Genomic DNA, 72,089 nt, shown 5'->3' with positions numbered 1-72,089 from the left:
TACATAAACCAAGATCTTCAACGATTTTGACTATACAGTCTTTCTTCTGTTTGATTTAGAAAACATCAGCCATGTTCGAAATTTCCGTAGGAGATAATTAAACATTTTAATGGCTTTGAGACGTCACTAGCTGTAGGTGAAGTATTACAAATTTAGAACAAAACATGACGCTCTGTGCTTTTAACACAATACTTCTTACGACACAGGACTCGCATTCAATTAATAACTGCAACGGTGTGTGCATATAAATTGAATAACACACATTAGTGCATTATGAAAATCTGTTTGCATACACCGAGATACTTTGAGACGTCAGTAGCTGTTGCTAAAGTACCACAGATTTAAAACAACGCATGGCACTCTGTGCTTTTTAACAGAAGATCTGTCGCGACACGGGTCCCTCATTCAAAAGATCGATAATTTTCACTTCTTTGGCCTACTTTTGACGCGGCCATAGCACAAGAGCAGAGCTTGATCTCCCAACCGCCCGGTCACGAACAGAACGCTACGACCACAGAGCCACATTGATCATGAAATTTTATCATGACACTGGTGAAATCCCCTAATAAATATTTTCAATCAACATATGTATTACTTCTCGTCTCTTGAATGAAGTAAAATCAAACATACAAGAATTGTTCTAAGCTACAAGAAAGCATGTTTTAAAGTTTTCAGTACACTGTGATTTGTAATTGATAAAATTATGTTCAAGTTTAACACCAGGCTGTAGGATAAAGGTTTGATTGATGTGTCGTTATTAATCTCTGTTGAATAAAAGGGCTGATTTCTGTGTTATTATTAATCTCTGTTGGATGAAAGGTTGATTTCTGTGTCATTATTAATTTCTGTTAGATAAAAGGGTTGATTTCTGTGTCGTTATTAATCTCTGTTAGATAAAAGTGCTGATTTCGGTGTCGTTATTAATTTCTGGATGGTGATGAGTGTACCTCCAACCAGGATCAAAGTGTAAACTGATTAAGGTAGCCCCATGCTCATGTGACGTATGAAAGGTGAAGATAACAAACAGTGGTCAATCTATGTGTACTATTATTTTTTTCTTCACTTAATGAAAATTGAAGATAACGAACAGTGATCAATCTCCTAATTCCTATAAGTAATACAAAATAAATAGTTAGGCAGACTCAGACCCCTGAACACACCAGGTGGGATCAGGTGCCTAGGAGGAGTAAGCATTCCCTGTCGACTGGTCACATCCTTATCCTAATTAGGTAAACGGAGTTATCCGTAGTCAAAATCAGTGTGACAAGAACGTCCTAACACACGTTAGACAGCCCCTAACCCAATGATAGGAACTTTAGTTTGATAAGTTAACTTACTACCCCCACAGTATCACTCCTTACTACACCCCACAGCACCACCACAGTGCCACTTCATACTACACCCCACAGCACCACTCCTTACTACACCCCACAGTAGCACTCCTTACTACACCCAAATAACACTCCTTACGACATCCCAAAGTGCCACTTCTTACTATATCCCAAAATGACACTCCTTACTACACCCCCTAGGCACATTCCATACTACACCCCACAGGGACACTCCGTTCTACATTCCACAGTGACACTCCATACTACACCCCACAGTGACACTCCATACTACACCCCATAGTGACACTCCATATTACACCCCACAGTGAACCTCCATACTACACCCCACAGCACCACTCCATATTACACCCCAGAGTGACACTCCATACTACACCCCACAATGACACTCCATACTACACCCCATAGTGCCAGTCCATACTGCACCCAACAGTGACACTCCATACTACACCCCACAGTGCCACTCCATACTACAGCCCATAGTGCCACTCCATACTACACCCCACAGTGACACTCCATATTACACCCCACAGTGACACTCCATACTACACCCCACAGTACCACTCCATACTACATCCCAGATTGACACTCCATACAACACCCCACAGTGACACTCCATACTACACCCCACAGTGACACTTCATACTACACCCCACAGTGACACTCCGAACTACAGCCCAGAGTGACACTCCATACTACACCCAACAGTACCACCCCATACTACACCCCACAGCGTCACTCCATACTACACCCCACAGTGACACTCCTTACTACACCCCACAGTGACACTCCATAGTACACACCATAGTGATACTCTATACTACACCCCACAGTGAACCTCCATACTACACCCCACAGCACCACTCCATATTACACCCCAGAGTGACACTCCATACTATACCCCACAGTGCCACTTCATACTACAGCCCATAGTGCCACTCCATACTACACCCCACAGTGACACTCCATATTACACCCCACAGTGACACTTCATACTACACCCCACAGTGACACTCCGAACTACAGCCCAGAGTGACACTCCATACTACACCCAACACTACCACCCCATACTACACCCCACAACGTCACTCCATACTACACCCCACAGTGACACTCCTTACTACACCCCACAGTGATACTCCTTACTACATCCAACAGCACCACTTCTTACCATCAACCCACAGCGCCATTCTCACCAACTACCAGCAGTGCCTTTCCCTTCTAATGACCATCAACGCCACTTTTTACCACCACCAACAGCGCCAATCCATATAAAATTCCGGCAGTGCCACCCTTACCAGCGGTCAGCAGCGTAACTCCTTAATTTCGGCTCAAAGTGCCACTCCTTATTTCCGGCACACAGCGATACTTTTTACTAACGGCCAGCAGTTTTACTCCTCACTTCTGTCCCCGGCATCATTCCTATACTATGACGTAGGTACCACATCACGTTTAACCTCTCCATGTTTACTTGTAGCCAATATTCTTAAGGACTCATTTTACATGATTATAAATGTTGTTGCAATATTCTTAACGACCCATTCTGCATGATTATAAATGGTGTGGCAATATTCTTAACGAACCATTGAACATGATCATAAATGATGGATGGAAACCTTCTCAATTACCAAGTCTACAAGACTATAAATGACGGGAACTAATGATCATTCTATATGATTATGAGTGGTGGCGAGAACACCCAAAACTGTTGCATATATAGTTTGTTAAACGGCAACACTTTGGGGATACCATATTGAACAATATATTGTTAGTATTTTGAAGTACTGCCCCGAAGGCAATAAACGTATTAAAATAATCAATGTACAAAATTCTAAAGTTATGAGAGGAAATTTGGTGAATGCTATTGCATTTGCCAGTAATTCTTAGCAAACAAGAACAAAACTGGAAGGTTAAGATTAAAATATAGTTTATCTTTCAAATTAAGACGAAAATTTCAAACAAACCACTGATAAATACGACTGTTTATTATTTCGGAATCAAAATGTCCCCTGTGATGAAAAACAATGTTACTTTGGTGAAACGGTGAAAAAAAAACCCGAACAGTGATTAATCTCATAACTATAAAAGTACAAAATTACGAGCAGGCAAACTCTGACCACTGGACATACCAGATATGAAATCAAAAGCCTAGAGGGAGAAAAGCATCCCCTGTAGACCAATCGCACCCGCCGTGAGTCCTATATCTCGATCGGGTAACGGAGTAATTCGTAGTCAAAATCAATATGTAAAGAACGGCCTCAATTGGGATAAAGCATGTCAGACAGCATTTGACCCAATTACATTGTTAAATTATATCGTTATAACGATCACAGAATTTGCGAATTGCTGATCTTGACACAAGAATAAGAACCAAGCCATCTTTCTTAAAAGAATATAGATTTATTTTTTGAGTTACTTGTACATTTATTTAGGAATATTCAATTATCACTCTCAACTGATTTGGTATACAACATCATGTTAATTTTTAAATCGAAGCTACTGAGAAATAAGAGGATATTAAAGGGGCTTCAATAATCTCTTTCAAAAGTCAGCACCTCCCAAATCCTATGGTCGTCATTTAATGAGTATACGTGAAATTACAACTTACCACTATGTTGAATACAAACTGGTTTGTTTCATGCAAAATGACAGGCTGTTCTTTACATACTGATTTTGACTAATGCTTAATCCATTTACATTCCTTTTATGGTTCTAGGAGTTCGAATTTTCAGAGGATTTTTGAGATTTGTTATCTTCATTCTTTCACAAATAATCTTCTGTATCTATTAATCGGTGGACAGGGAATGCTTACTCCCCTAGACACCTGATCCCACTGTTTGTTTTCTTCACCATTAGAATTGTGATATGAATTTTGTATTGAAGCTAGACAAGTATTATGAATGGTGAAGGTAACGAACAGTGATCAATCTCATAACTTCTGTAAGGAATACAAAATAAAGAGTTGGGCAAACACGGACCCCTGAAGATATCAGAGATTGGACCAGATGCCTAGGAGGAGTAAGCATCCCCTGTCGACCGGTCATACCCGTCGTGAGCCCTATATCTTGATCAGGTAAACGATTTATCCGTAGTCAAAATATTTTTATTTCAAAGTTAACATATCTTGATAGTTCCTGGTTGTTGCAAGTAAAAATGTAAAGTCAGGTCTTACGAATTACAGTACAGGAGAGAAACTTTGGAACAATCATGTATCGAACCTAGGACTTATGCATTGCTAGCAAGCTGATTTAACCATTGAGTTACCTGGGTCTGTGTGCAAAGTATTGTTAAATTACTACAATGTTAGAAATACAAGAATCGTCATGCCCAACTCTCTACACATTTTGTATTCCTTATAGGAGTTATGAGATTGATCACTGTTCGTTATCTTCACTTTTCATTATTCTAATGGTGCTAATGGTTAGGACGTTATCTTTGCAACGGCGAGATACCAGGTTCAGTTCTCCGTGTCAGACACAGTACATACGAGATGAAAAAAATATTTCAAAGAGAATGTCAGAAGTGTCGCATATGTCCTTAACTTGACTGTCCATTTCACCATGACAACCATAAATTTCATTCATTCTTTTAATCTACGTCATATATTCTATTTATCCAGACGTACTGTCCATTCCGACAATAACTTTACCCCTGATGAATTTTGCATTAGACAGCTTTTATTGTACTAACATTCGACCGAAAAAGGTGATTGTCAGTACACAGTTCGACCCAATAAAAACCCAAAAGTAAATGACATCCAAAGCAGAAGAAACATCTTTCCAAGTATACATCGGTTCAACGTTTTCAGCTGGATATGATGTGAGTGATGGGATAGGTTTCGTTTTATTGGTGACCATATCATCAGCCCTATGACTGCACACGTTCATTTCAGTTGGTCTTTTCAAAGCATGTTGATCAATGGTATCTGTAAAATATTCGAGATGCATGCTAGTCCGCTTTTCCCCACATGGATTCGGCTCCATTTTCAAATTATTGTCTCTGTTATCAGGATATGTCCTGGACCTTCTTTTACAATTCATTAAGTGACTTATTCTAATTATGATACCATGTAATCGTGAAAGTTTCTCCTCCTCACTAAGTGAATTCTTAACTGTAGTGACGTCACAATCAGAACAATGATGGTGTATCCGAGTTGTATTTCTAGGTACACTCCTAGAAGGGGGGATGCTTTCTGAATTGTTCGGAAGATCTGTTGATATTACATTCAGAAAAACAAAAAAATGAAAGAAACACTGTCATACTGAAGGTTATTTTCTCCCCGGAGTCAGCCGGAATGATGAATGTTGACAACAGCCAGAAAGAAAATAGGAATGATAACATTCATGACGATGTACAGCGGCTTCCTCTTCAGATGAAGCGTGAAGGTGATTTCAGACTCTTATCTTGGGATTATTTATAATTGTGAAGTTTGTGTTGACAATGGACCAGATGTTGTTCTTTTCATTCATTAGATCCAGAGATCACAACTTCCGACCTGGCGTATGACTAGATAACGAATGAAATGCAAAGGTGCTGGTGAACAGGACTTCCGGTACCCCCCTTCTTGTATTTTTAAATGTTCAATTCCTTGGGTATTTCGGACGTATTTTTGATATAATATGTAACTTCAGAGTTTATATATTTCAATGGAATACATAAATGTCATATCACTGATCATAACATATATTAAGATCGGTGATATGACATTTTTAAAAACGGTTTCTATGCGAGATTTGTGTATTCTATTGAAATATATAAACTCTGAAGTTACATATTTTATCAAAAATACTGTTGAATTATGACTGAAACTGTCATATTTGAGCAGATGAAAAACACACCACGTTTTTAATACGAATCGCTATCTTGCATATCACACAACAAAAATTTATGATTGGCTAATAATACTGGTCATGCTTATACACGAAATTACAGTCGTATGGTATTACTAATAACAGGAATATGTAACATCCTTCTTTTTCCATAAAAAAATAAAGTCATTCACTAAGCATAGTAGTTGCACATTTGTATATGAGAGTTTCAAAGAGTTATAATTGTTTAATGTTCATTTGAAAGTCCTTAAGATGAACCGGCAGGTGGATTGCCCTTCCGGACCGAGTTGTGACTTTAGTAGGAGTCTGAGCAGTCTTTGGAGACGGATTGGGTTTGCGCGTTTCCGGTGTATTTGGTTTTGGCGACACTGGTATAGATAATTGTGGTTGTGCACACGACTGTACTGTTGTAGAAGTGAGGTTTGTCTTGGTCAGTGATCCCGGAGCAGTAGATGAAACGGGTGTACCTGGAGATCGGTGTGTCAGGTTGTTCGTTAGTTACTTTAAGATGTGCCCTGTTTCGTTGGTATGTGTGGTCTCCAGAACGAACTTCATACGAACGGTCGTCTAAACGTCGGATGATTTTACCTTCGGCCCACGGAGCTTTGCGATTGACAAAAGGTTGAAGTCTTACACAGTCTCCTTCATCAAGAGGTTTCAAAGTTTTGACTCTTCTGTCAAAGTATTGTTTCTGCGTTGCTTGTCGTTGAAGAAGATTGCGCTGAACATCTTTGGTTATTATACCACTTGGTCTAAGGAGATTGGCTGTGATAGGTAGGAGTGTACGTGTACGACGTCCAAGAGAGCGCTGGACGGGACTAGTGTCGTGTCCTTGAGTCGGAGTATTTCTGAAGTCGAGGAGTGCCAAATGAATATCCTTTCCAGAGACAGCGGCTTTTTTAAGGAGAGTCTTTGCAGTTTTCACGGCTGCCTCGGCTTTTCCGTTAGCCTGGAGGTTTCTGGGGCTGCTGGGTTGATGTCTGAAGTCAAACTCTTCAGCAAATTTAAGGAACTCTAGGCACGAGAACTGAGGACTGTTGTCTGACACGACAATATCAAGGAGTCCATATCGAGTGAAATGATACTTCATTTTCCGTATGACGGTTATAGTCAATGTATCGCGCAGGTCGTCAACTTCAAAGTATCCAGAGAAATAGTCAACGATAATGAGGTAGTTGATGTTGTTCAGAGTAAATAAGTCTACACCAACCTTAGACCATGTTCGGTCTGGAATATCATGGGGAACAAGTGGCATTTTGGCATTTGCCACCTCCATGCTACGGCATGTCTTGCACTGTGAAATGAAATCTTTGATGTCATTGTTCATGTTTGGCCAGTACAGACATTCAGCCGCTCGCCGACGGGTTCCAGTGATACCAAGGTGAGAGCTATAGAGATTTTTAAGCATATTCTTGCGAAGAGCCTGAGGAATTACAATTCTGTCTCCACGAAGAATTACCCCGTCAGTAAAGGAGAGTTCATTTCTGTATGATATGTAGCGATCTACCACTGAGGGTATTTCTTTCACAGACTCGGGCCATCCTTCTACAATGGTTTTGCGGAAAACTTGTAAGGTCTCGTCCATTCCAGTGTAGTGCTGTATCTATTTGATGGGGTCTGGGGAAACGGAAATGTGCTGTACAACATTGACATCAATTATGTCATCCTGTTGGCTGTTTGCAGTGTCAGATAAATATGCACGGGAAAGCTTATCAGTAATGTGCATTTCCTTGCCCTTGTGATATTTCACAGTAATGTCATACTTCTGCAGACGAAGTTTCATTGCCTGAAGACGCTTTGGAGACTTCCAGAGTGGTCCTGGTATAATGGTTTCAAGTGGTATGTGGTCTGACTGTACAATTACATGACGGGCAAAAGTGTAGTGGTGGAATTTTGCCATGGCAAATACAATGGCCAGAACTTTTTCGATTTGAGCATAGTTCGCCTCAGTTTTTGTGAGAGCACGACTAGCATATGCAATTGGTTTTTCATCCTGGAGGAGTGCGGCTCCTAGGCCACGCTGGGAAGCGTCACACTTTACTGTGAGTGGCTTCTTCTCATCGCACTACTGAAGATGACGTTCCGAGGATAGTATGGTCTTAATTTTGTCGAAAGCCTTTTCCTGTGGTTCGCCCCATATGAATTCGACATGTTTGCGCTTAAGCATGTTTATTGGCTCCATGATGGATGCTAATGATGAAATGAAGTCGGAAAGAAAGTTCACTGTTCCATATAAGCGGTGCACGCCGTGAAGGTCTGTAGGTGCTGGCATGTTACGGATGGCAGCCACCTTGTCTGGGTCTGGTAATACTCCTTTATCCGTGACGAGATGTCCCATGAACCCGACTTGGGAGAGTTTCAATCTCATCTTCTTCGGGTTGAGTCTGATACCCACAGCTTGGCATCGTTTGCGAAATGCTGCTAACTTTTCGTCATGGTCCTTCACGGCTTCTTCCTTCGTCTCTCCAACGCCATAGAGTAGAACATCATCTGCGATGTTGAGAATGCCATCTAAATCACCAATGGCCTGATACAGACGACACTGAAACATCTCGGAGGAAACACTGGTACCAAAGGGGAGTCGGAGCCATCGGTACCTTCCAAATGGTGTGTCGAATGTAGTCATGTAACTACTTTCTTCATCTAGTTTCACATGCCAATAACCATGTCTAAGATCAAATGTTGAGAGCACTTTGGCATAAGCAATGTCCGGTAACATTTCACGTAATACTGGGAGATGATAATGTTCACGTTTGAGAGCTTTGTTGAGATGTTCAGGATCCAAACACAAGCGGAGTTCACCATTTTTCTTGGTGGTACATACAAGGTGACTTAGCCAGTCTGTTGGTCGATCAACAGGGCTTATGACTTCCTTTTTCGTTAGTGTGTCCAATGCTTCTTTCAGTTTAGGTTTCATGTATATGGCTATTTTCCGGACTGGAGAAATGACAGATGGGACTGAGGGGTCCACTTCAAAGTGTGCAACTCCTGGGAGTTGTCCAAGTTCATCCTCAAATACAGACTTATACACAACAGTGGGACAAATAGAGTTCACCGAGTTCATACGTTTGAATCTGTCCTGATTGATGGTTACAAGTCCCATCTGAGTACATGCATTGAGTCCAAGGAGGGGAGTTACGTCCTTGTCAACGACTATGAACTTGACTCTGTATTTGGTCTTGTTCTTGTGATTAACGAGTTTCAAAACACATTCGCCACAAGGGTCCATACGAGATCCGTTCCACATGACTAGAGTGCTACTTGTTGGAGTAATTGGAGTATTGCTAATCCATTTTTTTTTTTACCGATGAGGTTATTTGTTGCTCCTGTGTCTATCTGAAATGCTATTGGCTGTTCATTCACAAAAAGTTCTGCAAACAGACGTTCCATTCCAATCGAGTTAGTTGTACAGACATGCCTGATTAGGAACTCTGGTTCCTTGTACTCATCATCTACTCCACAGTATTTACACTTATTGATCTGTCTCTGAGTCTGTTCTTTGCGCATGTGTTGTGATGAGGTAGGTCCTCTCTGTGGTCGTTGAGAATGTTTAACATTACGAGAAGTATTTATGCTATGAATAGAGTCCTCCTTCATGTCCGCAGACTTGCTTATTTCGGATGCTTGTTGAGTTGCAGATTCATCTGCTTTGCATATGCTAATAGCTTTTGCTAAGTTAAGTTGAGTTTCTGAGAGGAGTTTACGCCGTGTGTTCCTTGTTAACACCACAAACTATTTTGTCACGGAGAAGAGAGTCTTCTAGCATTCCAAAATTACATGACTTGGACAGTACCCGTATTGCTCCTAAGAATGCATCAAAAGTCTCACCTTTTTTCTGTGAACGAGTGTTAAACTTATACCTTTCATAGGTTTCATTTGTGACACCTATAAAGTGTTTCTCGAGCACTTTGAGGATGCGGTCAGCATCTTTCCTGTGATCTGGGTCCTCGAACGGGAGAGTTTCTAAGAGTTCTAATACCTCAGCAGTGAGATATGATTGGAGTATAGAGGCTCGGATGGTCGCGTCCTGTTCCTTAACGCGGGCTCCGACCTCATAGACATTCCAGCCGCGCACAAAACGACGGAAATTGAGAGCAGTATCACCTTCTAACGAGAGTTTTCCAGGTCCTGGAACACTTTGATATATCATTGGAGGATCCCCATATCGAGCACTTCTTCGGCGCGTTCAAGAGTCAGAAAATATGTTCACGTCCGAGAATATCACAGATACCATGACTTTCAAATATATACATTTAAAGCACTTACTGTCTGAGAGTTATTTTGTCCTGTTTACCGCTGCCACCATGTTGAATTATGACTGAAACTGTCATATTTGAGCAGATGAAAAACACACCATGTGCTCCAGTCTAACGTTTTTAATACGAATCGCTATCTTGCATATCATACAACAAAAATCTCTGATTGGCTAATAATACTGGTCATGTTAATACTCGAAATTACAGTCGTATGGTATTACTAATAAAAGGAACATGTAACACACACAATGAAAAGTAATCGTTTTTTCAATTTGTTTGTACTTCAAACAAACAATCGAGATTATTTGAGTTTATATCAAATAGTCCGTATTAATTTTGATACACCCTGTAGGTCGGGTCTACGTGACTTTAGCGGCTAGATGGTACAAGTTAATTTGTATGCACTACGTCACACTCGGTACTCCCTGTGATCGAACCCATTCATTACACTTTTTCCAACCGAAGCAGCAACGTGGTTCTTGTATTAGAGGCGGAAACCAAGCACGTGGCCGAAGTTTTTCTCTCCCCTTTTTGGATTTATTCCCTACACATAGCTTTTTGACAATTTTTTCCTGCATTAGGAATGCCACCTATAAAACGAGCAGCGACCCAGAGATCCCCGGCCAGGGGGGTCGGGATGAAACGTAATCGTCGGACAACAGCTCAACTCCGGGAACGAAGTCCAAATCACACGGCCACACCTTGGACGGATCGACTAGCCCCTGCAGAGGGGCAGTCACAGCCCCCTGAGGAGGTCCCTCGATTCCCAATCGATAATACATGTACACCGGATAACCCGGGTGAGTCTTGCAATTTTTTGTTGAACTAAACGGCATATTTACCCTTGGCTTTACCTTGTCAAATTACATCTGCATGCGATGATATCGGCAGTCATGTCTCGCTTAAACTCAAGCAAAAAATATGGGAGGGGGGATTTATTGATCTGTCTGTCCTACTCAAATCTGCTACGGAATTGGAGCAGTTTGAGTCCCACGGGGATTTACAACTTGTCAATGGCAAGCTATGCGTAGTCAAGCGCCAACTTAACTCCTTTTTGAGCATAGAAAAGTGGACATCAGCCTTCATGATTTACATGAGCATTGTACTTCAACATAGTCAAACGACCCAAGAAATGCTTAAGTACATGTGAGATATAAGGCTTGCAGCTAATCGTTCACAAAATTGGCAAAAGTATGACGACCAATTCCGACTCCGTAAGGCCTCCAACCCTGCTATGTCTTGGGGCAAAATTCACAGCGAATTCTGGTTGATGTACATAAACAACCAATCAAATTTCTCTCATCCCTAGAAGGTGTCAAGCGGTTTATAGGTGTCTCAATATATCAAGACTTCCTATATCTTATTTTTTTCAGCAGCCTTTTCATTGGCATTTTTACGGTTTGCGCAGTCAGTAAGTTTTGTCATCGTCGATTCCACAAGTTTCTCAAAACCAGCTAGGTCAAGCGTTGGTATTTTCACATAGGTCCAAGACTAACCAAACCGACAAACCCCTAGTTTGTCAAATTATCTGCCCAGCACTACTAATTAAGGCATATTTATAGCCCCCTCCCATTACTTATATATTGCTCTTTTCATGCGGATGGCACTCCTACGACACGTTTTTCAGTACCTAGAAGATATTGGCATGATGCCCATAGTTGCATGATAAAAATTCATGGCTAACCAGGTTAGAGGTTTGTACATTGGACACAACCATGTCATCAAGGCTACTGAGATTGAGTTGTTTCGAACAGATGGCACTCGTCTGTATGTCGGTCCTGGGAAATCAATTATTTCTCAACAATATCAACCGGCCTTGGAATTTTTTTTTCTTTCTTTCTTTTTCTTCAAATGTCAAGGTTTTTCTTACCCGCCGCACAAGTAATTTATCATTTCGTGCTTGTTGCTGTTTGCCAATTGTGCGTTTATTGTAATTTTTGTGCAACTCCAGTTTCAAGTACTGTGGTTTGGTCAAATGACTTATTCTTATCCATGTAATTCTTTATTGTATTTTGAGTTTCACTCAGTTTCTAATCCTACAAGTTTTTTGTGGGGGACATTGTTCCAATGTCTGTGGCCGAACTGGGGAGTCGGTAATGGTATGTGATGACTGTTTCTGCTCCAAAACCTGGTTGTTTCCTCCACCTGCTTCTAAAGCAGGGGGCAATTTACAGTACTAAAAGTCGTACAAGTTAAAACAAGTAAACTAATAGTGGGGCCACCACCGGGGACGGTTGGGCCCACATCCACCTCACTTCAGTGGGGGGATGCTACAGTCTGATGCATGTTTGGGGCTTATGTCCAACATGATAATGTACATACCAGGTAGCACTGCAGGAGACAGGGTGAGAAAGGCGGGTCTCGCTTACCTCCTTAGAACGCTGGCGTCCGTTCAGGTCTGGGCACTGAATGTTTTACTCGGGCCCCCCAGTGTACCCCTTACAAGTTAAGTTAAACTGGCTCACTGGGCGACTCCCCAGTTACCCCACAAATTTTTCACATGCGGCCGATATTGTCCATTTCAGTATATCCCGGATGTGTCATTGCTGTTATATGAATAAATTGGTAAACGTTGCTTGTGTCTGTTATTCACTGCAATGAGTCATGGACTGTTATTACAGCCAGTTTTTTGGTTTTATCTATCAGGCACATTCTTTAATTAATTGACAACGACAGGTATATGCTATATGTATTTCAGAACGTACAAAGGATGAAGGAGGGGAAGGGGGCATGGATTTACTGTCGTTCCCTGTCCCCACATTTTGTTTTCGTTGAACGATCTTTTCATATAAAAAATGCATTTAGTTTTTCCGCGTGATGCCTCTTCATTATTTCTAACAGCGGTTTAAACATTACCGTTTTAAAATTTCTTTTGTAATTTTTAAGTGCCCAGCTTGGGATTCTCATTGAATTTACATGTACATCTATATGTTGTATATATTATATATTTATTGCGAGTCACTTCTGTTACGTTTTTCACATTAGAACTCCTACACAAGCTGCGAATCTTATGCTTTGTTGCTAACGTTATTTGCATTTTCATGTATTAAAGAACTGTTTTATAAAATTCAAACAATAGCAATGTGTATTATGTCTCATGCAGACAAACAGGTGAGTTTCCTTTGCAATATGAATATGGGCTTTTACACAGGGAGTGTAATACACACATGTTAATGAGTACAGTGTTTAATGTACCTATGTACAAACTCTTGGAGGTGTTTTTTTTTAAAATATACATATAACAAACAATCACTACAATGCTTAAATGTAAATCCATGCATATATGTTAGTCTAATTTACCATATTCGATTTAGTATATCCTCTTGCACTAACTTTCATGTTTAAAATGAGCTCTTTCCACTCTTGTTGATGAACATTTTTTTTAAATAACTTCCTAGATTTTGTTTTCAGTTATACATGTATTTATCTGACTTATTTGGATTCACATTCTCTCCAACCTGATTTTGAATTGAAATCAACTTCATTATTGATTACAAAAACTAATTCCACATTCATGGTTTGGTTGCTATACACAGATAATTATGCACTGGATTCTGTAGTACAAGTCATACAGATGCATGTTTATGTATGTATTTAAATGATTTCTGGTGAGGTGATGAAATGGATGTAAAGTGTTTTGACATGAATATTTGTGGCACTTGTTAGTTAGTGTATGTGGTTATGTGTATTTTTCTTTTTTGTCCAGTTGTTTGTTTGTTCCTTACTATTATTATTTGACACACATGTATGTATCAAACTATGGATTTGTTTCATTTTAGTTGTATTCTAAAAATATTTCATACACTATTAAACTGGAACACAACAGTAAGTTAGTTGCGTAATAATAATTGAACACTTTTGACCGAAAACTACCATTACAACTGTTTTCATATTTTCTTGACATTTTCAAAAATATTCTTCTCTACAACATCACATCTGTAAGAAAAAAAATGCATAGTCATGTAGAGTATTTCATGATCCCAGGTTGGGGACCGGAGGGGAGCAGATCAGAAACCCTTGACTTTGGAAGGGGGCTAAACTGGGTATAAAGTGTTTATGTGTAAAATATTTGAATAGCGTAGCCTTAAATTTTATTGATTGATTGTATCTTGTTTAACGTTCCTCTCGATAATTTTTTAATTCATATGGAGATGTAACCAAGACTGGTAAAGGGCTGCAAAATTTAGGTCTTTGTTCGACGTAACGGTCATTGAGCAGTGAGGGTTCTTTAGTGTGCCATACCTACTGTGACACGGGACATCCGTTTTTAAGGCCATCTCCGAGGACCCGTGACATTCACACCTGATGCCGAGCGTTTGGCGATGGAATTGTCACTACCTGTTTTAACGACCTAGGTCTGTCGCGGCCGGGATTCGAACCCCGACCGTCCGCATACAGGGCGAACAGTCTACCTCTAGACCACTGCGGCGGTGGTAATGCTATTGATACTAAATTCTGATTATAGATATTTAAAAAGAGCAGGTGTCCTTTACCAAAACTGTAAATTTCATGATCGAAGGAAGGGTTTTAGTTCCAGGTGGGACCAAAATTATTATAGTGACCATTGTTTTTAACAACACCATATAAAGTTTATATTGCAACATGTTGAAAAGTTTCAAGACATTGTTTCCCATCCTTACAGAAAATGTATTATTTAGTTGTGCGAAAAGAAAGAATAACGCATTGACTTTTTTTTAAACTGTGTTCTTGCTCATTAACATTACAGATATAATTCATGAAGTCAGCTTAACGTTTTTCAGGACTTTAATTTTTTTTAAATATATATTTTCAGATAATTCAAGTGACTATTCATCAGCAACAGCATGGACACCACGGGCGTTGATATAACATAATTATACACAACTACAGAAAAAATTCTGACATTCCTTGTTTTAATTGATAGCACAACAGTTCACTTCTGGTCGCCCACCATGATTTGGGCTGTTGTTTATTTTTTTCTATCCAGCTCGTTACAGTTCTACAACAATTCCTTATACAGTAAAACACGATTATAGCGATCACACTTATAACGAATTCACGCAAATCTATTGAATACAACGAAATTTGGTTATAACGAAGTTCTTGCTAGCTGCCCTGGAAGTTCGCTACAACCGTTGTTGTTACAATAGATCTTATCGCATGTTTAACCTAGTCTATACCGTACATATCCCATTTGCTCTCACCATCAATAAGAAACGGAGCATTACACCATCCGCACGTTAAATTAACCCAGTGTACCAACTCGGAGAATTCCGAAAGTTCCATTACTTTCTTTTCGAGGGCATACTCCACTTCATCGATTACTCTTTTAAGCTTTCCTTTATATATTTCCGTCCCTATGAACGCTACAGCTCGTGTTCGCAAACAAGAGATGTCTAAGGTTAGTGAATTCTTCTCTTTACACTTCAAAAGAGGAAAAGCTAGATTATAGGAGTGTGTGATGGCGTTTATGAGGTAGCGTGCGGCGCAGGCTGGAACGACTTGGAACATGCTACATTTTCTCTGTTGTTTGATGTACATTACAGTGGGGATGCTTAGATTTGATAAGTACCTGAGTGACTGGAGACGTAGTGTCAGGTACACAATGAAATAAACATCCGACAATAAAAGCGATAAGTTTTCATGATCTGTACCAGAAAGTTTGGTACACAGGATGGAGTAATTTAAATCGATTACGGAGAAAATCTCTCTCCTATCAGTGTGGCGAACAATGACTCCCAAGATGTCTCCTTTCATGATAGCGAGTTTCTGTCTTACGTCTAAAATCACCTGTACTTTTATGTGTTGAATCATGTTTCTCTGTGGAATGAAATAATTTGGTAAACATTCGTCTTCTAGGAAGGTCTCCAGTCTTTTAACAAGTTTGTGTATGCATTGGAATAAGTTGTCTGGCGTCCATGTTTTTAGTGGAAGGTTTTCTAAGACCCAAAAGAAAACGTTTTTCAACATGTACGATGTTAAACATGGTTTATGCTCGTCAAATAAGTTTAGTTTGCAGATAGCCTTGAAGAAAACATACGCCCTTATCTGTGTAGTGGTGAGGCTCAGGAGCAGGATTCTCTCAGTTATTGCAAAAGAGATTCGCCATTCTAAATGAGCTTCGAAACTGAAAGGATGCCCTACTGGTACGAATCCACAACCCCCTTTTGTTGCTTTCTGGATCAGTTCAGATGACGGCCATCCGGAAGCCCTCGGACGTGACAGGAACTCTGTGGCCACGGACGGCCATGAAGACATCGACATACACAAGACGTAATCCAGGATATGTATCCCGAGCTCGTCTTCTGATGCACCGGCGAGTGCTGGACCATTGCGCTTGTATCCCTGCATGACAACGTATAATCCTGCGTTATCTATGGCAGTTTCGAGTTTTTCTTTCAACACCATTGGCAAAAGGTATTCTTTGGAATCTCTTGTTCTTGTGCGATTTATCACGCGCATTTTGACGTAACCGGGAAATGTGTTCTCCAACTTTAAGAAAGATCCATGCCCATCATCCTGACTTTGATTTTCTGTAACAATGACCCCTGTGAATTCAAAGACTACGTCTATATCAGTTTTGTTAACATAAGTCCTGTCCTCCCTAATCAGCGGAAGTGGTCGTTCTAGATACAGTCCGTCATGGGAACTCCCCAACATAACGATGTCCGAAATCCACAATTTCTTGGCGATCTCCTGCTTTTTGTTGGAGCAGACGACGGTTTCGCGGTTGTATAGAACTTCTGCACGGGACGCTGTGGACAGTTCCTCCAAATGTTCACTAATCCAATCCTGCTGCCTCTTGTCAGCCGCTAGCATTCTGACGTCATAAAAAGCATCTTGGTCAAGTATAATGCAGCTTAGTAATTTGTTCTCCATTTATTTCATACACGGTAAAACCCAGGAATAAAATCTGTAAAAAAAAATTAAGAACAAATGAATATCCATGTTATCTGAGAGCAAAGCATTCTTAATTTTTTCTTTTTTTAAATCCCGTTTTAGACACCCTGGTACATTTATTCCTCTTTAAAGATATCTCATAAATTTTATAAGATATTTTATAAAAGTTATAAGATATCTTCTAAAGTTTATGAGATATCTCACATCCTTTATAAAATATCTTTTAAATGATATGAGATATCTTATATATTTTTTCTTTATAAGATATCTTCTAAAACATATAAGATATCATATGTTTTATAAGATATCTCATAAACTTAATGAGATATCTTATATATTTTAAAGGATTTGTTATAAATGAAGTTTATGAGATATCTTATAAAAGATTAGTATAATAGTGCAACGTTTTACACGCCATAGTCCACAGCATGCAACACACAATGAAAAATAGTCGTGTTTTCAATTTGTTTTAACTTCAAACATAAACAATTGACAATGACAGGTACATGTATATGCTATTTCCGAACGTACAAAGAATGGAGGAGTAGGGAGAGGGGCATGGTTTCTATCCCTCACTCTGTGTTCCCCGTCTCCACATTCTGTTCTGTGAATGATCTTTTCATTTAAGATATATATATATATAGTTTTTCGGCGAGATGCCTCTTAATTATTTCTAACAGGGGCAATATTAGTAATCAAGATTTTTATTAACATTCATGGAGGCCGATACCCTCTTCCTGTTTGGAATATGATAATACCAAATAAATATATAGTCCGTATATGAATTTGCAGCATTTAATATGTAGGTGATTTATTTATGTAAATTTCACTGGCTGACGCCCTAAGGTTTTTTCCTTTCAAAAACTAAACTTGTTACATATGTATATCGTCGGTAGTCACTGTTACTGAGTCCGGTAGTACCTACCCTACCTCAAACCCTCGGTTTTTCATGAATATTTATGAAATGACGCAATAATTGTTTGACTAATCACAGTCACAATACCAGACTTCCGATATTTTAATGGCTGCGCCCACAACTAAAACGTACAATATTTGTTTACAAGTACACTGTAATAACGGACCAAATAACAGGAAGACTACAGATTCCTGTTTACAGAAGCAAGTAAAGTTTATTAGTATTTATTAAATGAAATTCTCATTAACAGCAGTGGTTACGCTTGTAAATTCTGTGTTAATAAACTTATCATATTCTCAAACTTGATGAAAAAATTCGGGGTAAAATGGGTGTGTTGAAATCTGAAAGACTAGAGTTGATCGGACAATTATCTTAAGAGAACGGTGTGGTTACGCATATTATTACACTGGTGAATTAGAAAAAAAGAAGCGTCCGTTAATTGCAACAGAAAAATAGTGTCCAATTTGTTCTCAATCGGCAATCCTTGGATTTTTCCGCTATGAGCACGCAATGACCTCCGAATGATTTTCTTTCCACCAAGCGGGACCTTCGAGTGGTTAGAGCATCGCGCTCAAAATCACACGGCCTCTCACCACTGGTCGGCGCGGGTTCGAATCTCGCTCGCGCCGGTAAGTGAGAAAGTTTCCCAGTTTACTTTCAGAAGGTCGGTGGTCTCTTCCCAGGTACATTGTATCTGGGTTCTCTCTTCCACCTATAAAAAACTGGACGCCACCACATAGCTGAAAAATTGTTAAGTGTGGCGGAAAACATCAATCAATCTTTCCACCAAAAAAGAAATCATGGAAGCTTACCGATTGGTTGACTAATGAACATGAATATTCATGAAGTCAAGATTTTTTTTTAATCATACAGCCACGACATTTGAAGTAGTGTAAACGGAGACAATAGGCGTGGCTTGCGACGATGAACTTATTAATGACAATAGTTTATTCTTACAAACTGACAAAATGTACAGTGCAGATAAACATTACACTAACATAGTTAAATACAGACAGGCCAGTTAAGCATAGTTGCATCTAACAGAACCGTTTGAAAATTACTATTGTAACTAATAAGTGCCTAGCTTGGGATTTTCATTGAGCTTATACATTTACATGTTGTAAATATGTTCTGTTTATCGCGAGACACTTCTATTACGTTTTTTTTTCCATATTAGAACTACACAATCGGTGAATCTTCTGCTCTTTTTGCTAAAGTTATTTGCATTTTCATATAAAGAACTTTTAAAAAAAAAAAAATTCAAACTGCCATGTTTATTGATTCTCATTAAGCCAAACAGCTGAGTTTCCTTTGCAATATGAATTTGAGATTTTACACTTGGAGTGTAATACACACGTGTTGATGAGTGTCGTGTATAATGTACTTGTGTACAAATTAACTCTGGAGTTTTATTTATCTATTTATTTATTCATTTATTTTAGTTGGTTTTTTAGGTTTACGTATCAACAAATAAAATAAAAAACTCACCCGCTGTTTTATATAATTTTTCTTAGCACAAGTTGTTTTAAATAGGAGTTGATGATTGTATGTGTTTTAACACAAATCAAGATATTTCATTCAAGTGAGAATTAAATGGATTAGAAAATGTGTATAGTGAAAAAAATTAGAAAATTTGTGTAGTGAAATAAATCAATGCCTCAAATTGTCAAATACATGCAGTCTAATTCTAATTTTACATCAGTTTCTATTTGCACGCTGACTGCAATAGCATGAATCAAAGAATAGTTATAAATGATGGTGTAGAAAATATTCCGTGATTCAAAGATACCAGAAAATAATCAATGATGGAATAAAAATAGTCTGCATACGATAGTGGTGATGACGAAGAAGTGAAGATAATGAACAGTCGACTAATTTCTTAATTTCTATAAAAAATACAAAATTAAGAGAAGGGCAAACATGGACCCCTGGGTATACCAGAGGTGGGATCAGCTGGCTGTGAGGAGTAAGCATCCCTATTGAACGGTCACACCCGCCATGAGCCCTATATCTTAATCTGGTAGTCAAGACCGGTTTAACAATCGGTATAAAATACTCCAGACAGCATTCGACCCAGTGATAGCTTGTATTTACAAATTACATCATTATAACGACCCTAGAATTTGCAAAATGATGTCTTTAAACGAGAGTGTTGAAATCCCGTTTCCTAACATTACGTTAGTTGATGACTGTGTAGAGGACAGTACAGAGGGAATTCATACTGCCTCGCTAGTGAGCTAGATTTCCTAGTGATGTGCTAGAGGCTCTCTCTGTAAAAAATTGATCACGCGAGTTAAGCAACGTCGAGCGTGTTCAGCCCTTGGATGGGTGACCTCTACACGTTACAAATGTATGTAAATTAACGTAAGTAGCTTACTTCCCCGTACAGTGAAAACTACTTAATCTGACACCTGTGTATTCCGTGTTACTGAGCATTCTGATTCTTATTTTCATTCTCTCTTTCATATTTCCATTGTTTTACACTGTTTAATGTTAAACATGGCTCCCATTGCATGTCGGATTAGACAGGTTTCATTGTTAAAGGAGCATGTGTGGACTGAAACCCATGGTTTGCAACGATGCACCTAGACGAGATCAAAATCGTTATGTGTGCTCTCTCTCTCTCTCTCTCTCTCTCTCTCTCTCTCTCTCTCTCCTTTCTTTCTTTTCTTTCGTTTGTTGTGTATGTGTATGTGAATAAATCAGCACATGGAACTTCCAAACGAGTTGTAATTAGAAAATAAAATTCCTTTTCGGAAGACTCCGGACAAAGCTGTATCTGGATTTTCGGAAGACTCCGGACAAAGCCGTGTCTGGATTTTCAGTAGACTCCCGACAAAGCCGTGTCTGGATTTTCGGAAGACTCCGGACAAAACCGTGTCTGGATTTTCGGAAGACTCCGGACAAATCTGGACAAAGCTGTATCTGGATTTTCGGAAGACTTCGGACAAAGCCGTGTCTGGATTTTCGAAAGACTCCGGACAAAGCCGTGTCTGGATTTTTGGAAGACTCCGGACAAAGCCGTGTCTTGATTATCGGAAGACTCCAGACAAAACCGTGTCTGCATTTTCGGAAGACTCCGGACAATGCCGTGTCTGGATTATCGGAAGACTACGGAAAAAGCCGTATCTGGATTTTCGGAAGACTCCGGATAAATCCGTGTCTGGATTTTTGGAAGACTCCGGACGAAGCCGTGTCTGGATCACGAGTCACTGCGTGCGGTTCTACAAAACTGAGGGACAGATCAAGTTCTGTAAAGTTTAGAAAATGTATGTCGCTATTGAATCTCATTACTAAGAGAAAGGAGGGAGAGTCAGACAGACAGACAAACAGATGAGGGTTACTTGCAGCTCGTGTCTGGGACAATGAACCTAGCTATATCTAGTTTATCATCCTTACATTTTTTATCATTATTAATTTCTGAATGTATTTCCAAGAAACTTTATAGATTACCGAGTATATACAAAGACCCGATAGTAGAGACACAGTTTTTACCCATTTTCAATCTGAAATACGAAATTAAACTACAGAAAACAAAATCAACATTAATTCCTTTACATTAGAATGAGTCAAAACGCAATACATAAAATACAAACTTACTCTACATAGAAACAGACGGGTCTTCTCTAATGATGAATCTCGTCAGTTATATAAGCGCAAATAAAGCATTAAAAAAAAGATAATTTGGATGCAAAGAATCAAATATTCCAAACCAGTTTCAAGAAACACACGGAAATTGTAATATAGAATATTCTATTTAAATCAGGAAACAATTGAAATTCAATACTCACTTTTGAAAAATAGCATTGATGTACTTTGATTTTCGTAAGAGCACTTAGGAGTTTTCAAAAAATGAAAATTATAAATGTATGAAATATTCATATTTTATGTTTCACTATTGGATGTTTCAGTTTAGAATAACAACAGAAGTTAAAATAAACCATTTCATAATCAGTATGTGTGTCTCAAAAGATCTTAAAATACAACATGCATATAGAAGTAGTTAAGAGAAAATAAAAATACGGACGTCACCCAAGTCGATGCTAGATCTATACAGGGAACCAACGGCGTTATTAAAAGTGATTGGACGAAGCTTAAAACCTGAAACATTATTCATTCCAAAATTAGATAGCAGCATGTGTACGTGAAAATTCTATTAATTTTACACCAGACTTTATGATTAAAATACCGGATGTTCCGGGACCCAGGTCCCCATCAGGGCGAACTGCATGGGGAAGCGGAATAACCGAAATATACACATACAATAATATTTGCAGCTGTAGCATATTCAAACCAAAACAACTTTAGTTTTTATCAATTAATTAATACATGTATTAGATCATGAGGTGCTCCTATAATTTACACACTGCCAGGGGGAGGGGGGTACTTGTAAAAATAGTAAATTCGTAAATTTATTTGAAAATGAATAAAAATGAAACGTTTTGATAACAGTAATCAAGACTTACTAGTATATTTATATCTTTTAAAAATCTTTTATTCAGAACTTTTATGCATGTTATCGAGAAGGAATCATTCTACAGAAACAATATAAAATGATTCATGTGGCCACATCTCAGATTGCAAAATTCAAATTCGGTTTCATGAGACGCGGTATAATAGTGATCACTACTACAGAAAGTATGACAGACAGACGGACAAACAGATGGAAAGAAAGACAGACATCGCCTGTCTGGACAATACCGTGGAGAACCAGTTTGTGGGTCTCGAGTCCAATCTTTCCTCCACAATCTCTAGCTTGTTCACCCAATATCATATACTTTAGGTTTTCATTTCAATCTACGAGCATTCAATACTTTTTTTTTCAATTCATGGTGTTATACTTCCTCAATCGCAGGTGACCACCAGGTGTCGCGACATGAGTTTGACCACTACTATACCCACATTTCGTATTCTAACTTTCGAAAGATGTTCATTAAAATATACTGGATTATATTCTTAGAATTACTAATATCTAAATATACGGATTTTTGTATGCTGATCCTATGAGATCGAGGCCGAAATGATTGTCACATTTTTTTCAAATTTGCAAAATATTTGATTAATTAATCCAACAAGTGAATAATGACAGTTATGGAATTGAAAAAAATGGTAGAGATAATCTCTCTCTCTCTCTCTCTTAGTCTCCAATATAATATAGCATTTTCAAACTACCTTCGCTGAGAAAAATGTACACTTTTGACTAATGATTTTGACATATCATTGTAACAGAGTATACAACAGGTAATAATTGTGTTGCATCAACAGTGATCATAGTTTCGTTCGCTTCCAAATTCGGTGTAACATAAAACAAGAGGCCCACAGGCCTTATCGGTAACCTGAGTATTAGTAAAAAGTATCACTTGACTAGTGCCAAGTGCTATGAAATCCAGGCCTGGAGGTTATAAAACTTTTACCGTACTCATACTCAGCCTTGTTTGTTTTTAGTACAACCCTGGGCAAGCTTCGAAACATACTCGAAAACTCTTGACCATGTACTCCATTTGCGTGTGAGGATGATTTTATAAAAGTTTTATACCCTTCACTTTTGATTATGAGTACGATTTGGAGCACGGAGTTTTGGATTTAAGTATGAATACGTGCCCAAAGAAGTTTTATAACATCCAAGCCTGTTCTGCATATCTAAGCTAAATTCTAATACTTGGTAACAGTAATCTCTAGTTTAGAATTATCGTTGATAATTTTTGTTTCATTTGTACTTATTTGATAAACTATAAAGTATCTGTGCTGAAATCAATAGAAATAAAATAGCTCTAGATTACAATTCTGCACACATTTTTTTTATTTTGTCTTTTTTATTTTCAGATAATTCAACTCATTATTCATCAGCAACAACATGGACACCACGAGCGTTGGTGTGAAATAATTTTACACAAATACAGAGAAAATTCGGACAATCCTTGTTTCAATTGATAACGCAACAGCTCTGTTCTGGTTGTCCGCTATGATTTTGTTTGGATTTTTTTCCATCCAGCTCGCGACAGTCCTGCAGCATTTAGATTCCATGTACAGTAAAACACGACTATAGCGAACACACTTATAACGAATTCACCCAAATCTATTGGATATAACATAATTCAGTTATAACGAACTGTTTCTGATAGCCCTGGAGGTTCGCTATTTTCGTGTTTTACAGCAGATTTAATCGCTTGTTTGAGCTAGTCTATATCGTACACAATCCATTTGCTCTGACCATCAATAAGGGGCGGGGCACCACACCATCAGCATGTTAAATCGACCCAGTCCAACAACTCGGAAAATTCCTGAAGTTCCATTACTTCCTTGCGGAGGGCGAATTCCTGATTATCGATTACACTTTTAAGCTTTCCTTTGTAAATTTCCGTTCCTATGAACGCTACAGCTCTTCTTCGCAAACAAGTGATGTCTAAGGTTAGTGAATTCTTCTCTTTACACTTCAAAAGAGGAAAAGCTAAATTATAGGAGTGTGTGATGGCGTTTATGAGGTAGCGTGCGGCACAGGCTGGAACGACTTGGAACATGCTACATTTTCTCTGTTGTTTGATGTACATTACAGTGGGGATGCTTAGATTTGATAAGTACCTGAGTGACTGGAGACGTAGTGTCAGGTACACAATGAAATAAAAAATGAAATCCAACAATAAAAGCGATAAGTTTTCATGATCTGTACCAGAAAGTTTGGTACACAGGCTGGAGTAATTAAAATCGATTACGGAGAAAATCTCTTTCCTATCAGTGTGGCGAACAATGACTCCCAAGATGTCTCCTTTCATGATAGCGAGTTTCTGTCTTACGTCTAAAATCACCTGTACTTTTATGTGTTGAATCATGTTTCTCTGTGGAATGAAATAATTTGGTAAACACCCGTCTTCTACGAAGGCCTCCAGTTGTTTAACAAGTTCGTGTATGCATTGGAATAAGTTGTCTGGCGTCCATGTTTTTAGTGGAAGGTTTTCTAAGACCCAAAAGAAAACGTTTTTCAACATGTACGATGTTAAACAGGGTTCATCCTCGTCAAATAAGTTTAGTTTGCAGATAGCCTTGAAGAAAACATACGCCCTTATCTGTGTAGTGGTGAGGCTCAGGAGAAGGATTTTTCTCAGTTATTGCAAAAGAGATTCGCCATTCTAAGTGCGCTTCAGAACTGAAAGGATGCCCTACTGGTACGAATCCACAACCCCCTTTTGTTGCTTTCTGGATCAGTTCAGATGACGGCCATCCGGAAGCCCTCGGACGTGACAGGAACTCTGTGGCCACGGACGGCCATGAAGACATCGACATACACACTACGTAATCCAGGATATGTATCCCGAGCTCGTCTTCTGATGCACCGGCGAGTGCTGGACCATCGCGCTTGTTTCCCTGCATGAACATAAATAACTTCATACTATTTATCGCAGTTTCCAGTTTCTCTCTCAATGTCATTGGCAAAAGGTATTCTTTAGAATCTCCTTCTTCTGTGCGATTTACCACGCGCATTTTGACGTAACAGGGAAATGTGTTCTCCAACATAAAGAAAGACCTCTGTCCTTCTCCCTGGCTTTCTGTAACAATGACCCCTGTGAATTCAAAGACTACCTCAATCAGCGGAAGTGGTCGCTCTAGATACAGTCCGTCATGGGAACTCCCCAACATAACAATGTCCGAAATCCACAATTTCTTGGCGATCTCCTGCTTTTTGTTCTAGCAGACGACGGTTTCGCGGTTGTATAGAATTTCTGCACGGGACGCTGTGGACAGGTCCTCCAAATATTCACTAATCCAATTCCGCTGCCTCTTGTCAGCCGCTAGCATTCTGACGTCATAAAAAAGCATCTTGGTCAAGTATAATGCAGCTTAGTAATTTGTTCTCCATTTATTTCATACACAGTTAAACCCGGGAATAGAATCTACAACAAAATTAAGAACAAATGAATATATATGTTATCTGAGAACAAAGCATTACAAAACATTCTTTCTTTTTGAATCCCTTTTCACACATTCTAGAGCTACTAATAAATAGAAAATCCAAAACCATGTAGCACACCTACATTAGCATGATGCTCCCAAACATGTGCAAAAAAAAATTAAAAAAATTTGGCCTCTTAGAATGAAAAAGAATTAAGAGAGAGATGGACAGATAACAACAATATACAATGGGTATGGCGTCGCAACCCCTCTATGGCTGAATGATTTTAAGGTAATTTTTTTTTCCATTTTGGGGTTTATTAAATCCTATTTTAACCCCTCCCCCTTTGAAATTTTTCTACATCCGTCTCGAGTATTTTCAAAGCTGAATTGAATGAAAGATTGTTGAAGGAACATAAAATAGCAAACATACCCAAAAATTTATATAATTTTTCATAACTAAAGTTGTTTTAAATACGAAATGATGATTGTATGCGTTTTAACACAAAACAAGGTAACTCATTCATAGTGAGAATTAAATGCATTAGAAAATTTGTTTAGTGAAAAAATCAATGCCTCCAATTATCAAATACATGCAATGTTATTGCTATTTTACATCAGTTTCTATTTGCAGGCTGACTGCAATAGTATGAATCAAAGAATAGTTATGAATGATGGTTTAGACAATATTCTGTGATTCAAAGATACCAGAAAATGATAAATGATGGATTAAAAACAGTCAGCATTCGATAACAAACAAGTGGAGATAACGAACAGTAATTCTAAAAAATACAAAATGAAGAGAAAGTCAAACATGGACCCCTGGACATACCGAGGTGGGATCAGGTGGCTGGAAGGAGTAAGCATCCCCTATTGACCGGTCACATCCGCTGTGAGCCCTATATCTTGATCAGGTAAACGAAGTAATCCGTAGTCAAAATCGGTATGTAAAGAACGGCTTAACAATCTGTGAAACACTCCAGACAGTATTCAATCCAGTGATAGCTTGTATTTAGTTGATGACTGTGTAGAGGACAGTAGAGAGGGAAAGTACACTGCCTCGCAAGTGAGCTAGCTTTCCTTGTAATGTGCTGGAGGCTCTCTCTTAAAAAATGATCACGCAAGTTAAGCAACGGTGAGCGTGTTCAGTCCTTGGATGGGTGACCTCTACACGTTACAAATATATGTAAATCCACGTACAGTGAAAACTACTTAATCTGACACCTGCTTAATCCGTTTTGCTAAGCATTCTGATTCTTATTTTCAATCTCTTTTTCATATTTCTGTTGTTTTACACTGTTTATTCCGATAGAAAATGTCTCGCATTGCATGTCAGATTAGACAGGTTTCATTGTTAAGGGAGCGTGTGTGGACTGAAACCCATGGTTTGCGACTGATGCATCTAGACGAGACCATGACAGTTGTGTGTGTGTGTGGTTTTTTTCTCTCTCTCTCTAGTTTGGTGAGAGAGAGAGAGAGAGAGAGAGAGAGAGAGAGAGAGAGAGAGAGAGAGAATAAATCAACAAATCAAAGCTGTGTCTGGATCACTGCTCAAGTTCTCTAAAGTGTATGCCGCTATTGAATCTCATTACTTGTAGGCCTATATGAAAACGTTATAGAAGACTCAAAGAATGTAACAATTTATGATCACAGCTGAAATATGAATGTAAAAAAATATACACTTAATACAAAACGACGATACATACGTACAGTGCCACAGGAGCGACAAAGACGACGTATTCACGTTTGGTTGAGGGAGTTATCTTTCTTGGAAACACGAACCCTTAGAATAGCCATCAGAGTTGAAAGAATTTTGATACCAACACAGGGATGATTCACATATGCTTGTCACGGACGGTTCCTCACTTTGATACTGTTATATCCAAAGGACCTGTGACCATGCCCCACAGTGGGGCGGCTAAACCAGGACCTTCAAAATATTCAATAATCAAACTTTAAAATGTTCTCAATTTTAAACCGAATTCCAAGTATCCGGCGTGGCTAAGTTAAATATACCCGCACGGAATACCCAAGTCTTTCAATACCAAAGTGCTTAATCATCCCTCAGAATGCATTTAAACACACGCCATTGACTACCCGTATTGCTATATAAAGCTTGGCAGTGTACACAATATACAATTGTGTGCAGTATAAAGAGAGAGAGAAGGAAGAGAGAGAGATACAGACAGACAGACAGACAGACAGACAGACACAGAGAGGGGGTTACTTGCAGCTCGTGTCTAGTTATTACTAGTTTCCCATTCTTACATTTTTTTTTATTATTATTATCAATTTCGTATTTCCAAGATATATATAAATTACCCAGAAAATACAAAGACACGATAGTACAGTAATAGTTTCACTCAAAGACACGATAGTACAGTAATAGTTTCACTCAAAGACACGATAGTACAGTAATAGTTTCACTCAAAGACACGATAGTACAGTAATAGTTTCACTCATTGATGTTTTCAATCTGAAATACTCTTTCTAAAGTCCCTATAGGTACACGAAATATATTTTATAAAGCCATAAAATGTATTAAAAAATAAATTATAATGTACTTTTTTAGGATCCATTATATATATCAAACTATATATAAATGAAAAGCATATTCTTTTAACAATTTAAAATTCAATAACGTCATGATACATATCAAATACCAGGTTAAACGAAATCAACATCAAAATTCTATATATCAAACTACGGAAAATAAAACCAAGATGAGAATTTCATAAATAAAGCACGTTTAGTAGTTGCACTAGCTGTTAAGAAAATCTTTCAATATCAAAAGGAGTTTTCCTTTATATGGCGAAGTAAAACAGAATCATCTTCCTTTAATTATCATGAATTATTTAACGAAACATGTCAAAAACGCAATATATAATTTAATACAAAATCCAGAAAATTTACTCTACATAGCTAACACTTTAGTCAAGGATGAATACACAAACTACGAGATCATTACCACTTGAAAAATCGGGAGAGATCTACACTGATTAGAGTTCAAGAGGTCAAATTAGTTCTTATTCATGTTACAGAGAAACAGGCGGATGATCTAGTCAATGTTTTTTTATCTTTATCATGGATGCGCCGGAGTTGTGAACACCATGCGTATGAATGCGTATGAATATTGATAATTATAGTAAGATCTATTTTAACGGCTCAGAATTCCGACAAATATGGAAGACGAATGTAACTATAAAAAAAAAAATGCTTCACGCCGACGTACTTTTCAATGACGCGCATCATGAAGTATGCTGGCGTGAAGCGTCGCAATTCATGCCCTCGTGTATTTTCAAAAATGAAATGAAATCATTTGTTAGATATTATTTACCAAACTATATATAGACCGTGTAGGTTGTTTGAGTAATTGTGAACGTGTTCCCCCCCCCCTTTTTTTGGTTAGGTTTCTATTTCTATATCACTTTATAGGTGCTTTAATAGAGATATAAATACAATGAAATAGTATATGTTTATTTCTATTAACACATTGAATTAACACATGTCCTTTGCTTTTGCAAGCGTTAGAAGTACACTAATCCTGTCTTGTTATCGGGGGGGTGGGGGGGGGGTGGGGGGGGGGCTATGAAAATTATGATGTGTTATGAGGAACAGATATATTTATCTTTTATGGGGATAATCCCATTCTTTGACTAGTTTCTAATTAACCAAAAAGTGTTTTCTATCATTTCTTCATTTTCGTCACAAAATACACACGTTCTGTGTTCAGCGCATCTTACGTATTTAGCAATTTTTTATTTTGTGCGTTCATATATTATGATCGGTGATATGACATTTTTAAAAACGGTTTCTATGCGAGATTTGTGTATTCCATTGAAATATATAAACTCTGAAGTTACATATTTTATCAAAAATACGTCCGAAATACCCAAGGAATTGAACATTTAAAAATACAAGAAGGGGGGTACCGGAAGTCCTGTCCACCAGCACCTATGATGAAATGTGGCAGATCTGTTCATCAAATGGAAAGAAAGTGATGTCGATAAGGCATTGACTTTTGAAGACCTCGTACGGTAACCACGTGATCTGTCCGTTAAAATCAACACCCAGATACTAGAATGATCCTCCTAACTCCTCAAATCTGGAAAACCCGTTCTTCAGTACGATGTCGGGTGTCCATATCTCTTTCTGAAATATATCAACTACTGATTAATATGTCGCTGGAAAATAGTATATAATCAATTGATTGATTGTTTATTTGTTTTACATCCGGTCGAGAAATTTCACTCTGATTGAAACGTCACCAGGTGTAAGTAAAGTACAACAAATTTAAACCTATGCTTAGCGCTCAGGGCCGTAGTATTGAGGGTTCGTTAACGTGCCAACGCCTGCCGTGACACGAGACTTTCGTTTTAACGTCAAATTCGAAAGACCCGCGATTCTCATTTATAGATGCCGAGCGTTTGACGAAGGAGCAATCACTATCTATTTTAACGTCTTAGGTTTGAAGCGGTCATGGCACGACTTCCCGGTTACGAAGCAAACGCTCTACCACTGAGCTACCGTGACTAGAACTCAACCATAGCATTTATCAGAATGCTTGTTATGATAGAAAATGTATAATTCCAACCTCTCAGGTACATTGTTTCTCACATACCATTAACCATTAACTCATACAATCTCGGGCGACATCTTGCTTGTTTAGTGCAGGTTGTCAGGCTGTTCTTCACATACTGATTTTGACAACGGATTGCCTAATCAGAGTGGAGGGCTCATGGTGGGTGTAAACGATCATCAAGGGGTGATTACTTCTCCTGGGCACCTAATTACACCTCTGGTGTTTTCAAGAGTCGATGGTTGCCCTACTCTTAATTTCGTATCAACAAAAGGATTTTTCAGATTGATCCCTTTTTGTTATCTTCAGTTTTTATATGTTGTATCAGAGAGTGCATTGTGTTTTTACTAAATGTACCCTAACATTACGTAGATACTACTTTGTTCGGAAGTCGCTTAAAATACCAATATTTATTCATGTTCACTTTCGTTTTACAATTTGAAAACAAATACAGTGCAGAATTGTCCCCTGGGAACTAATTCTATCTACAGGAATATTGCTATACTGAATGTTGATACAGTGGTCACTCTCCACCCCTGTCCAACAGAGATACATCGCTTTCGTAAGTATAGACAATGTATATTTTCAATCTCTCAAGTACTGTTACATACAACTTTTGACCAAGTGCCAGGTTGTGTGGCAAACTAGATCGTTTTATAACGACAATAGAATTTCGAAATGCTGACTTTAAACTAGACTGTTGAAACCCCTGTAACATCTACCCGTATGTCAGTAGCCTGCCTTGATTTAGAAACTGATCATACGCAGAAGAAGTTCTTGCGTATCGAATCAGTTGAGAGATATAAACACCATATGCAGGTGATAATGGATAACGCTGCATAAATATGGGAAGTTGATGATGGAGAAGCTGAAATCACCCCGTTGGTCATAAAGTTGAGCTGTTAGTTTGCCATTAATTTATATTTTCGATACTATAAATCATATCTTATATTTTCTCTTTTTTCATTTTCTCATTTGAGCGTTTCCATTAGCAACTTTGCATTACAATGTCTAAACAAACAATAACCCATATTCATCAAGATGAAGATGCATGTATAATTCATTCGAATGTGATTTAAAATCTATATTATTCTTGAGAATTCAGTAATTCATGCCCTTTGATGAATTATACATATCACTACTTCGTGTCTGTTTCAATGGATCGGAAAGGTATAAATGTAGGTCTAATATTTTCCACTTAAAATATATTTAAAAAACACACTCTAGTCTACGCACAAGTACTCTGAAATTTATATTAAAAAGATGCTGGAGTTCCTCAATGACAATATCTTCGTAGTCTTTGGTGATCAGATCGTCCAACAGTGTTGGATTTCCATGGGCACGAATTGTGTTCCTTTGTTAGCTGACCGTTTTTTATATTCTTATGAGATATAATTCATTCAAAAGCTTCTCCATGAGAAGAAAAATATCTAGCTGTGGCCTTTAACTCGATATTTAGATGTATCGACGATGTTTTATCTATTAACAATCATTTTCATTCACATGCCGAATCGAGATATCCCAGTGAACTCGAAATAAAAGATACCACAGTCTTTCACATCTGCATCGATCTTGTTCTGTTTATGATCAATTTTTAAATCGAGGCAGGCTACTGATAAACAAGTAAATGTTACAGGGGTTTCAACGGTCTCGTTTACAGTCAGCATTTCGCAAATTCTATGGTCGTTATAATGATTTAGTTTGCCAATACAACCTATCATTGGGTCAAATGTTGTCTGACGTTTTTCATGCCAATTGTTAGGCCGCTCTTTCTACAGTGATTTTGACTACGGATTACTCCATTCCTGATCAAGATATAGGGATTACGGCGGGTGTGAACCAAATACACAAACTCACAATCTTGCATTATCATTTTACCAGATAACTGAAAAATTGTTGAGTGTGGCGGAAAACAGCAATCAATCAATCAATCAATCTTTCTCTGGAACTTTAGAAATTTTGTGTTCGTAAACCTTAAGAAGCCATCCTACTGGTTAAAAAGACAGCCTTCACTTAATATGGGCAAACAAAGGGATGATTAGGTAGCGGGACTTAAATCTCCTCAAGATTAACGTAAAAAAAATGAAACAGGATACCAGAGGATGGAAGACAGTCATATAACCCAGCTGGTGTAGATTGTGATAAATCTTTCACATTAGCACTAGATCAGTGGTAGAACGTTTGCTGTGTAACCAGGAGGTCGTGAGTTCGAACCCTGCTCTTGTCAAACCTAAGACGTAAACATAAGTAGCCATAGTGATTGGTCCTTCACCAAACGCTCGGCATTTAGAAGTGAGAATCATATGACCTTAAAAACGGAGGTCCCGTGTCGCGGCCATAGGTTCTAAGCATAGGTCTGAAAGTTTGGTACTTCAAGAACAACTGCTGACGTTTCAATATGAGTAAAAAAATCTTGACGGGACGTAAAACAAAGAACCATAAGCACTGGATTAACAGAGAGAAGTTTTTACACGTTTTAATGTTATTTCATATTCATCAGTCTCAGCAGTAGGACGCATCGCAAGGAGGAGCTGCAGAGAATAGTGACAACACTGTCTACCGCTACATATGTAAGTAATCAGATCAAATTCAAATTGGATGTCGTATGAGACTGGACCACACAAAGATGCCTTTAAACTCAAGGAAGGATGCACGAGGGAGCCAGTACTGGGTTTAAGTAGAGGGACTAATGTTCCCACTATAAAGAAGAATAAAGTACGCACATACTATACTCCTAGGAATGTTTGGAAAATCAACCGAGACAAAAATCATCTTAGAAGGAAAGGGAATTGCAGCTCTGTTAGACACAGCATAAGCAGTGTCAACTATCAGGAAATCGTTATAAACAAAGGAACTGTCATACGTGATAAAGATGAGACATTTTAATCCGATTTTAGATATAGCATATAAAGTGTGCAGGAGGTACGGATTTACCAAATGAGGTATATATAGAGGAAGATATCAAAACGCCTGGAAATAGTAATATTATCACAACAAACATAAGATCCATAGTATGCAAGGTGAAGATAACGAACAGTGATCAATCTCATAACTCCTACAAGCAATACAAAATAGATAGTTGGGCAAACACGGACTCCTGGACACACCAGAGGTGGGATCAGGTGCCTAGGAGGAGTAAGCATCCCCTGTTGACCGGTCACATCCGCCGTGAGACCCATATCCTGATCAGGCAAACGGAGTTATTAGCAGTCAAAATCAGTGTGCCAAGAACGGCTTAACAATCGGTATGAAACACGTCAGACAGCATTTGATACTCAATACAGCCAACATCTTTAAGTACTGCTAGGTACGAATGTATTGCAGTCAATGATTGGACATCTGAAAGAAGAACACGGTGCTAAATATCTACAGACAGCTTCTCTTACCACACCCTGGTTTGATATGTTTGACACTCAGAGAGAAGGAACTTAAGAAGAATGATAACAGAATGACGGTAGTGTAGGCTTCTTGTAGAATAACTTTACCACCGAATTCAGTAACTGAAGTAGAGGGCTTCTACAGCAAGGAGTTACCATATCAAAGTACAGCTTCCTTACTTTAATCAACTGTATTGCTAGATTTTGATGTTGAGCCAACTCTAAGACCTTGCAATACAGGAATAATATAATCATCTTAGTGAAGCTTGCTAATACCCCAAAGACTCTGACAATTCCATTAAAAGGTCTTATATGGAAAACCCAACCAGTCACGATACAGAAACAGTCTAAAATGCCTCTGAGACTTTCAACCCATTAGAGGAGATTAACATTACAGAGAGTGACCTATCAGATGATCAGTTGGGGGAAGGACAAGCGTTCTCGGGATATTTTGGTAAAGGAGATCAGGATGTAGGGCATACAGAAAGAGTGGAGCATAGAATAGACTTGTTGGGTGATATGCCTTTCAATCAGAGGTATAGGAGAATTACTACATCCATGTACGATGAAGCATGGTCACGCCTGAAACAACTACTTGACATTGAAATTAACTGAAGGATACGCGTCAAGAAAAATGCGAGGCGAGTGACTCAGAAAATTCTTCATGGGGATTCATAGTTATTCAGGTAGAGCAAGAAGAGAACAGTCCAGTGATTATTGATGATTCTGAGATTGCTCTGGAGACTAATGATATTTCATTTCAGAACGCTTACGATAGTGATAAACAGATTGCTTAAGAAGAAATTCCAGATGCAGCACCATCTCAGATTGAAGTTGAACAGACCCAAGACAAGAAGTTCCTCAAAGGAGATTTACCAGACAGCGGAAATTAACTGTCCATTATCAAACTTGCGACTCCCTGCTGAATAAGTCTGATACACTTGTACCATGTACTTGGGGAAAAGATTGGGAAAAGAAAGTTTCTAGTTTCTTTAACTTTAGATAAGTTTTATTTTCTCAAAGTTCACACATTCAACTATGCAACACAAATTGAGAAAGCGCTGGAAAAATGGTCATTTCAAGATTTTTTGCGCAAAATGAGCTGTGGTGTCTCTTTAAACTTTTTTTCCTTATTGTATTTCAGACTTTAAATAAATATATTGAAGTAAAGCAATTCATTTCAATAAATGAAATTCCTGAAATAAAATCTTTAAAACCTGTAAAATTGTCCCTCTATTACGTACTCTCCCATCTTGGTTTTTAAATTTTAACAACAAAAGAGATTCCTGTTTATTTGATAGAATTTCAAGTATGGTTCTGCCTACTTCTTGTAAATTGGAAAGTAAAGAAGAATTTGATGCTAAAGAAGTAATACAAGAAACTTATACTAAAGAAGAAAAACTTGTCTTACATGACAAGCACTAGAATTGGATAAATGATGAAATGAAAAGACAAACATAATCATAGTTGGAATTTCAATTAGATTAAAGAGATACCACAGCTCATTTTCTACATTTTAATGTAGTGTTTTTAAAACACATATTGATAAAATGATAAAAATCATATCGATACTGACAATTTTGAACAATTTGGATGCATCAATTTGCTCTCAACTGCGCTTTGAGGATCATCCCGAATTCAAATGTTTCTTCATGCTGACTCGTACTTTAGAATGCTTATTTACACCATGTGATTTTGAATGACAGCAAAAGAGTTGTGTCGAAAAATACTTAGATACCCCTTAGGGGGTCCACACTCGCCTTTCAAGTATGAAGTTATTCCCTGCTTCTTATAATCAATTAATTATAAATCATAATTTTAACAGAAACCCTTCCATCTTCCTTTTGACCAATGTTTTTAAACTAACACATTACGTGTTCAGATAAAAATAGCACTGAATTTTATAGCAGTGTCTTCGCGACTAGTGCCAATAGCAGATTTAGAAGGAGCCAGGACCACCTCCCTTTTTGCACCCAAAATTGTAAGTAAAACTCCAGATTTGGCACCCAAAATGGCTGAGTACTGCGGCAAATCACATCCCCCTTCGGGAATCCTAGATTCGTCATTGGGTCCTCCATGCGTTTCTCCAAGCTCTTTGTTTTCCAAAGGTCATACTGATTCCAAAGTAAATTTTTGTTCACGAATGAGTTTTGTCTCATTCTATTTTTATCTCTTTTAACGCAGAATCTATCAAAATTTTGGATCTATCCACTACACTTTCTCTCACTTCACGACATGCTGCACTGTTTACCATTTATGCGCATGCATCTCAAGACCGAAAGGAGAAGACTCGATATTTTTTTGTATAGGCCATCAAAAAGTATTAATTTTTACGATAAAACAAGAATTTTAAACTTTAGATAAGTGCTATTTTCGCAAAGTTCATACATTCAATTATGTAATAAAAATTGAGAAAGTGCTGGGAAAATTGTCATTTCATGATTTTTGCGCAAAATGAATTGTAGTGTCTCTTTAAAAAGATATATATTACTGATTAAACAATCAACTTCAATAATGATTTCCATGCATGCTTCCTCTTGTAAATATGGATCTAAAAATTAATGCATGTAGAATTCCTTGGTATATTCAAGTCATTTGTGGTCATGGTTGTTTAATGCTGGGGCAATTTCTGTCTAGTAGAAAAATGTCTTCATTGTTGTTATTTTCATGATTTTTCGTGACCTAGTCTAACAAAATTTCCAATTTCCCCCCACGCTCTCAGAATCGCCAAACCATTCTAACCAATGTACATGTATGTTAAGCTGATATGTAGTTATGACAGAGTCATTCACTACATGTAAATAATAGGGAATGTTCCTCCACAAATCACATGACATCTCGGACTTATAAAAAGTTCATATGCCTGCGAGTGCCTGTACAGCTTTATCCACTGTGTGACTAGGGTTATCACACACTTTATATATTGTGATATACTTATTCTCATTTGCTTACCAGAACTTTGAATCTTCACTTCAAAATAAGCTTTATCCTGTACAATGGGCACATTGGAAAGGGCTCCTTCTGTTTCACAGATTCGACGTCCATTTTTGACAATTACCACATCATTCCCTGTCAATAAACAAAAGTTGTCAGAAGACAACACATCTCACCAGAAGTCAACATATCTCACCAGATGACAACATATCTCACCAGAAGACAACATATCTCACCAGATGACAACATATCTCACTAGAAGACAACATATCTCACTAGAAGACAACATATTTCATCAGAAGACAACATATATCACCAGAAGACAGCATATCTCACCCTGAGGCTTAATTACCATATCTCCATTGGTTCAAATTCAGCCACGTTAAATTTCTTGAAATGTATGTCAAAGTCCAAAGTCACTAGGTCAAAATGTTTTGAAGAGTAGGTAAGAGTCTAAGTTCACAAGTCTTGGTACATGTACCAAATAAAAGGACTCGTCATGAGGCATCTATATGTGAAATATTAAACCTCTATTCCATTTTGTTCAAAAGATATATTCAAGGTTACAGTTTCATTTAAACACTGCCATGGGGTCATGACAATAGCTTTCCGAACATCCATCCCAAAAATAATAGATGAAATAAGTTAACTTTCTACAACTTTGATTTATTGACTGATTATGTGAAGTTTTTCTACAACAATAAAATTAATTATGTGGACTAATTATGGTAACCAATCTGATTGTCAGATCCGTCTAACAGTGTCAAAAATCATATATACTCGTATTTTGTCGAATATGATTCGCAGAACTGAATAGTGTTAACAACGGCACACCCCACCTTGGGCTTGAAAATTGGGGGGCGCACTTTGAGTGTATAATACGCAGCAGAAATTTTGAACAAGTGGTAATCTTCACTTGTTTCTTTACAGTGATTTTCACTGAATATTTTTGCGGGAAAAAATGAATTCTAAACAACGAATAAGAATTTGCACACCGCGCAGCTATATTTTTGAGATAACAGTCTTCTTGGCTTTCAACATCGCGGTAATCTTCTCTACATATTTTTATTATGTAAAAAAACAAGCATAAGAAATATTGATCCTGGTATCAAAAATCTGAAATGTCAAACTATGGATCAACAAAAAAAGAAACCCACGTATAATTTGAGTTAGAGAAATTAAAATTGCAGTGCGGATCTGAACTTTACCTTACACCAGTAAAACAGTCTGTATTACAGTAACACTAATAGCTGCGGAATGTGTTCAACAGCATATGTTCATAACTTTCCTTCAATGTCCATTCTTCGACTGAAATATAGGTGTTCAATATTTAAGTAAAGCAACTAATGAGAAGAGCGATACATATATATGCTTATGGAGAACATATTTACCAGTGACGGGTTTAGAGGGGCTCCGCCCATCATTCATTTTTGTGACCAAAAATTAAATAAATAAATAGTAAAACAGCAAAAGTATAAGATTTGACATTATACTAATCTCGGCTGAGATTCGGCTCGGCTGAATATTTGGACTGACGCCTTCTACGAATCTCGAAGTAGTCCTTGATAATTCATGTCTGGAAATTTGCTTTCAGCTTCGGCTAGTTCTAGCAATTGATGTATACTTAGGTGACACTGCTGTTCGCTTCAAATAAGTTAGCTGACTATTAAACCAAAGCTGTATCACTATTAATGCTGATTACCCGGGGTATTCAGAGAAAATTACCGCGATGTTGAAAGCCAAGAAGACTGTTATCTCAAAAATATAGCTGCGCGGTGTGCAAATTCTTATTCTTTGTTTAGAATTCATTTTTCCCGCAAAAATATTCAGTGGAAATCACTGTAAAGAAAAAGTGAAGATTACCACTTGTTCAAAATTTCTGCTGCGTATTATACACACAAACTACGCCCCCCCCCCCCATTTTCAAGCCCAAAAAGTGCCGTTGTTAACACTATTCAGTTCTGCGTATCATATTCGACAAAATACGAGTATATATGATTTTTGACACTGGTAGAAGGATCTGACAATCACAGAGAATCATGTATTGAACATTGAACTTTTTTTCTATATGTAGTTCTCTGTGATTCTAAGTTCTAGTCATTGATATGATGTGTTGTTTTACACAGTATTAAACCCAGTTTGAATGTTCAGTGTTTATAATGCTGAAATATCTGACAGGACATCTTCAGTTTTGTTGGAGGGACATCTGTTATTTGCATTATATTTGTACACATTTTAAAGTTTCCAACATCTGGTGCTCAAAAAAAAAGAAAAGAAAGAATTTACATTTGCCTCAGTACCTACCTACCCATACTCAATAATCATGACTCGGGTTTTGGCAAACTGATAGCCTAAAATGAATATTTGAAAGATGGTGATATTTTCCGCTCCAAGAAAGATGTTTTTAAAATTGTAAAATTTATTTTGTTTTGAAATTGTTGCTGTGTACATGATCTAAAAATGCTTATGCCTACATTCTATACAGATTTTTTAAAATAGAGAACTTAGGGTGAGGTGGTATATACCGTGATCCTGTGATGAAAGAGGTAACGAATTTATAACCCTTGACTTGTGAAGATGGTTTGTGTCAAGAAATATAACTCCTACAGTTTCTGCATGTTTACTACGTCACAAAACTAGAAAGGTTGTCTTTCTTGATTGATCAGACGACACTTGCCTCCTGTCAAATAAAAATGACTGCTCAGTGCTTGTTCAGAAGTATTGAGGACAGTAGTGATTGTCAGGTACAGTACTGTTAGGTACTATCAAAATGTCTGGTTAACGGTATATTTTATTTTCTGCAAAATACAGTTTTAAATGAGGTTTAAAGAATGTAAAGCAAAAGTTCACAGCCCTGGGCTCGTCACGAAGTTTTCATGTTATTAAAACTGGACATCATCCTGTCTATAATTACGTGTAAATATTGAATAGAGAGGGACAATTCGTGATGTGCCCCTGTGATTGATTTCCAGATTCTCGGCTCTCGTTCAGCTATAGCTATACAGGCCTATGGAGTTAAACAGTGGGGAACACAAAAGTTTGTATGTTTGGGCCCCGCTCCCTTCTTTGTTGTGGTTTTTATTTCTTTAAATTCAAACTTTATTTATTTTACAACAATTTTAGAACAAAACAAATATTACAATTAAACGCTTTTCTTGAGGCAGAAAGTATTAGGCCCTACAAACTACAAGCTTTAAAATTTTCTTCTTTACTCCCAGGCATCGATCTGGCATAAAATTGAGTTTATAATTAGTCCTAAACTGAGCATGAATATGAAATTTATGACCCTCGGAACTATGAATCATAATAAAATTGTATTAAGGGTTAGAATATATTCTTCTCTATCCATGATTGTCCAGGAAACAGAGCTGTGTTCAGTGCCATTAGTATACATACGGGACAGAGTCCCACTGTATTTCAACCCAGGTTCGTATTTGCTCTCAATTTTCCGTGTAATTTCAAAATAACGAAATAGAAACACAGTTTATAATTTATCTAATTAAAACATGCACTTAGAAGTCTCTAATAGACCTGTTTTGTAAATCCAAAGTGGAGGATATGTACAACAATGTTTTGATGATGAAAATTATTTAGTGAAAAAATTGCAGTTTTAGTAAAAAGGAATCTGAAAAATAAAATTAAAAACCTCAGCTGGACTCGAACCCGTGAACAATTCAGAAGTCGACGTGCTTTTTCCCCCGCTAACCTACTGAGCTACCCAGCTAGGAAATATCTTTTGAAATGAATAGACAAATATTGCTGATATTTAGATCTATATATTTGCATTCTTGTTTTAAAAATAACCCAGCCATTATGACGATGTAGAGTACCCTTTTATCAGAAATGAACTTTTTAAAAAGTAGACATAATACCTTGAAATGGCCAAGAAGGGAAAGCTCGGTCCGCAGACCAACAATTTTAATGAACGGCCGAATTATAGGGTTCAGAACAAAACAATTTAAATTACAATAGAAGATACAGCGATACAATAAGAATGGCATTGGTAAGCAGAAAACGGACCGGAAAAATGTTACTTTATTAGCGTTTTAGCAAGTATGTAGGCCTCTACATCTATCAAAATAATGAAAATTTATATCCTTTAAACATTTAGTCTTCAGGTTTTGACTATATGGATCGTATTTATATTCTGAAAATGGTTTAAATTTTAAAATGTCTTTTCTTCTCCGTGTGCCGTCTCGGGTTAAATGTGATGAAAATCTGCCACTCTTGAATCACATTCGCCTTTCCTGGTTAGTAATGAAATCCGCCATTCTTGGATCACATGTGGTGTCTCCCGTTAGTAATGAAATCCACCACTCTTGGATCACATGTGGTGTCTCCCGTTAGTAATGAAATCCACCACTCTTGGATCACATGTGGTGTCTCCCGTTAGTAATGAAATCCGCCACTCTTGGATCACGTCGTGGATGATGCCCCCACATACAATGTATCTAGCTACAATAACAGAATTTATGTCACAATTCTAATTTCATTTCCATTTTTTTTTGCAGGTTGATGACGGCGACTGATTGAGAAAATTCTCTATTGTCACTGATTCGAGAGTATGCACCCGCAGCACATCAAGAGAAGTCCAATATTTTTTGTGGTTGCAAATTTGGTGATCAAATTAATATCTTCTATATAGATGAACAGTCTTTTAAAAAATATATATTCTTGGAAATAATACCACACAAAATTGATGTTTTAAAAAATACCCCCTCTTTATAGTACATGTACTTGTCTAGTTTCTTTATCAGAATTCATGTCACAATTTTAATGTCATTACGAGAATCCATGTCACAATGTCAATATCATTATCAGAATCCATGTCACAATGTCAATGTCATTATCAGAATCCATGTCACAATGTCAATGTCATTATCAGAATCCATGTCACATTGTCAATGTCATTATCAGAATCCATGTCACAATGTCAATGTCATTATCAGAAGCCATGTCACAATGTCAATGTCATTATCAGAATTCATGTCAGTGTCAATGTCATTACCAGAATCAATGTCACAATGTCAATGTCATTACCAGAATCCATGTCAGTGTCAATGTCATTACCAGAATCCATGTCACAATGTCAATACCAGAATCCATGTCAGTGTCAATGTCATTATCAGAATTCATGTCACAATTTTAATGTCATTATCATTGATTTGTTGGGTGATGACGGAATATCTGACCAAATTATTGACTGACTTTCCACCAGTTATACAGACAAATCCTGAACTATCACAGACAGGAAACATGCCCCCGCAGCACAATTCTCCCGTGTACCACAAAACTGTTTAGTTTTTAGAGAGCATTTCTTCTGTATAAAAGAAAACATATTTAAAAACCATTTTCTCATAAACCACTTGTGTACTATTTGTTAAATTAATTTACAAAGATCATTTAGCATAGATTTAAGTTTGTTCATGCCATGATTTGGAACCAGGGAGCCAGGAGTTGTATAAGGATAGCCCGATACTGACTGAATAAGTTTGTCTATTATTAAGGGGCATGATGTAAAAACTGTGTATATATCAAAGGGGTGTTGGTGATAAACAAAACACTATCAAAATGCTTTGTAACAATACGTAAAAGACAATTATTAAAGTCAGTGGCGGATTATGGGTGGGGGGGGGGGGGTATTGTCATTGTAACCCTCCTCCGATCCCCTGTTGTTGAACATTTTTAACAAAAACCATCTTCTTTGCAATCTTGGACTCTTCGCCGCCGCCTACCCCCCCCCCCCCCTTGGGTTGGTTGGTTGTGAATCCCACTCGAGAATTTGTCACTCATATGGAGACGTCACCATTACCGGTGACGGGCTGCAACAGTTAGGCCTATTCTCGGTTCGTACGGCCTTTGAGCAGGGAGGGATCTGTATTATGCTGTGACACGAGTAGTCGGTTTTTGCGGTCTCATCTGAAAGACCACCCCATTTAATCGCCTCTTACGACAAGCAAGGGTTAAGTGAAGACCTATTCTAACACGGACCCATCCCCCTTTTTGGGGTTTTAGGTGGAAAAGGTATAAACTTGGGTCACTCCCCTCTTGAAACTGTACTTTATTTAATGTTTATCTATAATACAATAATATTAAACAGAATAATGTTCATCAGACACAAATAAACAAAGACATAGTCACTGTCAACACACGTGTTTTAAAATTACACGTCACAAACACATCTGTGATTCACACTGTGTTTATAGCTGTAGTTTACACTGCGCTTAGACACTGTGTTGAGATCTGTAATTAACACGGTTTCCAGATATGTAATTAACACCGTGTTGAAATGTGTAATTTTCACTGTGTTGATAGATGTAATTAACATGGTTTTCAAATGTGTAATTAACACTGTGTAGAGATGTGTAATTAACACTGTGTTTATAGATATTGGATTTTCTTCACTTTAGCAGTGTGACGCTCAGCCACAAAGAGGTTGTCTCTGATGTCCACACATAAACCGTATGGATAGCGTAAATCACAGTGAATGTAACAGAGGAATTGTCCGTCCTGATCTAGGATGTGGATACGGTTATTGTAACGGTCTGTTGTCAGGATGTGACTCTGACTGTCTGTAGTGATGCCGAATGGATCAAATGATTGCTTGGTATTAGAGCGATAACCAGTGTATCTAAATCGGAGTTTTCCTGACTGATTGACCACCACTACTGCATTATCTCTCCAGTCAACCACACAGATATCCAGGTTCCTGTTCTCACTTATGAAACGAGCAGATGAATAGAGAGGACGGTCCTGATCATCAAACTGAATGGTTTGTTTCTCTGTGGAGCCGGAGTAACGCACGACTTTGGATTGTTTGTAATCATCACTGATCATGGTAACCAGGAGATCATCAGAGGCGGTACGGCAGACACCGCGAGGTCCCCACCCCTGTAGTGTGATCACGGTCTGTATCTGTTTATTATTTATTAAGTTAACAGTTCTAGAGTCAGTATAAACAAGATCTCCGTCCCGTGTCACTGCTATGTCCTGCAGTGTGTCCCCTGACTTGGTTTGTATTGATGTCAGTAGTTTACTCTGGATGTTGAGGAGCTTCATGATTTCGTTACTCCCGCGTGTCCAGACTTGTTCTTCACTGACACAGCTAACACCATATAGTCCGCTATATCCAGTGTCTATGGTGGCGGTGATGCGCGGTTCATCAAGCAGTGGTTTGACTGGAGGAGACGATACAGCTTCTGCTGACTTCATTATGTAGCCTTGTTCTTCTGTGTTAATGGATAATGGCGACAGAGAACCAAACATTTCACGGAGCTGTTCTGTGTTTATTTTCTGAGGTGACAAACTTGGTAATGTAACTTGGACTTTCGGTGGTAATCTTCTGAACTCGGCATTCCTAGATTTGTAGTTAGAGATTAGCGAGACGTCATTGGATTCCAATATTGTCTTCAGATTTAGAATGATTTGTTTGAGTTCAGTAATACTGTGTGAGATTTCATCTGTGTTTTTACCTAAGACAGCCAGATGTTTAGTTTTCATCTCCGCAATGTCGGATTTCCGTTGGTTGACAATGGCGGTGATCTCCCGGTGTAAGGCTTCTCCTTGTTGGTCGGCAGCTGTGGTCACTTTCCCGTACTTCGTTTCTAACTCGGCTTTCTCAGTTTGGACATCGGAGACAATTTCTTCATATCGGGGGAAAATTCTGGTCTCGAGTTCTTCCAAATCTTTTCGTAAACCTTGTGTTTTAGCGCTGAGTTTTTTCCTGAATATCTGATATATCGTGACCTTTGTGTTTACCAAATAAGGCGCAGGTAGAACAGACGGGAAGGTCGCATTTCTCACAGTGAAGTTCACACTGTTTGTCGGGGTGGCTTGGACATTTTGGGTAGTTAGGAGTAGAACTTTTCTCTATGAACGGTATGACTCGGTGTTTTCTAGACGAATCCAAGAGATGTCTTCCTACACAGTTAATACAGAGATTTATATTACAACGTTCACAGTGACTCTGTAGGGGGGCAGTTTCACAGGAGTCGCACAGTAGGACGTGCTGGGCACTGCGCAGGGGGTGCAGCATGTCTGGTGTCTGGGTCACATGAGTAGTTCACTGTTAATGGAGAAATGAACACTATTTTTGTGTATCGGGTTTCAATTGTAGGACAAGAAATAAACAAGATAGATAATCATCATAGAGGTATATATTACATGTTTAACGATTACGGCATTTCAAATCCCCTACCCCTGATTTATAGAATTCTAAGCCAGCCAATGTCATCAAACCTATCTTATCAATCATACAAACAGCTTTATATAATTATAATGATTTGGTGGCACTGCGATGTGTATATAATAGTAATAATTTTGTCTCACCTGTAAAAATCCAATATGGCTTCCCTGTTCTTTCGACCTTCAGTGTAGTCCCGTGCTTTAGATACCTGTACGTGACGAGATCGACCCTGTATACACTACCTAAGTACGTGTTATCTACTGCTTCTATAGATTTAAACGTCACAATGACCTACTTTTATACATTGATGCACCCCACTTTTTTGGCAACGTTGATTTTCCGTTATATTCAAATGCACATAAAGAAATATTGGGTGACCCCCCCCCTCTCTCTCTCTTCTCTATCTTTGATGGTAGTAGTGAATGGGAAGAATGGAAGCATGGATAATAACGCAAAGTGAGACAAATGAGTTTGGAAAAGTTCTCATGCTACTTTTAATGTATACTCTGTAAACATCGGATCATACAGCTTAAACTCCATTTAATGAAGCACAAGCGCTGCCCCCTCCCTCCCACGATTTAAGAAATCGAATAAAATTAAATCTTTAAGGCAAATTTAGATCCTCTCCAACGATTTAGTATTATAAATTTAACGTTAAATGTGTGAGTTTTCTTGTTTTTGTACTTTCATTATTCAAATTATTTGATCTTCTGCCCCCGACCCCGGAAGGTGATGCCCCGTGTCTGTGATAATCGTAGATTGCCTGACTCTTACGTAGCCGCACATGTCACATTACAGTATCTCTACCAAACCTTTAAGACTAGAACAAACTACTTCGACTACAGCTTTTTCCCTTGCACAGTTTTTAGTGAGCTTTTCTGATCGCCTGTTGTCCATCGTCTGTACGTCTGTCGGTAAACTTTTTACATTTTCGACTTCTTCCCCAGAACCTCTGAGCCAATTTCAACCTTGGCCAAAAGCATACTTGGGTGAACCGCTTTCAAGTTTGTTGAAATAAAGGGCCATGTCGTCCCTTTCAAAGGGGAGATAATCACAAAAATGCAAAAATAGGGTGGGGTCATTTAGAAATATTCTTCTCAAGAACCACTGAGCCAGAAAAGCTGATATTTACATGAAAGCTTCCTGATATAGGGGTTGGATGGGGCCACGATAGGGGATCAAAGTTTTGGATACAAATGTAACCGACATGTATTTAAATTAAAACACACTGGTGGTTCGGGTTCTAAAGTTCTTTATTGTTATATCCTAATTCTGGAGGATGATCTAAAAAAAAATATGTAAAATACATGTAATTAAGTTCTCTCTCACTCTTATCATTCACACTTTTAGTTATATTAAAATAATGATTACAAAATATTTATAAATTAATGTAATAGATAAATATTTACCAATAGAGTAAATTCAAACTCTTACCGTAAACTCGGAAGAACAGAAACTGTAGTAAAACTTAGTTTCTTTGATATGACAATACGTGAATAATAAGTCACTCAGTCCGGGTATGGAGTGTTGCTGGGTTAGTTTCTGGAATTGGCGCGAATCTTGCTTATATAGCACCAAACCAGTAAAACAACTCACAAGATACTCACAACTACACACAAACCATACTACCTTTCACACTTCTCTCTCTACCAATCAGCGTTCATCCCCATGAATATGAATGAAATGAAACGACTTACGATGAAATCAGTAACGTAATGAAATTATATTAGTATGTTAATAATGAATTATTTCATCCTTTGACATTCTCCCCCTCTTAGAGAAAATGTCTCCTGACATTTCTAAGATCAGAACTCAGGACTGTAATAAAATTCAATTAAATATTAATATTAATAATGATACTAATGCAACTGATTTGGAAAGGAATCCTCTTCTGTAAATAAGAAGATCAAATAACAGAAGCTGCAACATGTAAATACTCTGTAACTCATGGCTGCAACATGCAAGATAATCAGTTTTAGTGCACATGGTAATGTCATAAATAAAATTGGATCAGATACTGCTCTGAAAAATTATATGATTAATCCACTCAAAATAAATATAGGAAAAATCTTTAAAATTTAATCTTCTCAAGAACCACTGAGCCAGAAAAGCTGATATTTACATGAAAGCTTCCTGACATAGTGCAGATTGAAGTTTGTTAAAATCATGGCCCCCGGGGATAGGATGGGGCCACAATAGGGGATCAAAGTTTTACATACAAGTAGATAGGGAAAATCTTTAAAAATCTTCTTCTCAAGAACCACTGAGCCAGAAAAACTGATATTTACATGAATGCTTCCTAACGTAGTGCAGATTGAAGTTTGTTAAAATCATGGCCCCAGAGGATAGGATGGGGCCACAATAGGGATCAAAGTTGCATACAAATATATAGGGAAAATCATTAAAAATCTTCTTCTGAAAAATCATTGGGCCAGAAAAGTTTACATTCACATGTAAGTTTCCTGACATAGTCCACACTCCAATTTTAAAAAAATCATGGCCCCCCGGAGTAGGTTGGGGCCACAATAGGGATCAAAGTTTTACATGCGAATATATAAGGAAAATCTTTAAATATGAGCCAAGGTGACTCAGGTGAGCGATGTAGCCCATGGGCCTCTTGTTGTTTTTTTTTTAACTTCCTACCAAACTCAATCCTTAATTCAGATCTCTGGAACTGTTCAATTGTCCGTTGTCTGTCTGTTGGCGTCGTAAACTTTTCACATTTTCATCTTCTTCTCGAGAACCACTGGACCAATCATAACCAAAGTTGGCCAAAAGCATCCTTAGGTAAAGGGCTTTCATGTTTATTCAAATGAAGGGCCATGCCCCCTTCGATGGGGGAGATTATCACAAAAATGTAAAAATAGGGTGGGGGTCATTTAAAAATCTTCTTTTCACGTACCACTGGGCCAGAGGAGCTGAAATTTTCATGAAAACTTCCTGACATAGTGCAGATTCAAGTTTGTTCCAATAATTGCCCCCGGGGTTAGGTTGGGGCCACAATAGGGAATCAAAGTTTTACATAGAAATATATAGGGGAAATCTTTAAAAATCTTGTTCTCTAGAACCAATGAGCCAGAAGAGCTGGAATTTCTATGAAAGCTTCCTGACACAGTGCAGATTCAAGTTTCCAAAAATCATGGCCTCTAGGGGTAGGTTGGGGCCACAATACGGACTAAGGTTTTACATGCAAATATATGGAAAGTCTTCAGATATGGTTCAAGGTAACTCAGGTGAGCGATGTGGCCCATGGGCGCCTTGTTTACTACTGTAATTACAGGTCTTTGTCTGAAGTCACGTGTACTTTTGAAATTTACGACCCACTGTACCAAGATTGGAGATTGCAGATATTTGTGACAGTCACATGATATTTGATTGAAACTGATTTGTGATAATCACATGATAGTTGATTGAAACTCTGATTTGAATAAATGTAAGTTTATTTGAATTTTTCTTTTCTTCATAAATCTTGCTTATGGATGAATGGTGCCTGTTTGCAGAATTTATGTCATTGAATGCACTTGATCACGTGAGACAGTGTGGTGACCTTCAGTGAAATCTTGTCATTTAATTTTGCCACTTTCAGAATAAATGAAATCTTATTGCGTCAGCATAGACTTGACTTATCAATTATCAATACTAGGTAAATGCGGAAGAGAGAACCGAAGTCTGGTATTAAGGAGACTAGACCCCCCTCCCTCCCCTGGAGTCTTAGTTAGGAGAACAGGAAAAATAAGGTTCGACTTCGAAATGGGGTATCGAACGATCTTGGAGCCCCCCCCCCCCCCCCACTTTGTTTACTACAAAGTGAATAGATACTAAGCATTATTTTTACTTTTCTTACTGATGTAGACCAATGACCAATGAAATGCAACATTTTCATATAATTACATATAATGTTTGTGGCTAACTTGATCCAATATTTTGTTCATTTATGGTAGGGTATATTTAGATCCATATACTTCATTCTATTTAAAAGAATATTGTTTTCCATGCGCAATTTATCTTTTTTCATCCCTTTCTCTCAATATCTGTATACTCCTGACTAGGAAATTTGGTGTAATTGGTAGAAATAATCACTATGGTTTACATATTAACTATTTGGTGTTCATTATTGTTGGTAGTTGAGACTACTTTCTGAGGTGCACTCAGGCTGTTCATAAGCATATCTAAAAAGCACGTGCATTTGAGGGTGGTTTTGGTTGCCTGTGGGGAGAAAAGAAAATGCCACATAGGGTGTTGTTTTTTCGGTGTCAATAGGCGAGACAGCTAGTACATAATATTTCCGATTGTGTTATTTGGCATCAGTTTAACAGAGTGATTTTAACTCATTTTCCCCTATAATATAGACTCACGATTTTCCTCCAAATTATGATTTTTGCTTTAAATGATCAAACACCAGGTGCTGTTAATTTGGACGAATGAAGTATTTGTAGTTTAGAACTTACAAAAGGCGCTATGCATATAAAACATACACATAAAAATGTAAATCCCGCTAAACTGCATATTATATTCTATGAAAGGTGAAGATAACGAGCAGTGATCAATCTCATAACTCCTATAAGCAATACAAAGTAGAATTTGGCAAACACTGATCCCTGGATATACCAGAGGTGGGATCAGGTGCCTAGGAGGAGTAAGCCTCCCCTGTTGACCGGTTACACCCGCCTTGAGACTTATGCCTTGATCAGGTAAACGGAGTGGCCCGTAGTCAACATCAGTGTAAAAACGGGCTAACAATCGGTATGAAACACGTTATACAGCATTTGACCTAATGATAGGTTGTATTTGCAAACTAGATCGTTATAATGACCATAGAATTCGTGAAATGATATTTTAAACGAGACTGTTGGAACCCCTGCACCATCAACTTGTTTGTCAGTAGCCCGCTTTGATTTAAAAACTGACCATAAGCAGAACAAACTCTTTCGTATAGAATCAGTTGATTTACGTAGAAGTTTTTTGAATAAATTCTGCTTAATGAAAGGTGCAGATAACAAACAGTGATCAAATTCATAACTCCTATAAGCAATACAAAACAGAGAGTTGGGCAAACACTGACCCCTAGATATACCAGAGGTGGGATCAGGTGCCTAGGAGGAGTAGGCATCCCCTGTCGACCGGTCACACCCGCCGTATAGGAATATAAAAACAGGTCGGCTAACAAAGGAGCACAATTCGTGCCCATGGGAATTCCAACAGACTGTTGGAAGACTTGATCACCAAAGACTACGAAGATATTGTCAATAAAGAACTCCAGCATATTTTTTATTTCAACTTCAGAGTACTTGTGCGTGGAATCAGAGTGACGTTTAACAAAATAATTGTTTTGATGACTGATCACTAGATAGGAATATTCGCGTTTTCCATCAAAAAGTCAAATGTTTCATTAAAATTTTCAGAATTGTGAGAAAAACCGTTGGCTCCGGTGATGACTTTGTTTAGGTAACATTAAAAACATTTTAAAATGTTTAGACTAGTCTTAAGTGTTACATGTACAAACACACAAACCTCTTCGTTTTACCACAACGTCCGGTAGTTTTTGTTCGTACTGACCGAAAAAGTATCTGCATCGGTGAATGCAAATTACCGATTCCTGTGAGAAAACTAAACAGCTGAGGGACCGGTGAATTTTTATTGGAGTGGGGACCGGTGCAAAATGCAATAGGACACACATTTATTATGATTTACATACTGCAGGACTCCAACTTTTTTTTTATTTTCAACACTGAGTGGGCAGCTATATATTTGTTTTGCAAATGTATCAATGAACAAAAGAATATTACAAAATATTTCAAAATTTTCATTCAATTATCTTTCAAACAATAATACTGAATTGTGTGCATGTTTTATTTCATGTCAAAGCTGAATATACTAGAGACAATTTGCAATAAAATACTGGACTTTTGAAAAATTTTAATATGAAAACATGTAATTAAAAATCACAAAAGCAGTATTCAACTGTGAATAAATTGCAAAAATTACATGCAAGTTTTGCATGGAGTATGGATTTCAATCATTGAAAATAAAAATGATATATCATGTTGGTCATAACTTGAAAGATACAGACCAGGATTATTCTGTCTGAATTGTTTTATACCGAGTGTTAGGTCGTTCTTGGCACACAGATTTTGACTACGGATAACTCCGTTTACCTGATCAAGATTTAAGGCTCACGGAGGGTGTGACCGGTCGACAGAGAATGCTTATTCCTTCTAGGCACCTGATCCCACATCTGGTATATCCAGGGGTCCGTGTTTGCCCAAACTTTCTATTTTGTATTGCTTATAGGAGTTATGATATTGATCACTGTTCGTTATCTTCACCTTTCATAGAGAATACTGAGATGTGAAAAATACTTGTAAGTACATGAGACAACAATTCAGTAAAACAGTAATTAAAAAATATGCAAATTGTAGCATTTTAAATTGCAATTTAACAAAAAGAAAAAGTAAGGTAACCTTTTTGTATTTTTAAAAGATGGGACATAGGGTTTTTAAAAAATTGGAAATAAGGAATGCACCAGTCCCAACCCCTCAGAAAGCATTGACTGGTCCCTGACGAACTTGTAAGTATGCCGGGTGAACCTTCAACCGGAATAGTCCAGTTGGGAGAGCGTTAGACTAAAGATCTAAAGGCCGTCGGTTCAATTCCGAAATATATTCTGAAATATATAGAATTGGGCTTAGCTATCAGAATTGTTATATGTATATGAAGTACGAAATTTCCATTTTATGACCTTTGACCTTAATTCTCTTCATTATAATTTTTGTTAAAATGATTAAGATCTAGTCAAAGATTATATTTTTAAAATAATGTGACATTTACTAATCACAATGCAGTGTAATTATGTTCAAATTGTGTCGAATGGATGTAGAAAGGCAAATTATGGTCAAAATTACACCATGAGTGTTACTACTTAGCAACCAAAAATATTTGTTTGTCAATAAAATTAATTAATTTGATTGTGATGTTTTTGTAGTATTTTAAAAGACACATCAGCTAATACATTTAAGACACATCACCTCATACATTTAGAATATCCAATTTTTGACTCGAATCTAGTAAGAGGGGTTGTAACAAATATATTCCAGAGAAAAAAGATTGCAAAAATGTGCACTTAATGGCGTTTGACTCCGTAGAACTCTTTGGGGTCATGGGATAGCATGATAAACTTTATCAAAAAATGTTCCCTGTCCAATTCGTAACAAAATTATATGTCACATGCCTACCTAAAATCGTGATACATGCACATGTAACTCGATTTAAAAATATTGTCATTTAGTCTTTAAGAACCTCTAAAATGTGCCGACAGAGAAAGGGTTAAAGTAATTCCACCCTTTTAAAATTATAGGTTCAATCTTACATTTGAGTGTTGATTCTTCAAATAATATATCTTAATAACAAATAAAAGTTATAAAGTAAGAATGTTGTGGTATTAATAAAGTTTTTATCAAGTAGCATAACATACCTGTTATCAACGTCAGAAAATTGCACTTTTCATTAAACAGCATTATCAAAATTTCACAAAAACTGGTTGTAACGATTTAATAGTATTCATAACAATTTCATGAAACTGTTTCTTTAAAAATTATACAAATTTTTTTTGGTGAAAAATAAAGGAAATCTATCGCATACTGGACTTGATAGACGATTTAATGAAAACAGGGTTATTGCCCTTGGATTCAATATTTTGAAACATACAATTGATTATTCATATGTAACTTAGTCCTTTGAAATATTTATAATTAACAAGATATTTTACAAAAACCATTGAAAAACAACCCGACAAAATTTACGTTCCTATCATGCATACATCTTGTTATATCATTGACTTTGTAAAATCTTATGACGTCACAGGAGGGTGGAAATACCTTAATTCAGATCATTGACTTAGCTATCAGAATACTGTAAGAGAATTAATTCAGATGATTGACCTAGATATCAGCATTGTTAGAAAATATATAAATCCAGATATATTCAGATTTTGTTACATGATGAGTACATAAACCAAGTTCTTCAACGATTCTGACAATACAGTCTTTCTTCTGTTTGATTTAGAAAACATCGGCCACGTTCGTGCAGCTCCGAAATTTCCGTAGGAGATAATTAAACATTTTAATGGCTTTGAGACGTCACTAGCTGTAGGTGAAGTATTACAAATTTAGAACAAAACATGACGCTCTGTGCTTTTTAACACAATACTTCTTACGACACATGACTCGCAATGGATTTTTATTTTTTGAAAGATTTAGTCTCATCATAACTGCAACGGTGTGTGCATATAAATTGAATAACACGCATTAGTGCATTATGAAAATCTGTTTGCACACACCGAAATACTTTGAGACGTCAGTAGCTGTTGCTAAAGTACCACAGATTTAAAACAAAGCATGGCACTATGCTTTTTAACAGATTATCTGTCGCGACACGGGTCTCTCATTCAAAAGACCGATAACTCTCACTTCTTTGGCCTACTTTTGACGCGGCCATGGCACAAGAGCAGAGCTTGATCTCCCAACCGCCCGGTCACGAACAGAACGCTATCACCACAGAGCCACATTGATCATGAAATTATATCATGACACTGGTGAAATCCCTTAATACATATTTTCAATCAACATATGTATTACTTCTTGTCTCTTTAATGAAGTAAAATCAAACATACAAGAATTGTTCTAAGCTACAAGAAAGCATGTTTTAAAATTTTCAGTACACTGCGATTTGTAATTGATAAAATTATGTTCAAGTTTAACACCAGGCTGTAGGATAAATGTTTGATTGATGTGTCGTTATTAATCTCTGTTGAATAAAAGGGCTGATTTCTGTGTTATTATTATTATTATTATTAATCTCTGTTGGATGAAAAGTTGGTTTCTGTGTCGTTATTAATCTCTGTTAGATAAAAGGGTTGATTTCTGTGTCGTTATTAATCTCTGTTAGATAAAAGTTGGTTTCTGTGTCATTATTAATTCCTGGATGGTGATAAGTGTACCTCCAATGAGGATCAAAGTGTAAACTGATTAAGGTAGCCCCATGCTCATGTGACGTGTGAAAGGTGAAGATAACAAACAGTGGTCAATCTATGTGTACTATTATGGGTTCAACGTAGAAAAAAAATCACTTAATGAAAATTGAAGATAACGAACAGTGATCAATTTCCTAATCCCTATAAGTAATACAAAAAAAATAGTTGGGCAACCTCGGACCCCTGAACACACCAGAGGTGGGATCAGGTGCCTAGGAGGAGTAAGCATCCCCTGTTGACCGGTCACATCCTTATCCTAGTCAGGTAAACGGAGTTATCCGTAGTCAAAATCAGTGTGCCAAGAACGGCCTAACACACGTCAGACAGCCCCTAACCCAATGATAAGAACTTTACTTTGTTAAGTTAACTTACTACCCCCACAGTCTCACTCCTTACTACACCCCACAGCACTACTCCTTACTAAACCCCACAGTACCACTCCTTACTACACCCCACAGCACCACTCCTTACTACACCACACAGTGCCACTCCATACCACACCCAACAGCACCACTCCTTAACTACACCCCACAGTGCCACTCCATACTACACCCCACAACACCACTCCTTACTACACCCCACAGTAGTGCTCCTTACTACACCCAAGTGTCACTCCTTACGACACCACACATTGCCACTTCTTACTATATCCCACAGTGACACTCCATACTACACCCAACAGTGTCACTCCAACCTACATCACACAGCGTCACTCCGTACTACACCCCAAAATGACACTCCTTACTACACCCCATAGTCACACTCCATATTACACCCCACAAAGACACTCCGTACTACATTCCACAGTGACACTCCATACTACACCCCGCAGTGCCACTCTTTACTATACCTAACAGTGCTACTCCATACTACACCCCACAGTGACACTCCATACTACACCCACAGTGCCACTCCATACTACACCCCACAGTACCACTCCATACTACATCCCATAGTGCCACTCCATACTACACCCCACAATGACATTCCATACTACACCCCATAGTGCCACTCCATACTACACCCCACAGTGTCACTCCTTACTACACCCCACAGTGCCACTCCATACTACACCCCACAGTGCCACTCCATACTACACCCCACAGTGACACTCCATACTACACCCCACAGTACCACTCAATACTACACCCCACAGTGACACTCCATACTACACCCAACAGTACCACTCCATACTATACCCCACAGTACCACTCAATACTACAGCCCAGATTGACACTCCATACTACTCCCCACAGTGACACTCCATACTACACCCCAGAGTGACACTCTATGCTACACCCAACAGTACCAATTCCTACTACACCCCACAGCGTCACTCCATACTACACCCCACAGTGCCACTCCATACTACACCCCACAGTAGCGCTCCTTACTACAACCAAGTGTCACTCCTTACGACACCCCACTGTGCCACTTCTTACTATATCCCACAGTGACACTCCATACTACACCCCATAGTGCCACTCCATACTACACCCCACAGTGTCACTCCTTACTACACCCCACAGTGCCACTCCATACTACACCCCACAGTGCCACTCCATACTACACCCCACAGTGACACTCCATACTACACCCCACAGTACCACTCAATACTACACCCCACAGTGACACTCCATACTACACCCAACAGTACCACTCCATACTATACCCCACAGTACCACTCAATACTACAGCCCAGATTGACACTCCATACTACTCCCCACAGTGACACTCCATACTACACCCCAGAGTGACACTCTATGCTACACCCAACAGTACCAATTCCTACTACACCCCACAGCGTCACTCCATACTACACCCCACAGTGCCACTCCATACTACACCCCACAGTAGCGCTCCTTACTACAACCAAGTGTCACTCCTTACGACACCCCACTGTGCCACTTCTTACTATATCCCACAGTGACACTCCATACTACACCCCACAGTGCCACTCCATACTACACCCCACAGTGCCACTCAATACTACAGCCCAGATTGACACTCCATACTACTCCCCACAGTGACACTCCAAACTACACCCCAGAGTGACACTCCATGCTACACCCAACAGTACCACTTCCTACTACACCCCACAGCGTCACTACATACTACACCCCACAGTGCCACTCCATACTACTCCCCACAGTAGCGCTCCTTACTACAACCAAGTGTCACTCCTTACGACACCCCACTGTGCCACTTCTTACTATATCCCACAGTGACACTCCATACTACACCCAACAGTGTCACTCCGTAATACACCCCAAAATGACACTCCTTACTACACCCCATAGTCACACTCCATACTACACCCCACAAAGACACTCCGTACTACATTTCACAGTGACACTCAACACTACACCCCACAGTGACACTCTATACTACACCCACAGTGACACTCCATACTACACCCCACAGTACCACTCCATACTACATCCCAGAGTGCCACTCCATGCTACACCCCACAATGACATTCAATACTACACCCCATAGTGCCACTCCATACTACACCCCACAGTGCCACTCCATACTACACCCCACAGTGTCACTCCATACTACACCCCACAGTGACACTCCAAACTACACCCCAGAGTGACACTCCATACTACACCCAACAGTACCACTCCCTACTACACACCACAGCACTACACCCCACAGTGACACTCCTTAATACACTCCACAGTGACACTCCTTACTATATCCCACAGCACCACTCCTTACCACCAACCCACAGCGCCACTCTCACCAACCACCAGCAGTGCCTTTCCTTTGCAATGACCATCAACGCCACTTTTTACCACCACCCACAGCGCCAATCCATATAAAATACCGGCAGTGCCACCCTTACCAGCGGTCAGCAGCGTAACTTCTTAATTTTGGCTCAAAGTGCCACTCCTTATTTCCGGCACACATCTATACTTTTTACTAACGGCCAGCAGTTTAACTCCTCACTTCTGTCCCCGGTATCATTCCTATACTATGACGTAGGTACCACAGCACGTTTAACATCTCTATGTTTACTTATAGCCAATACTTTTAAGGACTCATTCTACATGATTATAAATGGTGTGGCAATATTCTTACGGACCTATTCTGCATGATTAAAATAGTGTGGCAATATCCTTAACGACCCATTCTACATGATTATAAATGGTGTGGCAATATTTTAACGAACCATTGAACATGAGTATAAATGATGGATGACAACCTTCCCAATTACCAAGTCTACAAGATTATAAATGACGGGAACTTTACTAACGATCATTCTATATGATTATGAGTGGTGGCGAGAACACCCAAAACTGCTGCATATATACTTTGTTAAACGGCAACACTTTGGGGATACCATATTGATCAATATATTGTTACTATTTTGAAGTACTGCCCCGAAGGCAATAAATGTATTAAAATAATCAATGTACAAAATTCTAAAGTTATGAGAGGAAATTTGGTGAATGTTAATGCATTTGCCAGTAATTCTTAGCAAACAACAACAAAACTGGAAGGTGAAGATTAAAATCTAGTTTATCTTTCAAATTAAGACGAAAATTTAAAACAAACCACCGATAAATACGACTGTTTATTATCTCGGAATCAGAAAGTCCACTGGAATGAAAAACAATGTTATCTTGGTGAAACAGTGGAAAAACAAACGAACACCCCCCCCCCAAAAAAACCCCGAACAGTGATCAATGTCATAACTATCAAAGTACAAAATTACGAGCAGGCAATCTCTGACCACTGGACATACCAGATATGGAATCAGAAGCCTAGAGGGAGAAAAGCATCCCCTTTAGACTAATCACACCCGTCGTGAGTCCTATATCTCGATCGGGTAAACGGAGTAATTCGTAGTCAAAATCAATATGTAAAGAACGGCCTCAATTGGGATGAAGCACGTCAGACAGCATTTGACCCAATGACATTGTTAAATTATATCGTTATAACGATCACAGAATTTGCGAATTGCTGATCTTGACACAAGAATAAGAACCAAGCCATCTTTTTCAAAAAAATATAGATTTATTTTTTAGTTACTTGTACATTTATTTAGGAATATTCAATTATCACTCGCATATGGTGTTTATGTCTCTCAACTGATTCGGTATACAACAGCATGTTCATTTTTAAATCGAAGCTACTGAGAAATAAGATGATGTTAAAGGGGCTTCAATCATCTCTTTCAAATGTCAGCATCTCCCAAATCCTATGGTCGTCATTTAATGAGTAAATTTGCAAAGACAACTTACCACTGTGTTTCATGCAAAATGACAGGCCGTTCTTTACATACTGATTTTGACTAATGCTTAGTCCATTTACATGAACCTTGTTAAGATAGAGGGTTAACGGTGGATTTGATCGGTCAGCAGGGGATACTTGATCCTCCTAGACACCTGATCCCACCTTTGATGTTTCTAGGAGTTTGAGTTTGAATTTTCAGAGGATTTATGAGATCCATTAACTTACACAAATAATGCTCTGTATCTATTAATCTATTAACAGGGGATGCTTACTCCTCTAGACACCTGATCCCACTTCTGACCATTGATTTTTTCCTTTCAAATCAATCAATTATAAATATATGTCCAGGGGTCCGTGTTTGCCCAACTCTCTATTTTGTATTGCTTATAGGAGTTAAGAGATTGATCACTGTTGGGTAAAGAGTTGGCAAACACGTACCCCTGAATATACCAGAGGTGGGACCAAGTGCTTAGGAGGAGTAAGCATCCCCTGTCGACCTGTCATACCCGCCGTTAGCCCTATATCTTGATCAGGTAAACGATTTATCCGTAGTCAAAATATGTTTCTTTCAAAGTTAACATATTTTGATAGTTCCTGGTTAAAAAGTAAAAATGTAAAGTCAGTTCTTACGAATTACAGTACAGGAGAGAAACTTTGGAACAATCATGTATCGAACCTAGGACTTTTGCATTGCTAGTAAGCTGATTTAACGATTGAGTTACCCGGGTCTGTATGCAAAGTATTGTTAAATTACTACAATGTTAGAAATACAAGAATCGCCATGCCTAACTCTCTACATATTTTGTATTCCTTATAGGAGTTATGAAATTAATCACTGTTCATTATCTTCACTTTTCAATATTCTAATGGTGCTAATGGTTAGGACGTTATCTTTGAAACCGCGAGATACCAGGTTCGATTCTCCGTGTCAGACACAGTACGTACGAGATGAAAACATTATTTTAAAAAGAATGTCAGAAACGTGGCGTATGTCCTTAACTTGACTGTCCATTTCACCATGACAAACATAAATTCCATTCATTCTTTTAATCTACGTCATATAATGTATTTTTTCCAGACATACTGTTCATTCCGACATCAACTTTACCCCCAATGAATTTCGCATTAGATAACTTTTATTGTACTAACATTCGACCGAAAAAGACGATTGTTAGTACACAGTTCGACCCAATAAAAACCCAGAAGGAAATTACATCCAAAGCCGAGGAAACATCTTTCCAAGTATACATCGATTCAACGTTTTCAGCTGGATATGATGTGAGTGATGGGGTAGGTTTCGTTTTATTGGTGACCATATCATCAGCCCTATGACTGCACGCGTTCATTTCAGTTGGTATTTTCAACGAATGTTGATCAATGGTATCTGCGAAACATTCCAGATGCATGCTAGTCCGCTTTTCTCCACATGGATTCGGCTCCATTTTCAAATGATTGTCTCTGTTATCAGGATATGTCCTGGACCTTCTTTTACAATTCATTAAGTGACTTATTCTAATTATGATACCATGTAATCGTGAAAGTTTCTCCTCCTCACTTCGGTAGTGAATTCTTAACTGTAGTGACGTCACAATCAGAACAATGATGCTGTATCCGAGTTGTATTTCTAGATACACGCCTAGAAGGGGGATGCTTTCTGAATTGTTCGGAAGATCTGCTGATATTACATTCAGAAAAACAAGAAATGAAAGAAACACTGTCATACTGAAGGTTATTTTCTCCCCGGAGTCAGCCGGAATGATGAATGTTAAGATGTTGACAACAGCCAGAAAGAAAATAGGAATGATAACATTCATGACGATGTACAGCGGCTTCCTCTTCAGATGAAGCGTGAAGGTGATTTCAGACTCTCTTATCTTGGGATTATCTATAATTGTGACCTTTGTGTTGACAATGGACCAGATGCTGTTCTCTTCATACTGATAGAACTTGATCCCATGATTAGATCCAGAGATCACAACTTCCGACCTGGCGTATGACCAGATAACGAATGAAATGTGGCAGATCTGTTCATCAAATGGAAAGAAAGTGATGTCGATAGGGCATTGACTCTTAAAGACCTCGTACGGTAACCACGTGATCTGTCCGTTAAAATCAACATCCAGATAGTAGAAAGATCCCCCTAATTCCTCAAATCTGGAAAATCCGTTCTTCAGTACGATGTCGGGTGTCCATATCTCTTTCTGAAATATGTCAACTACTGATTAATATGTCGCTGGAAAATAGCATATAATCAATTGATTGTTTATTTGTTTTACATCCGGTCGAGAATGTTCACTCTTATTGAAACGTCACCAGGTGTAAGTGAAGTACAACAAATTTAAACCTATGCTTAGCGCTCAGGGCCGTAGTATTGAGGGTTCTTTAACGTGCCAACGCCTGCCGCGACACGAGACCTTCGTTTTAACGTCATATTCGAAAGACCCGCGATTCTCATTTATAGATGCCGAGCGTTTGACGAAGGAGCAATCACTACCTATTTTAACGTCTTAGGTTTGAAGCGGTCATGGCACGACTTCCCGGTTACGAAGCAAACGATTTACCACTGAGCTACCGTGACTAGAAGTCAACCATAGCATTTATCAGAATGCTTGTTATGATAGAAAATGTATAATTCCAACCTCGCAGGTACATTGTTTCTCACATACCATTAACGCATTAATTCATACAATCTCGGGCGACATCTTGCTTGTTTAGTGCCGGTTGTCAGGCTGTTCTTCACATACTGATTTTGACAACGGATTGCCTAATTAGGGTGGAGGGCTCATGGCGGGTGTAAACGATCAACAAGGGGTGATTACTTCTCCTGGGCACCTGATTACACCTCTGGTGTTTTCAGGAGTCGATGTTTGCCTTACTCTTCATTTTGTATCAATAAAAGGATTGTTCAGATTGATCTCTTTGTTATTTTCAGTTTTTTCCCCAGTTTTTTTTTTAAATGTTGTATCTGACAGTGCATTGTGTTTTTACTAAATGTACCCTAACATAACATAGATACTTCTTCGTTCGCAAGTGGCTTAAAACACCAATATTTGCTCATTTTCACATTCGTTTTACAATTTAAAAACAAATACAGTGCAAAATTGTCCTCTGGGAACTAATTCTATCTACAGGGATATTGCTATACTGAATGTTGATATAGTGGTCACTCTCTACCCCTAACAGAGATACATCGCTTTTGTAAGTATAGACAATGGATATTTATAATCTCTCAGGTACTGTTACATACAGTTGAGAAATACTAGCATGTGTTACCTGCGGAATGTAAAAATGTTCTATGCCCTCGTGATCCCCGGGATCCCAGTGGAGATTTTCGTCGGTCCACACCAGTTCAAGATATGCTGTGGTCACAAGCTTCTCCTCCGCCTCATTCAAATGATTGATACTGAACAGAAAGAAGCTCACGTCCAGGTGTACGGCTTCGTCATAGTCCTGAACTGGGCGGATTTTTCTGTCATAGTGTCCTTCTTCAAACAGCCTCTTTATAATTTCTTTCACATTGGACATACTTCTACAATCGACATTGTACAAGGTACTTATCAAGATCAATAAAACTTGCAGCTGCATCGCCTCCATTCACTGAAGCCTCTTCATTCAAATGTTGTTGTTTTTTTGTAAGTTACGACCAACTTCAGTTAAATTGGGAAGCAAAATGTAAAATCTCAAAAATAGCTCAGTTAACACGGGAATGGGATAGAGACAGATATATTCCTAATATATGTTGGTTGACGACTGATGGAATTTATCTGCCTGAGCAGTATATAAACCATGATAAAATCTAGAGACGTAAATGTGGGGGCACGGTCGACTTATCTGATGAAATAATTCGAATGATTTTAATAATGAACAAAGTAATTATCAAATCCGTTGTACAAATATTTATAAGGTTACACTGGGAGGGAATCATTCAAAATCATAAATTATCAATTGCAGATAATATCAGCTGTTATCATTAAACAGCGCCCAGTTTACCTAAAGACAAAGCGATATTTGCACTGAGACTGGGTATCTGTCTTCCATCGTCCCGTGCCATTAGTGGTGCACAGTCTGATCTCCATCGTATCAATTTACCTTCTAACTCTTAATTTAACACGAATCGATAACTGTTACTGTTCGAGATGAAATTTATTTGATCACTAGAAGTTAATAGATATTGAGATGAGGTAGGTTTGATCTAAACTTCATTATGCATTTCCCTGGTGTACAAGAAGAATAGGATACAATTATTTGATGTATAGCAGGGGAAACAGGCGAAACATTTGCTCAGAGGTGGTGTGAAAAGGTGAAGATAACGAACAGTGATCAATCACATAACTCCTATAAGGAATACGTAATTAATAGTTGGGTAAACACGGACCCCTGGATATACTAATAGTACTAGTAGTTAATATACTAATAGTGGGACCAGGTGCCTAGGAAGGGTAAGGATCCCCTGTCGACCGGTCACACCCGTCGTGGGCCCTATGTCTTGATCAGGTAAACAGAGTAATCCGTAGTCAGAATCAGTGTATCAATCGGTATGAAACACATCAGGCAGCATTTGACCGTCAGGCTATATTGGCAAACTAGATCGTTTTATAACGACCATAGAATTTCGACTATTGAAACCCCTGTAACATCAACCTGTGTGTCAGTAGCCTGATTCGATTTAGAAACTGATCATACGCAGAACAAGTTCTTGTTTATCGAATCAGTTGAGAGATTTAAACAGCATATGCAGGTGATAATGGATAATAGATATGGGAAGTTGACGATGGAGAAGCTGAAATCATCCCGTTGGTCATAAAGTTGAGTTGTTAGTTTGCCATTAATTTATATTTTCGATACTATAAATTATATTTTATATTTTCTCTTTCTTTATTTTCTCATCTGCGCGTTTCCATTAGTAACTTTGCATTACAATGTCTAAACAAACAATAACCCATATTCATTAAGATGACGATGCATGTATAATTCATTCTAGTGTGATTTAAAACCTATATTATTCTTGAGAATTCAGTAATTCTTGCTCTTTGATGAATTATACATACCACTACTTCGTGTCTGTTTCAATTGATCAAGTAATCCACGATGAAATTCTTAATTCCTAAAAGCCATTTTATATCCTCTCTTGTCGTTGCCGAACATCGAAGTATTTCTAATATGATTACACAATTAATTGTTAACATTTTCTTTTGGAAAGATAATTTTCCAGAAATCTTACTCTCTTGGTATAATAAAATTATACTCCAAAACGTCATCGCGCATACTTTAATATGAAGAGACTCTCACCATTCTTTATAAACGAAGAAGTAATACAAATGTTAAAACCCTATAGTTTATATACAGATAGTAATATTGTTTTTATAAATCCATTTAACGCGACAAGCAGTGTCTTTTACATTTGCCAGTTATACTATTCCTAGCTCTTGTTGCCAGTTACACTATCCCTAGCTCTTGTTGCCCGTTACACCAATCCTAGTGCTTGTTGCCAGTTACACTATCCCTAGCTCTTGTTGCCAGTTACACTATCCCTAGTTCTTAATGCCAGTTACACTATCCCTAGCTCTTGATGCCAGTTACACTATCCCTAGCTCTTGTTGCCAGTTACACTATCCCTAGTTCTTAATGCCAGTTACACTATCCCTAGCTCTTGTTGCCAGTTATACTATCCCTAGTTCTTGTTGCCAGTTACACCATTCCTAGATCTTGTTGCTAATTACACCATACCAAGCCCTCAATGCCAGTTACACCACCTTTAACTCTGGTTGCTATATTTTTTAGACAGGGTAACGTGACGTGACCCCGTCTTTTAGTTTACTGTCAGTTGAGGCCTCAAAACGGAAGCCGTACGGAGAACACATAAATTGAATCAACGTGGAAGAAAAGAGTGCATAAATTGCGCTGATCATTTGTACAGATATTTGAAAAATATAAGATCAATATTTTGAAAAAGACAATCTTTTTATTTTTCATTGATTTATTAGATGAATTTGAATTATCTTTCAAACAGAAACTATTGTTGTTTCCATGAGCAAATTTTCTAACTTTGTTTACATCGGCCTTTTTTACGAAAAAAAACCCCGAGAATATGCGAATGTATCCTGAGTTTATCATGTTATTCTATGCACGCAAAAAACTAGTTTTGATGCAAGCCAACAATATTACCCCCCCCCCCCCTGACAACTGTACAGGCGAGGTTTGTTTTTTGGGGGGACGTTTTTCTTATTTATTTTGAGGTCAAAAGGCCAAAGTCTCTTTTTCACTATATACTGTAGATTTGAGCTTGCCTCTAACTTTTATACATATACTTGCTGGTGCATGTTTATTAGACTTCAAATCCTGATGACATTCAAGATTCATGTTGCTTTTGAAATCCAAAGGTCAAGGTCATTATCACACTAAATATCTATTTCGGCTATTCAAAACTTCATACTTATAAACCATATAAAATACGTGCATGTTTTTACTTCGTGAATGCAAGCGTGCATAATTTTCCAAACTACAACTCGGCCATACGCATCTTTGATGCTTAATATTTTGAAAGTCTATAATTTACAGCTCTTTATATTATATTATTTTTTTAAAAAGATGTCTGGCTTCTGGACTTGTATATTTATGATTGTCTATCACATGTATATATCTTTCATTGCATAGGAAACTTCTAGTCCTAATGTGTGTCAAAAAATTTGAAATTATGTAAATAATTTGTTAAAATGTTTACAATTTACATCTACATATTGAGAGTTCTAGCATTTTAGAAACTATTTCTATGCCCCCGAGATCGAAGATCAGGGGGCATATTGTTTTTTGTCCTGTCTGTCATTCTGTAATTCTGTCTGAAACTTTAACCTTGCTAATAACTTTTGAACAGTAAATGATAGAGCTTTGATATTTCACATGAGTATTCCTTATGACAAGACCTTTCCGTGGGGTTCGAATCCCGCTCGCGCCGGTAAGTGAGAACGTTTCCCAGTTTACTTTGGGAAGGTCGGTGGTCTCTTCCCAGGTACATTGTATCTGGGTTCTCTCTTCCACCAATAAAAAAAAACTGGGCGCCACCATATAACTGAAAAATTGTTGAGTGCGGCGGAAAACATCAATCAATCAATCAATCAATCAACCTTTCCGTGGGTACCAAACCTTTTTTTACCCTGTGACCTTAACCTTGGAGTTTGACCTACTTTTTGAAAACTTTAACCTTGCTAATAACCTTTGAACAGTAAATGATAGACCTTTGATATTTCACATGAGTATTCCTTATGACAAGACCTTTCCATGGGTATCAATATGTTTTACCCTGTGACCTCCACCTTGGAGTTTGACCTACTTTTTAAAAACTTTAACCTTGCCAATAAATTTTGAACAGTAAGAGCTAGAGCTTTGATATTTCATTTGAGTATTTCTTATGACAATACCTTTTTGTGGGTACCAACATTTTTACCATTTGACCTTGGAGTATGACCTACTTTTGAAAATTTTAACCTTGCTAATAACTTTTGAACAATAAGTGATAGAGCTTTGATACTTCACATGAGTATTCCTTGTGACAAAACCTTTCCGTTTGTACTAAACCTTTTGACCTTGACATTTGACCTACTTTTAAAAAGATTGACATTGGTCATAACTTCTAAATGGTAAATATTAGAACTTTCATATTGCACTTGAGCATTTCTTGTGACAAGATCTTTCTACTGGTACCAAAATATTTGTCATCTTAGGAATTGGCCATTATCGGGGGCATTTTGTGTTTCACAAACTAATCTTGTTTTATACAAGGTTGGAGTGTTTACATGTCCATCTCATTATAACCTTTTCTGTGATACTGAAAATAGCGATGGAATTTATTTCACCCTGATCAGGCATCAGTCTGTATTATTAACTCAAAATCTCACATTGCAAGAGCATTATATTCTTTATACAATCATAAATCATTGTTCTATATCGATGTTATTACTATTCAACAATAATGCTTTTCCAATTGTTAATTGTCCAGATACTGGTATATGCATACTATTTTAAAATGCCTGAATTTGCAGCACTTCATGTCTTATTGTTTCACTTGAGAAGACAGTTGTCTGGCTTGTGGACTTGTTTATTTATGGACTGTAACATGTAAATATTTTTCATTGCATAGGATATTCTAGCTGAAATGTGTGTCAAAAAATTTGAAATTACTATGTTACCAATTTTGTTACAATGTTTACAATTTACATGTTCTTGTTTACAGTTTTATACATATCCACTTGATTTTAACTTTTCATGTGTTATTGACTGGTTGTATTGTGTAATTCCAAAGATGCCAAAATTAAATTAATAACATAAATTTAGATTGATTTTTACAACCATTACTGTTCCCTTTGTAAATAGAAATGTTGGTAATGAGGAATGAAGTCATGCACGGGAAAGGATGGGAGAGGAAATTGATGGCCTAGGTGTCAGCCTTCTTGATGATGCATCTCCAAGTACAAAGTAAGATTTGTCATTTATTTTGAGTCTTTATTGAAATGGCTGACAATGTAGTAAATTCTAAGTTAATTAATGCAACACAGTATATATATATATATATATATATATATATATATATATATATATGATTTTTCTTTATTTTACTTTATATATATATATATATATATATATATATATATATATATAAAGTAAAATAAAGAAAAATCAGAATGCCGAAAATAACTTAACCAGTTTCATTTTCAATCTTCCAAGAGTTATGACAATTGATAAGTTATACATGTTATTTACAGTTATTAACAATTTAACTATGATATAAATTTACTCTAGTGTGTGTGTGCGAGTACACGCCTATATGTGTCTGTGTTCTTTTCCCCCCTGATATTTACTGTAGAGAACTTTGTGCATAAGTAACCAAAACAAATCTTGCTTACCAAGAACAGATTTTTTCATGAAATATCACTTTTTGAATATATCGTATAGAGATACAACAAAACGTTGCAGTAAAAGTAATATGGAAATTACAAACATGGTTTTATTTTTAGGAAACTGGTGCATCAAGAACCCATTGCCCTGCAATCACCTGAACTTTTCAAGAATGCAAACAATGCATCAAGTTCATCAAGGTACTGTAGAAAAAAATGTTTATAACTTTGTATAGTTTTGCTAAGTAGTATTTCATATGTTCCAGAAATGATGTTCAAATATTTTAGTTCATGCTGGCATCTTTTAGTTGACATTTGAATTTCACAATTTTCAGCACGACGAAGGGAAAAGGTAGAGCAAAGTTGAAAAGAAGAATTTCCTGTCTTCCATCACAGCGCCAGTCTTTAAAGTGCAGGATGAGGCTTATGTCAAAATTTCCAACAAAATCTAGAACTGGAATGTCCTGTGCAGTAGATACAGCATGGAACAAACGTGGTTTCGATAGCATTACCTGTGAGTATATCTCTATGCATATTATCAATCAGCTACCTTGGATTTTATTTAGCTGACTCTGATTTGTCAAATCAAAGTCCCTAGTAGAATACACCACTACAGGATTCTCATAAGAACTGCCGATTGGCGATTTCTGCCCCTCTACCCTTACTTTGTGCAGAAACGCCACCTACTTTCTATAGCAAATACAAAAAAGTTGTGTGTTACACATGTCAAAGACATTAACGTTTTTTCTGCAATTCCTTTCCTGAGCTGTAACGTGTAAGTATTGATTTCCCAATCCTCTCAGTATGAAGAAAATAACAGGCTACTTTGCAAAGAAATGTAGACTAGGTAATGTGCTCAATTCATTTGAAGCTGTATTTATTTAGTTGGAATTACAATTACTGTTATAGAATTAATACAGGTTTAGCTGAATATACTAATTGCTAAAGAAATATTTGGTTCATTACTATCTAGCAAGAGGAGGGTATGGACTCGTTAGGATAAGCGAGTTTTGTCCAAGCTCTCCTCTCTTTTCTTTCTTATTCCCTCACTTTCTATGAGGCCAAAATAAAATATATGTGTGCTTTCGTCTTCCCGGTATATACATGTAAATAAAAATTCAGAATTTTCTTACCGATATTTTTTTCTTTTTGTGTTGGAGTTTCTCCAATTTAAATTTTTAAGTACTATTGATCTTCAAAATATTTAAAAGGTATTTGTAATGTATCTAGATCTGTATTCCAAGTACCTTAAAACTAAGATTACGAATAGAATGTTTTTATAAAATCAAATGTTTTACCAACTTACCCTACCCAATTTGTTTAGAAGTGAAATAGGAAACACACACATATTTTATTTTGGCCTGATTTGAAGTGGGATGGTCGGGCAAGTATAAGTGGCAGCGACCAAATATGTTTATATTGCTTGAAATAACAAAGAGAGAAAGTGTGTCACCGTGTGACAAGAGCTCTTCACGTTTCAAAATTATTCCGGGTAGCATGTTTATCCAAGGGCCTCTCTAGTGGACTCGCACCTTATTTCAATTTCATCTCCTACTTTTAAACTTATTGAGAACCCTGCACTAGGCATTGTATGTTAACAGTAATTGGACACAAAAATAAAATCCTTACATTCTGTAAATTTGCATATTTAGTGTAAATTACTCCCTTAATGGCACAAACATTACTTGTTATCAATATTTTTACGTGATAAGAATTAAAATATAATTATAAATTTTCTTTTTGCAGCACATACATTTTTCATGAGTAAAGCCAAGTATGGGAAAAAAGTAGTGAAAACAGTCGTATCTCACAGAACATGTGGTACTTGTAAGTGGTGGCAAAGAAATCGACCAGGCCAAAAGATCAGAAAGCACAGATGTGTCCACAGTCACACTGGAAGTGCCCGTTCAATGGAAAATGTAAGCGGTGTTCAGGGCGTCAAAGAATTGAGAGACTTAGGTACACCGGTGGAAATTCTTGAAGGAGATGGGGACAATACATTAATTACGAAACTTTAAAAATGACCTTGGAATTACCATGAAAAAACGACTGGACAAAAATCATGTGGTTAAGAACATTGGAAAACGACTCTATATACTACATGGAACCAAAGGTGTGAAACTCAGTAAAAATGTTGTTATTCACTTGCAAAAATGCATAAAATATGCCCTTTCTAAAATTCTGTGCAAAGAGGAACTGGAGGAGAACTTGAGAGCTATTCTACCTCATCATTTTGGTGATCATTCTGTGTACCATGCTCGATTTTGTGGGTTTAAACGAAATCCAGGTGAAAAATATATTCACAGAAGTCTTCCCTACAAATCTGCTTTGAAGGACGACAAACTTATCCAGGATCTCCAGCCCATCTTCGATCAAGTAGCAGCACGGGCAGCCCTGTATGTAGACCTCGGCTCTAGTCAACAGTGCGAACATGCCAACAGAGAAGTCACTCTAAGGGTACCGAAGTCTCACCACTATGACAACTCTGAGGCACTTGATTTCAGGGTCCATGCTACAGCAGCCTTCATAAATGAAGGAAGAAGTTACATTTCCAAGGTATTTTAAGATATTGTTTTGTTGAATTCTTTTCAGGTTATTGTTCGTTAATGTTTCATTGTTTATGTTTTTACAAAGTTGGCTGTTATCATTATTTTGTTTTTATTTCTTTTTTAGCATATTGTTGATTTCAGTGTTTCAGTGACTGACATCCAGACTGCGTTCTTTGTTACCTTTAAGTTTTTAATTCATATTTATGAATTTACATTTGGCATGGTATTATTTTATTCAACAATCTACACTCTTCAATTTTAACTGTTAAACATTCGGATTTAAAAAAAAAAATTACATAAGAAAATTGTGCTCAAAAATAGAATTTGTTCATATTTTTTCTAATACAATAAAGGTTAATGAAGAGGCTGGTTTGTCTCCTGGAAACTACACCCAGAAGTATGCAGACAAACAGTTCAAGCGGCAACTGAAGGTTGAAAAGAGGTCAAAATTTCCCTCGACAAAGAGAATGCGACTACAGTTAAAACAACAGAGGAATGTTACACAATGGGCATTGCAGGCACTTGAGGGTGACACATATCTTCTCCATCGTCAACTTCCCACATTTATGTAGCAATATTCCATTATCACCTGCATATGGTGTTTATATATCTCAGCTGATTCGATATGCAAGAGCTTGTTCTGGGTATAGTCAGTTTTTAAATCGAGGTAAGCTACTGACAAACAAGTTGATGGTACAGAGATTGCAACAGTCTCGATTGAAGTCAGCATTTCGCAAATTCTATGGTCGTTATAACGATCTAGTTCGTCAATACAACCTCACATTGGGTCAAATGCTGTCTGACGTGTTTCATACCGATTGTTAAGCCGATCTTGGCACACTGATTTGACTGCGGATAACTCCGTTTACCTGATCAGGATATGGGGCTCACAGCGGGTGTGACCGGTCAACAGGGGATGCTTACTCCTCCTAGGCACCTGATCCCACCTCTGGTGTGTCCAGGGGTCCGTGTTTGCCCAACTATCTCTTTTGTATTGCTTGTAGGAGTTATGAGATTGATCACTGTTCGTTATCTTCACCTTGCATCAGTCAGGTACTATTATTTTTCTCATGTATACTTTATAGAAGATTTTCTTTTGTGACTTAATCAGAAAATACAGAAATGTTTATTAAATCTTAACATAATTTTAAAAATTTCAGAGATTGGATTAGCTGATGAGATTGACACAGAACAAATCCCAGATCCTGTCCCCCGTGGTGTTTTCAAGCCTGTCACCTTGTCCAGTGGAACTCCTTCTCTTGTAATGTTTGATTTAGAGACTACAGATCTGAGTAAGTTTGAAAAAAAGAGTTTGCTTGCATGTTTATGGGCATACATAGTAGTGCATTGTAGAACATTCCATTTCAAAATAATGGGGAACCCCCCCCCCCCAAGTAAGGGGGGGGGGGGGACTCAGCCAGAGGCAATATTGACCAAAAAAATAAAATAAATAAATAAACATAAAAAGAGAAAAAAAGGTAATTAGAAAGGGGTGAATGTATGGATAAGTAAAACTAAAATTTGATAGTATTTTTGTATGATTTATTCAGAATAATTTTACTCTATTTCAGTTCGAGGAAGAAACATAACTTCACTGCATGTTCTCATAGCAAAAGGCATTGTGAAACATAATACAGCTGAAAACATTGCAGGTTCTGGATTGAACTTGTCACACCTTCACAAAATATTTCAGAGAGATGGTGAGGATGGACTAAGAGCTACATTTTCACAAAAAACATCCGACGGTCAGCCACGAGTTTCGTCTACAAAACGTGTTCTGGATTCTGTCATTCCAAAACTTGTGGAATATTTTGAGAAACAATATGAAACATGAATTGTGTCAGATATATTGCAGTATCATTGTATATTATGTTGATGGAATGAATAGAATATAAAGTAAAATTACTTTTTACTTTCCCAATGCTGTAACATTGTTGCTATGAGAGATATTCCTAAAGTCTTAGATGTTCTAATTGAAGATCAGCTGTTAGGTCAATATTTGAGGTCGTTGTCAAGGTCAATATATATTTTATTTTGACAAGTTTTTATATGAAGTCTATATTTAGATTGTAAATTTATTGCTGTTTTGTTAAAATATGCATGTTTGCAGATTTTTTTTTTAAACAAAAGTGTTCTTATCAATTTGGGGAGTAGGGTTGTGAAAATTTAAAAAAAAAACTAATTATCT

General features: G+C 37.7%; 4 protein-coding genes and 1 pseudogene across 4 annotated transcripts; 2 read left to right on the top strand and 3 right to left on the bottom strand.

The window, feature by feature from the left end:
* Positions 1-15,180: 15,180 nt before the first annotated feature.
* LOC125657750 (uncharacterized) lies at positions 15,181-21,872 on the bottom strand. Its single transcript, XM_048888508.2, has 2 exons — positions 21,830-21,872; positions 15,181-17,326 (listed from the first exon to the last, which is right to left on the bottom strand). Exon 2 carries the CDS (start codon positions 17,290-17,292, stop codon positions 15,583-15,585), a length of 1,710 nt encoding a protein of 569 aa, XP_048744465.2. The 5' UTR covers positions 17,293-17,326; positions 21,830-21,872; the 3' UTR covers positions 15,181-15,582.
* Positions 21,873-43,051: 21,179 nt separating this feature from the next.
* LOC125657751 (E3 ubiquitin-protein ligase Midline-1-like) lies at positions 43,052-45,380 on the bottom strand (annotated as a pseudogene).
* Positions 45,381-54,167: 8,787 nt separating this feature from the next.
* LOC125658609 (uncharacterized) lies at positions 54,168-55,973 on the top strand. The gene is made up of 5 exons (XM_056150826.1): positions 54,168-54,202; positions 54,600-54,824; positions 55,024-55,146; positions 55,248-55,496; positions 55,721-55,973. Exons 1-5 carry the CDS (start codon positions 54,168-54,170, stop codon positions 55,971-55,973), a joined length of 885 nt encoding a protein of 294 aa, XP_056006801.1.
* A 3,589-nt stretch (positions 55,974-59,562) lies between these two features.
* LOC125658610 (neuronal acetylcholine receptor subunit alpha-6-like) lies at positions 59,563-61,989 on the bottom strand. The gene is made up of 2 exons (XM_048889918.2): positions 61,738-61,989; positions 59,563-60,665 (listed from the first exon to the last, which is right to left on the bottom strand). Exons 1-2 carry the CDS (start codon positions 61,987-61,989, stop codon positions 59,601-59,603), a joined length of 1,317 nt encoding a protein of 438 aa, XP_048745875.2. The 3' UTR covers positions 59,563-59,600.
* A 7,400-nt stretch (positions 61,990-69,389) lies between these two features.
* LOC125658698 (uncharacterized) lies at positions 69,390-71,735 on the top strand. Its single transcript, XM_056150825.1, has 4 exons — positions 69,390-69,908; positions 70,255-70,429; positions 71,062-71,193; positions 71,473-71,735. Exons 1-4 carry the CDS (start codon positions 69,390-69,392, stop codon positions 71,733-71,735), a joined length of 1,089 nt encoding a protein of 362 aa, XP_056006800.1.
* Positions 71,736-72,089: the final 354 nt, after the last annotated feature.

The sequence above is a fragment of the Ostrea edulis genome, chromosome 9 (assembly GCF_947568905.1).
Source record: "Ostrea edulis chromosome 9, xbOstEdul1.1, whole genome shotgun sequence".
In the NCBI taxonomy this organism is placed as follows: domain Eukaryota; kingdom Metazoa; phylum Mollusca; class Bivalvia; order Ostreida; family Ostreidae; genus Ostrea; species Ostrea edulis.
Note: the sequence above shows the minus strand (reverse complement) of the source record. Positions and strands in the feature narration are given on the sequence as shown.

Excerpts from the sequence above, each read along its gene's own strand:
- LOC125658609 (XM_056150826.1), top strand. The coding sequence starts at position 54,168 with ATGGTGATAAGTGTACCTCCAATGAGGATCAAAGT. Across the intron at positions 54,203-54,599 it reads CCTCCAATGAGGATCAAAGT|TCTCACTCCTTACTACACCC; the intron begins GTAAACTGATTA and ends CTACCCCCACAG. Across the intron at positions 54,825-55,023 it reads GCTCCTTACTACACCCAAGT|TGACACTCCATACTACACCC; the intron begins GTCACTCCTTAC and ends TACATTCCACAG.
- LOC125658698 (XM_056150825.1), top strand. The coding sequence starts at position 69,390 with ATGAAAAAACGACTGGACAAAAATCATGTGGTTAAGAACATTGGAAAA. Across the intron at positions 70,430-71,061 it reads GGCATTGCAGGCACTTGAGG|AGATTGGATTAGCTGATGAG; the intron begins GTGACACATATC and ends TAAAAATTTCAG. Across the intron at positions 71,194-71,472 it reads TTTAGAGACTACAGATCTGA|TTCGAGGAAGAAACATAACT; the intron begins GTAAGTTTGAAA and ends ACTCTATTTCAG.
- LOC125658610 (XM_048889918.2), bottom strand. The coding sequence starts at position 61,989 with ATGTCCAATGTGAAAGAAATTATAAAGAGGCTGTTTGAAGAAGGACAC. Across the intron at positions 60,666-61,737 it reads AACATTTTTACATTCCGCAG|AAAGAGATATGGACACCCGA; the intron begins GTAACACATGCT and ends GACATATTTCAG.
- LOC125657750 (XM_048888508.2), bottom strand. The coding sequence starts at position 17,292 with ATGGAGAACAAATTACTAAGCTGCATTATACTTGACCAAGATGCTTTT.